A 72089-nucleotide genomic window follows, 5' to 3' on the forward strand; every position below is an offset into this window, starting at 1 on the left:
GGTGTATGATATTCTGACTGCAGACATCAGATGTTACACCAGCCACATAGTATCCTGTATATAATATCTAATGTCTGTGCACACAGTATATTATATCCAGTATATAGGAGAATACATGACTGGTGTATGATATACTGACTGCAGACATCAGATATTACACCAGCCACATAGTATCCTGTATATAATATCTAATGTCTGTGCACACAGTATATTATATCCAGTATATAGGAGAATACATGACTGGTGTATGATATACTGACTGCAGACATCAGATATTACACCAGCCACATATTATCCTGTATATAATATCTAATGTCTCTGCACACAGTATATTACATCCAGTGTACAGGAGAAAATGTGCCTGGTGTATGATATACTGTGACTACAGACATCAGATATTACACCAGCCACATAGTATCCTGTATATAATATCGAATGTCTGTGTACACAGTATATTACATCCAGTGTATAGGAGAATATATGACTGGTGTATGATATACTGTGACTACAGTCATCAGATATTACACCAGCCACATAGTATCCTGTATATAATATCTAATATCTGTGCACACAGTATATTACATCCATTATAAAGGAGAAAATGTGCCTGGTGTATGATATGCTGTGACTACAGACATCAGATATTACACCAGCCACATAGTATCCTGTATATAATATCTAATGTCTGTGCACACAGTTTATTACATCCAGTATACAGGAGAAAATGTGCCTGGTGTATGATATACTGACTACAGACATCCGATATTACACCAACCACATAGTATCCTGTATATAATATCTAATGTCTGTGCACATAGTATATTATATCCAGTGTACAGGAGAATACATGACTGGTGTATGATATACTGAGACTGCAGACATCAGATATTACACCAGCCACATAGTATCCTGTATATAATATCTAATGTCTGTGTACACAGTATATTACATCCAGTGTATAGGAGAATATATGACTGGTGTATGATATACTGACTACAGACATCAGATATTACACCAGCCACATAGTATCCTGTATATAATATCTAATGTCTGTGCACACAGTATATTACATCCAGTGTACAGGAGAATACATGACTGGTGTATGATATACTGACTACAGACATCAGATATTACACCAGCCACATAGTATCCTGTATATAATATCTAATATCTGTGCACACAGTATATTACATCCAATATACAGGAGAAAATGTGCCTGGTGTATGATATACTGACTGCAGACATCAGATACTACACCAGCCACATAGTATCCTGTATATAATATCTAATGTCTGTGCACACAGTATATTACATCCAGTGTATAGGAGAATACATGACTGGTGTATGATATACTGACTACAGACATCAGATATTACACCAGCCACATAGCATCCTGTATATAATATCTAATTTCTGTGCACACAGTATATTACATCCAGTATACAGGAGAAAATGTGCCTGGTGTATGATATACTGTGACTACAGACATCAGATATTACACCAGCCACATAGTATCCTGTATATAATATCTAAAGTCTGTGAACACAGTATATTACATCCAGTGTACAGGAGAACATGTACCTGGTGTATGACATACTGACTACAGACATTAGATATTACACCAGCCACATAGTATCCTGTATATAATATCTAAAGTCTGTGCACACAGTATATTACATCCAGTGTACAGGAGAACATGTACCTGGTGTATAACATACTGACTACAGACATTAGATATTACACCAGCCACATAGTATCCTGTATATAATATCCAAAGTCTGTGCACACAGTATATTACATCCAGTATATAGGAGAAAATGTGCCTGGTGTATGATATACTGTGACTACAGACATCAGATATTACACCAGCCACATAGTATCCAGTATATAATATCTAATGTCTGTGCACACAGTATATTACATCCAGTGTACAGGAGAATACATGACTGGTGTATGATATACTGACTACAGACATCAGATATTACACCAGCCACATAATATCCTGTATATAATATCTAATGTCTGTGCACACAGTATATTACATCCAGTGTACAGGAGAAAATGTGCCTGGTGTATGATATACTGACTATAGACGTCAGATACTACACCAGTCACATAGTATCCTGTATATAATATCTAATGTCTGTGCACACAGTATATTACATCCAGTGTACAGGAGAAAATGTGCCTGGTGTATGATATACTGACTGCAGACATCAGATATTACACCAGCCACATAGTATCCTGTATATAATATCTAATGTCTGTGCATACAGTATATTACATCCAGAGTACAGGAGAAAATGTGCCTGGTGTATGATATACTGAGACTGCAGACATCAGATATTACACCAGCCACATAGTATCCTGTATATAATATCTAATGTCTGTGCACACAGTATATTACATCCAGTGTACAGGAGAAAATGTGCCTGGTGTATGATATACTGTGACTACAGACATCAGATATTACACCAGCCACATAGTATCCAGTATATAATATCTAATGTCTGTGCACACAGTTTATTACATCCAGTATATAGGAGAATACATGACTGGTGTATGATATACTGACTACAGACATCAGATATTACACCAGCCACATAGTATCCTGTATATAATATCTAATGTCTGTGCACACAGTATATTACATCCAGTGTACAGGAGAAAATGTGCCTGGTGTATGATATACTGAGACTGCAGACATCAGATATTACACCAGCCACATAGTATCCTGTATATAATATCTAATGTCTGTGCATACAGTATATTACATCCAGAGTACAGGAGAAAATGTGCCTGGTGTATGATATACTGTGACTACAGACATCAGATATTACACCAGCCACATAGTATCCAGTATATAATATCTAATGTCTGTGCACACAGTTTATTACATCCAGTGTACAGGAGAAAATGTGCCTGGTGTGTGATATACTGTGACTACAGACATCAGATATTACACCAGACACATAGTATCCTGTATATAATATCTAATGTCTGTGCACACAGTATATTACATCCAGTATACAGGAGAAAATGTGCCTGGTGTATGATATACTGTGACTACAGACATCAGATATTACACCAGCCACATAGTATCCTGTATATAATATCTAATGTCTGTGCACACAGTTTATTACATCCAGTATACAGGAGAAAATGTGCCTGGTGTATGATATACTGTGACTACAGACATCAGATATTACACCAGACACATAGTATCCGGTATATAATATCTAATGTCTGTGCACACAGTTTATTACATCCAGTGTACAGGAGAAAATGTGCCTGGTGTATGATATACTGACTATAGACATCAGATACTACACCAGTCACATAGTATCCTGTATATAATATCTAATGTCTGTGCACACAGTATATTACATCCAGTGTACAGGAGAAAATGTGCCTGGTGTATGATATACTGACTGCAGACATCAGATATTACACCAGCCACATAGTATCCTGTATATAATATCTAATGTCTGTGCATACAGTATATTACATCCAGAGTACAGGAGAAAATGTGCCTGGTGTATGATATACTGTGACTACAGACATCAGATATTACACCAGCCACATAGTATCCAGTATATAGTATCTAATGTCTGTGCACACAGTTTATTACATCCAGTATACAGGAGAAAATGTGCCTGGTGTATGATATACTGTGACTACAGACATCAGATATTACACCAGACACATAGTATCCGGTATATAATATCTAATGTCTGTGCACACAGTATATTACATCCAGTGTACAGGAGAAAATGCGTCTGGTGTATGATATACTGACTGCAGACATCAGATATTACACCAGCCACATAGTATCCTGTATATAATATCTAATGTCTGTGCACACAGTTTATTACATCCAGTGTACAGGAGAAGATGTGCCTGGTGTATGATATACTGACTGCAGACATCAGATATTACACCAGCCACATAGTATCCTGTATATAATATCTAATGTCTGTGCACACAGTTTATTACATCCAGTGTACAGGAGAAAATGTGCCTGGTGTATGATATACTGACTACAGACATCAGATATTACACCAGCCACATAGTATCCTGTATATAATATCTAAAGTCTGTGCACACAGTATATTACATCCAGTATACAGGAGAAAATGTACCTGGTGTATGATATACTGACTGCAGACATCAGATATTACACCAGCCACATAGTATCCTGTTTATAATATCTAATGTCTGTGCACACAGTATATTACATCCAGTATATAGGAGAATACATGACTGGTGTATGATATACTGACTGCAGACATCAGATATTACACCAGCCACATATTATCCTGTATATAATATCTAATGTCTCTGCACACAGTATATTAGATCCAGTGTACAGGAGAAAATGTGCCTGGTGTATGATATACTGTGACTACAGACATCAGATATTACACCAGCCACATAGTATCCTGTATATAACATCTAATGTCTGTACACACAGTTTATTACATCCAGTATACAGGAGAAAATGTGCCTGGTGTATGATATACTGTGACTACAGACATCAGATATTACACCAGACACATAGTATCCAGTATATAATATCTAATGTCTGTTCACACAGTATATTACATCCAGTGTACAGGAGAAAATGCGCCTGGTGTATAATATACTGTAACTACAGACATCAGATATTACACCAGCCACATAGTAGCCGGTATATAATATCTAATGTCTGTGCACACAGTATATTACATCCAGTGTACAGGAGAAAATGCGCCTGGTGTATGATATACTGACTACAGACATCAGATATTACACCAGCCACATAGTATCCTGTATATAATATCTAATGTCTGTGCACACAGTTTATTACATCCAGTATATAGGAGAATACATGACTGGTGTATGATATACTGACTACAGACATCAGATATTACACCAGACACATAGTATCCGGTATATAATATCTAATGTCTGTGCACACAGTATATTACATCCAGTGTACAGGAGAAAATGTGCCTGGTGTATGATATACTGACTGCAGACATCAGATATTACACCAGCCACATAGTATCCTGTATATAATATCTAATGTCTGTGCACACAGTTTATTACATCCAGTGTACAGGAGAAAATGTGCCTGGTGTATGATATACTGACTACAGACATCAGATATTACACCAGCCACATAGTATCCTGTATATAATATCTAATGTCTGTGCACACAGTATATTACATCCAGTATATAGAATACATGACTGGTGTATGATATACTGACTACAGACATCAGATATTACACCAGTCACATAGTATCCTGTATAGAAATATCTAATGTCTGTGCACACAGTATATTACATCCAGTATATAGGAGAAAATGTGCCTGGTGTATGATATACTGTGACTACAGACATCAGATATTACACCAGACACATAGTATCCGGTATATAATATCTAATGTCTGTGCACACAGTATATTACATCCAGTGTACAGGAGAAAATGTGCCTGGTGTATGATATACTGACTGCAGACATCAGATATTACACCAGCCACATAGTATCCTGTATATAATATCTAATGTCTGTGCACACAGTTTATTACATCCAGTGTACAGGAGAATACATGACTGGTGTATGATATACTGACTACAGACATCAGATATAACACCAGACACATAGTATCCTGTATATAATATCTAATGTCTGTGCACACAGTATATTACATCCAGTGTACAGGAGAAAATGTGCCTGGTGTATGATATACTGACTACAGACATCAGATATTACACCAGCCACATAGTATCCTGTATATAATATCTAATGTCTGTGCACACAGTATATTACATCCAGTATATAGAATACATGACTGGTGTATGATATACTGTGACTACAGACATCAGATATTACACCAGTCACATAGTATCCTGTATAGAAATATCTAATGTCTGTGCACACAGTATATTACATCCAGTATATAGGAGAAAATGTGCCTGGTGTATGATATACTGTGACTACAGACATCCGATATTACACCAGCCACATAGGATCCTGTATATAATATCTAATGTCTGTGCACACAGTTTATTACATCCAGTATACAGGAGAAAATGTGCCTGGTGTATGATATACTGTGACTACAGACATCAGATATTACACCAGCCACATAGTATCCTGTATATAATATCTAATGTCTGTGCACACAGTATATTACATCCAGTATATAGGAGAATACATGACTGGTGTATGATATACTGACTACAGACATCAGATATTACACCAGCCACATAGTATCCTGTATATAATATCTAATGTCTGTGCACACAGTATATTACAACCAGTATATAGAATACATGACTGGTGTATGATATACTGACTGCAGACATCAGATATTACACCAGCCACATAGTATCCTGTATATAATATCTAATGTCTGTGCACACAGTATATTACATCCAGTGTACAGGAGAAAATGTGCCTGGTGTATGATATACTGACTACAGACATCAGATATTACACCAGCCACATAGTATCCTGTATATAATATCTAATGTCTGTGCACACAGTATATTACATCCAGTATATAGGAGAAAATGTGCCTGGTGTATGATATACTGACTACAGACATCAGATATTACACCAGCCACATAGTATCCTGTATATAATATCTAATGTCTGTGCACACAGTATATTACATCCAGTATATAGGAGAAAATGTGCCTGGTGTATGATATACTAACTACAGACATCAGATATTACACCAGCCACATAGTATCCTGTATATAATATCTAAAGTCTGTGCACACAGTATATTACGTCCAGTATACAGGAGAAAATGTACCTGGTGTATGATATACTGACTGCAGACATCAGATATTACACCAGTCACATAGTATCCTGTATATAATATCTAATGTCTGTGTACACAGTATATTACATCCAGTGTATAGGAGAATATATGACTGGTGTATGATATACTGTGACTACAGTCATCAGATATTACACCAGCCACATAGTATCCTGTATGTAATATCTAATGTCTGTGTACACAGTATATTACATCCAGTGTATAGGAGAATATATGACTGGTGTATGATATACTGTGACTACAGTCATCAGATATTACACCAGCCACATAGTATCCTGTATAGAAATATCTAATGTCTGTGCACACAGTATATTACATCCAGTATATAGGAGAAAATGTGCCTGGTGTATGATATACTGTGACGACAGACATCAGATATTACACCAGCCACATAGGATCCTGTATATAATATCTAATATCTGTGAACACAGTATATTACATCCAGTATACAGAAGAAAATGTGCCTGGTGTATGATATACGGACTACAGACATCAGATATTACACCAGCCACATAGTATCCTGTATATAATATCTAATGTCTGTGCACACAGTATATTCCATCCAGTATATAGGAGAAAATGTACCTGGTGTATGATATACTGTGACTACAGACATCAGATATTACACCAGCCACATAGGATCCTGTATATAATATCTAATATCTGTGAACACAGTATATTACATCCAGTGTACAGGAGAAAATGTGCCTGGTGTATGATATACTGACTACAGACATCAGATATTACACCAGTCACATAGTATCCTGTATATAATATCTAATGTCTGCGCACACAGTATATTACATCTAGTATATAGGAGAATACATGACTGGTGCATGATATACTGACTACAGACATGAGATATTACACCAGCCACATAGTATCCTGTATATAATATCTAATATCTGTGAACACAGTAAATTACATCCAGTATACAGAAGAAAATGTGCCTGGTGTATGGTAAACTGTGACTACAGACATCAGATATTACGCCAGTGACATAGTATCCTGTATATAATATGTAATGTCTGTGCACACAGTATATTACATCCAGTATACAGAATACATGATTGGTGTATGATATACTGACTACAGACATCAGATATTACACCAGCCACATAGTATTCTGTATATAATATCTAATGTCTGTGCACACAGTATATTACATCCAGTATATAGGAGAATACATGACTGGTGTATGATATACTGACTGCACACATCAGATATTACACAAGCCACATAATATCCTGTATGTAATATCTAATGTCTGTGCACACAGTATATTACATCCAGTGTACAGGAGAAAATGTGCCTGGTATATGATATACTGACTACAGACATCAGATATTACACCAATCACATAGTATCCTGTATATAATATGTAATGTCTGTGCACACAGTATATTACATCCAGTGTACAGGAGAAAATGTGCCTGGTGTATGATATACTGACTACAGACATCAGATATTACACCAACCACATAGTATCCTGTATATAATATCTAATATCTGTGCACACAGTATATTACATCCAGTAAATAGAATATATGACTGGTGTATGATATACTGACTACAGACATCAGATATTACACCAGCCACATAGTATCCTGTATATAATATCTAATGTCTGTGCACACAGTATATTACATCCAGTATATAGAATACATGACTGGTGTATGATATACTGACTGCAGACATCAGATATTACACCAGCCACATAGTATCCTGTATATAATATCTAATGTCTGTGCACACAGTATATTACATCCAGTATATAGAATACATGACTGGTGTATGATATACTGACTACAGACATCAGATATTATACCAGCCACATAGTATCCTGTATATAATATCTAATGTCTGTGCACACAGTATATTACATCCAGTATACAGGAGAATACATGACTGGTGTATGATATACTGACTACAGACATCAGATATTACACCAGCCACATAGTATCCTGTATATAATATCTAATGTCTGTGCACACAGTATATTACATCCAGTATACAGGAGAATACATGACTGGTGTATGATATACTGACTACAGACATCAGATATTACACCAGCCACATAGTATACTGTATGTAATATCTAATGTCTGTGTACACAGTATAGTACATCCAGTGTACAGGAGAAAATGTGCCTGGTATATGATATACTGACTACAGACATCAGATATTACACCAGCCACATAGTATCCTGTATATAATATCTGTTGTCTGTGCACACAGTATATTACATCCAGTATATAGAATACATGACTGGTGTATGATATACTGTGACTGCAGACATCAGATATTACACCAGCCACATAGTATCCTGTATATAATATCTAATGTCTGTGCACACAGTATATTACATCCAGTATATAGGAGAAATGTGCCTGGTGTATGATATACTGACTACAGACATCAGATATTACACCAGACACATAGTATCCTGTATATAAGATCTAATGTCTGTGCACACAGTATATTACATCCAGTGTACAGGAGAAAATGTGCCTGGTGTATGATATACTGTGACTGCAGACATCAGATATTACACCAGCCACATAGTATCCTGTATATAATATCTAATGTCTGTGCACACAGTATATTACATCCAGTATACAGAAGAAAATGTGCCTGGTGTATGATATACTGACTACAGACATCAGATATTACACCAGCCACATAGTATCCTGTATATAATATCTAATGTCTGTGCACACAGTATATTACATCCAGTATATAGGAGAATACATGACTGGTGTATGACATACTGACTACAGACATCAGATATTACACCAGCCACATAGTATCCTGTATATAATATCTAATGTCTGTGCACACAGTATATTACATCCAGTATATAGGAGAATACATGACTGGTGTATGACATACTGACTACAGACATCAGATATTACACCAGCCACATAGTATCCAGTATATAATATCTAATGTCTGTGCACACAGTATATTACATCCAGTTTATAGGAGAATACATGACTGGTGTATGATATACTGACTACAGACATCAGATATTACGCCAGGCACATAGTATCCTGTATATAATATCTAATGTCTGTGCACACAGTATATTACATCCAGTATATAGGAGAATACATGACTGGTGTATGATATACTGACTGCAGACATCAGATATTACACCAGCCACATAGTATCCTGTATATAATATCTAATGTCTGTGCACACAGTATATTACATCCAGTATATAGGAGAATACATGACTGGTGTATGACATACTGACTACAGACATCAGATATTACACCAGCCACATAGTATCCTGTATATAATATCTAATGTCTGTGCACACAGTATATTACATCCAGTATATAGGAGAATACATGACTGGTGTATGACATACTGACTACAGACATCAGATATTACACCAGCCACATAGTATCCAGTATATAATATCTAATGTCTGTGCACACAGTATATTACATCCAGTTTATAGGAGAATACATGACTGGTGTATGATATACTGACTACAGACATCAGATATTACGCCAGCCACATAGTATCCTGTATATAATATCTAATGTCTGTGCACACAGTATATTACATCCAGTATATAGGAGAATACATGACTGGTGTATGATATACTGACTACAGACATCAGATATTACACCAGCCACATAGTATCCTGTATATAATATCTAGTGTCTGTGCACACAGTATATTACATCCAGTATATAGGAGAATACATGACTGGTGTATGATATACTGACTACAGACATCAGATATTACACCAGCCACATAGTATCCTGTATATAATATCTAAAGTCTGTGCACACAGTATATTACATCCAGTGTACAGGAGAAAATGTGCCTGGTGTATGATATACTAACTACAGACATCAGATATTACACCAGCCACATATTATCCTGTATATAATATCTAATGTCTGTGCACACGTTATATTACATCCAGTATATAGGAGAATACATGACTGGTGTATGATATACTGACTACAGACATCAGATATTACACCAGCCACATAGTATCCTGTATATAATATCTGTTGTCTGTGCACACAGTATATTACATCCAGTATATAGAATACATGACTGGTGTATGATATACTGTGACTGCAGACATCAGATATTACACCAGACACATAGTATCCTGTATATAATATCTAATGTCTGTGCACACAGTATATTACATCCAGTGTACAGGAGAATACATGACTGGTGTATGATATACTGACTACAGACATCAGATATTACACCAGCCACATAGTATCCTGTATATAATATCTAATGTCTGTGCACACAGTATATTACATCCAGTGTACAGGAGAATACATGACTGGTGTATGATATACTGACTACAGACATCAGATATTACACCAGCCACATAGTATCCTGTATATAATATCTAATGTCTGTGCACACAGTATATTACATCCAGTGTACAGGAGAATACATGACTGGTGTATGATATACTGACTACAGACATCAGATATTACACCAGCCACATAGTATCCTGTATATAATATCTAATGTCTGTGCACACAGTATATTACATCCAGTGTACAGGAGAATACATGACTGGTGTATGATATACTGACTACAGACATCAGATATTACACCAGTCACATAGTATCCTGTATGTAATATCTAATGTCTGTGCACACAGTATATTACATCCAGTATATAGGAGAATACATGACTGGTGTATGATATACTGACTGCAGACATCAGATATTACACCAGCCACATAGTATCCTGTATATAATATCTAATGTCTGTGCACACAGTATATTACATCCAGTATATAGGAGAATACATGACTGGTGTATGATATACTGACTACAGACATCAGATATTACACCAGCCACATAGTATCCTGTATATAATATCTAATGTCTGTGCACACAGTATATTACATCCAGTGTACAGGAGAATATATGACTGGTGTATGATATACTGACTACAGACATCAGATATTACACCAGTCACATAGTATCCTGTATGTAATATCTAATGTCTGTGCACACAGTATATTACATCCAGTATATAGGAGAATACATGACTGGTGTATGATATACTGACTGCAGACATCAGATATTACACCAGCCACATAGTATCCTGTATATAATATCTAATGTCTGTGCACACAGTATATTACATCCAGTATATAGGAGAATACATGACTGGTGTATGATATACTGACTACAGACATCAGATATTACACCAGCCACATAGTATCCTGTATATAATATCTAATGTCTGTGCACACAGTATATTACATCCAGTGTACAGGAGAATACATGACTGGTGTATGATATACTGACTACAGACATCAGATATTACACCAGCCACATAGTATCCTGTATATAATATCTAATGTCTGTGCACACAGTATATTACATCCAGTGTACAGGAGAATACATGACTGGTGTATGATATACTGACTACAGACATCAGATATTACACCAGTCACATAGTATCCTGTATGTAATATCTAATGTCTGTGCACACAGTTTATTACATCCAGTATATAGGAGAATACATGACTGGTGTATGATATACTGACTGCAGACATCAGATATTACACCAGCCACATAGTATCCTGTATATAATATCTAATGTCTGTGCACACAGTATATTACATCCAGTATATAGGAGAATACATGACTGGTGTATGACATACTGACTACAGACATCAGATATTACACCAGCCACATAGTATCCTGTATATAATATCTAATGTCTGTGCACACAGTATATTACATCCAGTATATAGGAGAATACATGACTGCTGTATGAAATACTGACTACAGATATCAGATATTACACCAGCCACATAGTATCCAGTATATAATATCTAATGTCTGTGCACACAGTATATTACATCCAGTTTATAGGAGAATACATGACTGGTGTATGATATACTGACTACAGACATCAGATATTACGCCAGCCACATAGTATCCTGTATATAATATCTAATGTCTGTGCACACAGTATATTACATCCAGTATATAGGAGAATACATGACTGGTGTATGATATACTGACTGCAGACATCAGATATTACACCAGCCACATAGTATCCTGTATATAATATCTAATGTCTGTGCACACAGTATATTACATCCAGTATATAGGAGAATACATGACTGGTGTATGACATACTGACTACAGACATCAGATATTACACCAGCCACATAGTATCCTGTATATAATATCTAATGTCTGTGCACACAGTATATTACATCCAGTATATAGGAGAATACATGACTGGTGTATGACATACTGACTACAGACATCAGATATTACACCAGCCACATAGTATCCAGTATATAATATCTAATGTCTGTGCACACAGTATATTACATCCAGTTTATAGGAGAATACATGACTGGTGTATGATATACTGACTACAGACATCAGATATTACGCCAGCCACATAGTATCCTGTATATAATATCTAATGTCTGTGCACACAGTATATTACATCCAGTATATAGGAGAATACATGACTGGTGTATGATATACTGACTACAGACATCAGATATTACACCAGCCACATAGTATCCTGTATATAATATCTAGTGTCTGTGCACACAGTATATTACATCCAGTATATAGGAGAATACATGACTGGTGTATGATATACTGACTACAGACATCAGATATTACACCAGCCACATAGTATCCTGTATATAATATCTAAAGTCTGTGCACACAGTATATTACATCCAGTGTACAGGAGAAAATGTGCCTGGTGTATGATATATTAACTACAGACATCAGATATTACACCAGCCACATAGTATCCTGTATATAATATCTAATGTCTGTGCACACGTTATATTACATCCAGTATATAGGAGAATACATGACTGGTGTATGATATACTGACTACAGACATCAGATATTACACCAGCCACATAGTATCCTGTATACAATATCTGTTGTCTGTGCACACAGTATATTACATCCAGTATATAGAATACATGACTGGTGTATGATATACTGTGACTGCAGACATCAGATATTACACCAGACACATAGTATCCTGTATATAATATCTAATGTCTGTGCACACAGTATATTACATCCAGTGTACAGGAGAATACATGACTGGTGTATGATATACTGACTACAGACATCAGATATTACACCAGCCACATAGTATCCTGTATATAATATCTAATGTCTGTGCACACAGTATATTACATCCAGTGTACAGGAGAATACATGACTGGTGTATGATATACTGACTACAGACATCAGATATTACACCAGCCACATAGTATCCTGTATATAATATCTAAAGTCTGTGCACACAGTATATTACATCCAGTGTACAGGAGAAAATGTGCCTGGTGTATGATATACTAACTACAGACATCAGATATTACACCAGTCACATAGTATCCTGTATATAATATCTAATGTCTGTGCACACGTTATATTACATCCAGTATATAGGAGAATACATGACTGGTGTATGATATACTGACTACAGACATCAGATATTACACCAGCCACATAGTATCCTGTATATAATATCTAGTGTCTGTGCACACAGTATATTACATCCAGTATATAGGAGAAAATGTGCCTGGTGAATGATATACTGACTACAGACATCATATATTACACCAGCCACATAGTATCCTGTATATAATATCTAATGTCTGTGCACACAGTATATTACATCCAGTGTACAGGAGAAAATGTGCCTGGTGTATGATATACTGACTACAGACATCAGATATTACACCAGCCACATAGTATCCTGTATATAATATCTAATGTCTGTGCACACAGTATATTACATCCAGTATATAGGAGAATACATGACTGGTATATGATATACTGCCTGCAGACATCAGATATTACACCAGCCACATAGTATCCTGTATATAATATCTAATGTCTGTGCACACAGTATATTACATCCAGTGTACAGGAGAAAATGTGCCTGGTGTATGATATACTGACTACAGACATCAGATATTACACCAGCCACATAGTATCCTGTATATAATATCTAATGTCTGTGCACACAGTATATTACATCCAGTGTACAGGAGAAAATGTGCCTGGTGTATGATATACTGACTACAGACATCAGATATTACACCAGCCACATAGTATCCTGTATATAATATCTAATGTCTGTGCACACAGTATATTACATCCAGTATATAGGAGAATACATGACTGGTGTATGATATACTGACTACAGACATCAGATATTACACCAGCCACATAGTATCCTGCATATAATATCTAATGTCTGTGCACACAGTATATTACATCCAGTATATAGAATATATGACTGGTGTATGATATACTGACTACAGACATCAGATATTACACCAGCCACATAGTATCCTGTATATAATATCTAATGTCTGTGCACACAGTATATTACATCCAGTATACAGGAGAAAATGTGCCTGGTGTATGATATACTGACTGCAGACATCAGATATTACACCAGCCACATAGTATCCTGTATATAATATCTAATGTCTGTGCACACAGTATATTACATCCTGTATATAGGAGAATACATGACTGGTGTATGATATACTGACTACAGACATCAGATTTTACCCCAGTCACATAGTATCCTGTATATAATATCTAATGTCTGTGCACACAATATATTACATCCAGTATACAAGAGAAAATGTGCCTGGTATATGATATACTGACTGCAGACATCAGACATTACACCAGCCACATAGTATCCTGTATATAATATCTAATGTCTGTGCACACAGTATATTACATCCAGTGTACAGGAGAATACATGACTGGTGTATGATATACTGACTGCAGACATCAGATATTACACCAGCCACATAGTATCCTGTATATAATATCTAATGTCTGTGCATACAGTATATTACATCCAGTGTACAGGAGAATACATGACTGGTGTATGATATACTGACTACAGACATCAGATATTACACCAGCCACATAGTATCCTGTATATAATATCTAATGTCTGTGCACACAGTATATTACATCCAGTGTACAGGAGAATACATGACTGGTGTATGATATACTGACTGCAGACATCAGATATTACACCAGCCACATAGTATCCTGTATATAATATCTAATGTCTGTGCACACAGTATATTACATCCAGTATACAGGAGAAAATGTGCCTGGTGTATGATATACTGACTACAGACATCAGATATTACACCAGCCACATAGTATCCTGTATATAATATCTAATATCTGTGCACACAATATATTACATCCAGTATATAGGAGAATACATGACTGTTGTATGATATACTGACTACAGACATCAGATATTACACCAGTCACATAGTATCCTGTATGTAATATCTAATGTCTGTGCACACAGTATATTACATCCAGTATATAGGAGAAAATGTGCCTGGTGTATGATATACTGACTACAGACATCAGATATTACACCAGCTACATAGTATCCTGTATGTAATATCTAATGTCTGTGCACACAGTATATTACATCCAGTATATAGAATACATGACTGGTGTAAGATATACTGACTGCAGATATCAGATATTACACCAGCTACATAGTATCCTGTATATAATATCTAATGTCTGTGCACACAATATATTACATCCAGTATATAGGAGAATACATGACTGTTGTATGATATACTGTGACTACAGACATCAGATATTACACCAGCCACATAGTATCCTGTATATAATATCTAATGTCTGTGCACACAGTATATTACATCCAGTATATAGAATACATGACTGGTGTATGATATACTTACTGCAGACATCAGATATTACGCCAGCCACATAGTATCCTGTATATAATATCTAATGTCTGTGCACACAGTATATTACATCCAGTATATAGGAGAATACATGACTGGTGTATGATATACTGACTACAGACATCAGATATTACACCAGCCACATAGTATCCTGTATATAATATCTAGTGTCTGTGCACACAGTATATTACATCCAGTATATAGGAGAATACATGACTGGTGTATGATATACTGACTACAGACATCAGATATTACACCAGCCACATAGTATCCTGTATATAATATCTAAAGTCTGTGCACACAGTATATTACATCCAGTGTACAGGAGAAAATGTGCCTGGTGTATGATATACTAACTACAGACATCAGATATTACACCAGCCACATAGTATCCTGTATATAATATCTAATGTCTGTGCACACAGTATATTACTTCCAGTATATAGGAGAATACATGACTGGTGTATGATATACTGACTGCAGACATCAGATATTACACCAGCCACATAGTATCCTGTATATAATATCTAATGTCTGTGCACACGTTATATTACATCCAGTATATAGGAGAATACATGACTGGTGTATGATATACTGACTACAGACATCAGATATTACACCAGCCACATAGTATCCTGTATATAATATCTGTTGTCTGTGCACACAGTATATTACATCCAGTATATAGAATACATGACTGGTGTATGATATACTGTGACTGCAGACATCAGATATTACACCAGACACATAGTATCCTGTATATAATATCTAATGTCTGTGCACACAGTATATTACATCCAGTGTACAGGAGAATACATGACTGGTGTATGATATACTGACTACAGACATCAGATATTACACCAGCCACATAGTATCCTGTATATAATATCTAATGTCTGTGCACACAGTATATTACATCCAGTGTACAGGAGAATACATGACTGGTGTATGATATACTGACTGCAGACATCAGATATTACACCAGCCACATAGTATCCTGTATATAATATCTAATGTCTGTGCACACAGTATATTACATCCAGTATATAGGAGAATATATGACTGGTGTATGATATACTGACTACAGACATCAGATATTACACCAGCCACATAGTATCCTGTATATAATATCTAAAGTCTGTGCACACAGTATATTACATCCAGTGTACAGGAGAAAATGTGCCTGGTGTATGATATACTAACTACAGACATCAGATATTACACCAGTCACATAGTATCCTGTATATAATATCTAATGTCTGTGCACACGTTATATTACATCCAGTATATAGGAGAATACATGACTGGTGTATGATATACTGACTACAGACATCAGATATTACACCAGCCACATAGTATCCTGTATATAATATCTAGTGTCTGTGCACACAGTATATTACATCCAGTATATAGGAGAAAATGTGCCTGGTGAATGATATACTGACTACAGACATCATATATTACACCAGCCACATAGTATCCTGTATATAATATCTAATGTCTGTGCACACAGTATATTACATCCAGTGTACAGGAGAAAATGTGCCTGGTGTATGATATACTGACTACAGACATCAGATATTACACCAGCCACATAGTATCCTGTATATAATATCTAATGTCTGTGCACACAGTATATTACATCCAGTATATAGGAGAATACATGACTGGTATATGATATACTGCCTGCAGACATCAGATATTACACCACCCACATAGTATCCTGTATATAATATCTAATGTCTGTGCACACAGTATATTACATCCAGTGTACAGGAGAAAATGTGCCTGGTGTATGATATACTGACTACAGACATCAGATATTACACCAGCCACATAGTATCCTGTATATAATATCTAATGTCTGTGCACAGAGTATATTACATCCAGTATATAGGAGAATACATGACTGGTGTATGATATACTGACTACAGACATCAGATATTACACCAGCCACATAGTATCCTGCATATAATATCTAATGTCTGTGCACACAGTATATTACATCCAGTATATAGAATATATGACTGGTGTATGATATACTGACTACAGACATCAGATATTACACCAGCCACATAGTATCCTGTATATAATATCTAATGTCTGTGCACACAGTATATTACATCCAGTATACAGGAGAAAATGTGCCTGGTGTATGATATACTGACTGCAGACATCAGATATTACACCAGCCACATAGTATCCTGTATATAATATCTAATGTCTGTGCACACAGTATATTACATCCTGTATATAGGAGAATACATGACTGGTGTATGATATACTGACTACAGACATCAGATTTTACCCCAGTCACATAGTATCCTGTATATAATATCTAATGTCTGTGCACACAGTATATTACATCCAGTATATAGGAGAATACATGACTGGTGTATGATATACTGACTACAGACATCAGATATTACACCTGCCACATAGTATCCTGTATATAATATCTAATGTCTGTGCACACAGTATATTACATCCAGTATACAAGAGAAAATGTGCCTGGTATATGATATACTGACTGCAGACATCAGACATTACACCAGCCACATAGTATCCTGTATATAATATCTAATGTCTGTGCACACAGTATATTACATCCAGTGTACAGGAGAATACATGACTGGTGTATGATATACTGACTGCAGACATCAGATATTACACCAGCCACATAGTATCCTGTATATAATATCTAATGTCTGTGCATACAGTATATTACATCCAGTGTACAGGAGAATACATGACTGGTGTATGATATACTGACTACAGACATCAGATATTACACCAGCCACATAGTATCCTGTATATAATATCTAATGTCTGTGCACACAGTATATTACATCCAGTGTACAGGAGAATACATGACTGGTGTATGATATACTGACTGCAGACATCAGATATTACACCAGCCACATAGTATCCTGTATATAATATCTAATGTCTGTGCACACAGTATATTACATCCAGTATACAGGAGAAAATGTGCCTGGTGTATGATATACTGACTACAGACATCAGATATTACACCAGCCACATAGTATCCTGTATATAATATCTAATATCTGTGCACACAATATATTACATCCAGTATATAGGAGAATACATGACTGTTGTATGATATACTGACTACAGACATCAGATATTACACCAGTCACATAGTATCCTGTATGTAATATCTAATGTCTGTGCACACAGTATATTACATCCAGTATATAGGAGAAAATGTGCCTGGTGTATGATATACTGACTACAGGCATCAGATATTACACCAGCTACATAGTATCCTGTATGTAATATCTAATGTCTGTGCACACAGTATATTACATCCAGTATATAGAATACATGACTGGTGTAAGATATACTGACTGCAGATATCAGATATTACACCAGCTACATAGTATCCTGTATATAATATCTAATGTCTGTGCACACAATATATTACATCCAGTATATAGGAGAATACATGACTGTTGTATGATATACTGTGACTACAGACATCAGATATTACACCAGCCACATAGTATCCTGTATATAATATCTAATGTCTGTGCACACAGTATATTACATCCAGTATATAGAATACATGACTGGTGTATGATATACTTACTGCAGACATCAGATATTACACCAGCCACATAGTATCCTGTATATAATATCTAATGTCTGTGCACACAGTATATTACATCCAGTATATAGAATACATGACTGGTGTATGATATACTGACTACAGACATCAGATATTACACCAGTCACATAGTATCCAGTATATAATATCTAATGTCTGTGCACACAATATATTACATCCAGTATATAGGAGAATACATGACTGTTGTATGATATACTGACTACAGACATCAGATATTAGACCAGTCACATAGTATCCTGTATATAATATCTAATGTCTGTGCACACAGTATATTACATCCAGTGTACAGGAGAAAATGTGCCTGGTGTATGATATACTGTGACTGCAGACATCAGATATTACACCAGCCATATAGTATCCTGTATATAATATCTAATGTCTGTGCACACAGTATATTACATCCAGTGTATAGGAGAATATATGACTGGTGTATGATATACTGACTGCAGACATCAGATATTACACCAGCCACATAGTATCCTGTATATAATATCTAATGTCTGTGCACACAGTATATTACATCCAGTATATAGGAGAATACATGACTGTTGTATGATATACTGACTACAGACATCAGATATTACACCAGTCACATAGTATCCTGTATATAATATCTAATGTCTGTGCACACAATATATTACATCCAGTATATAGGAGAATACATGACTGTTGTATGATATACTGACTACAGACATCAGATATTACACCAGTCACATAGTATCCTGTATATAATATCTAATGTCTGTGCACACAGTATATTACATCCAGTGTACAGGAGAATACATGCCTGGTGTATGATATACTGACTGCAGACATCAGATATTACACCAGTCACATAGTATCCTGTATATAATATCTAATGTCTGTGCACACAGTATATTACATCCAGTGTACAGGAGAAAATGTGCCTGGTGTATGATATACTGTGACTACAGACATCAGATATTACACCAGTCACATAGTATCCTGTATATAATATCTAATGTGTGTGCACACAGTATATTACATCCAGTGTACAGGAGAATACATGACTGGTGTATGATATACTGACTCCAGACATCAGATATTACACCAGCCACATAGTATCCTGTATACAATATCTAATGTCTGTGCACACAGTATATTACATCCAGTATACAGGAGAAAATGTGCCTTGTGTATGATATACTGACTGCAGACATCAGATATAGGAGGGATCCAATGGCTGGATGTCCTTAAGGACAAAAATGTCCAGGAAGGATGGGAAATTTTTAAAAATGAGATTCTCAAAGCACAATCGTTAACAATCCCGAAAAGTAGGAAGAATGGGAAGCATTTAAGGAAACCAGGATGGATTAACACAGAACTTAAACACATGCTAAAAAGAAAGAAAGAAATGTTCATTAAATGGAAAGAGGGAGGCATATCTAAAGAAGATTATAATGCAGTCTGCAGATCCTGCAGGGCACGTATCAGGTTAGCTAAAGCTGACAATGAATTAAGGCTTGCAAGAGATGTCAAAATCAATAAAAAAGGATTTTGGGGGTATGTCAAAAGTAAAAGAAAAGTCAAAGATGCTATAGGATTTTTACAGGATGAAAATGGAGAAATGGTAAGAGAGGATGTTGAGAAGGCCGAACTTTTTAACTCCTATTTTGTATCTGTTTTCTCTCAGAAAGAAAATGTAACATCAACTGATCTTCACTGTCCTTTTAAAGGATTAGAGGAATCCAAGTTATCTGTAAACAGAAAGATTGTGAGGGAATATTTAGCTAACATAAATGAGTTCAAGTCTCCAGGTCCAGATGAATTACACCCCAGAGTACTGAAGGAGATCGTAGAAGAAATTTTAGAACCACTCTCCATAATCTTTGAAAATTCTTGGAGAACAGGAGAAGTCCCAGAAGACTGGAGAAGAGCAAATGTTGTTCCTATCTTCAAAAAGGGGAAGAATGTGGACCCAGGGAACTATAGGCCGGTGAGTCTGACTTCTATACCAGGAAAGATCTTTGAACAAATTATTAAACAACATGTATGTAAGTACATGGATAAGAATGAAGTGATTAACCAGAGTCAGCATGGGTTTGTAACTAGCAAGTCATGTCAGACTAACTTAATTTCCTTCTATGACAGAATCACTGACTGGGTGGATCAGGGAAATGCTGTAGATATAGTATATCTTGACTTCAGCAAAGCATTTGACAAAGTATCTCACACCATCCTTATTGAAAAAATGACCAAGTATGCAATGGACCAGGCAACTGTTAGGTGGATTCATAACTGGCTTAGTGATCGGACTCAAAGGGTGGTTGTAAATGGCTTCACATCCAGCTGGATGAATGTCTCAAGTGGGGTACCACAGGGCTCCGTCCTGGGACCTGTATTGTTCAACATCTTTATCAATGATTTAGATGAAGGAATTGAGGGTAAACTGATTAAATTTGCTGATGACACAAAGCTAGGAGGGATAGCTAATACTAGAGAAGAGAGAGAGAGGATTCAAAAAGACCTAAATAAACTGGAGCAGTGGGCAGCAACCAACAGAATGTTTTTTAACAGGGAAAAATGCAAAGTACTACATCTGGGCAATAAAAATGAAAAAAGCATATACAAAATGGGAGGAATAGAGCTAAGCAACAGTACATGTGAAAAAGACTTAGGAATACTAATAGATCATAGACTGAACATGAGTCAACAGTGTGATGCAGCAGCAAAAAAGGCAAATACAATTCTGGGATGTATTAACAGAAGCATACAGTCTAGATCACGTGAAGTCATTATCGGTCTTTACTCCTCTTTGATCAGACCTCATCTGGAATACTGTGTACAGTTTTGGGCACCACATTTTAAAAAAGACATAGACAAACTGGAGCAAGTTCAAAGAAGAGCGACCAGAATGGTGACCGGTCTGCAAACCATGTCCTATGAGGAACGGTTGCAGGATTTGGGAATGTTTAGCTTGCAAAAAAGAAGACTGAGAGGAGACTTAATAACTGTCTACAAATATGTCAAGGGCTGTCACATTGTAGAAGGATCATCTTTATTCTCATTTGCACAAGGAAAGACTAGAAGCAATGGGATGAAACTAAATGGGAGGAGACACAGATTAGATATTAGAAAAAACTTTTTGACAGTTAGGGTGATTAATGAGTGGAACAGGCTGCCACGAGAGGTGGTGAATTCCCCTTCAATGGACGTCTTCAAACAGAGGCTGGACAGACATCTGTCTGAGATGATTTAGTGAATCCTGCTTTGAACAGGGGGTTGGACCAGATGACCCAGGAGGTCCCTTCCAACTCTACCATTCTATGATTCTATGATTCTATGATATTACACCAGCCACATAGTATCCTGTATATAATATCTAGTGTCTGTGCACACAGTATATTACATCCAGTATATAGGAGAAAATGTGCCTGGTGTATGATATACTGACTACAGACATCAGATATTACACCAGTCACATAGTATCCTGTATATAATATCTAATGTCTGTGCACACAGTATATTACATCCAGTATACAGGAGAATACATGACTGGTGTATGATATACTGACTACAGACATCAGATATTACACCAGCCACATAATATCCTGTATATAATATCTAATGTCTGTGTACACAGTATATTACATCCAGTGTATAGGAGAATACATGACTGGTGTATGATATACTGTGACTACAGACATCAGATATTACACCAGCCACATAGTATCCTGTATATAATATCTAATGTCTGTGCACACAGTATATTACATCCAGTGTACAGGAGAAAATGTGCCTGGTGTATGATATACTGTGACTGCAGACATCAGATATTACACCAGCCACATAGTATCCTGTATATAATATCTAATGTCTGTGCACACAGTTTATTACATCCAGTATACAGGAGAAAATGTGCCTGGTGTATGATATACTGACTGCAGACATCAGATATTACACCAGTCACATAGTATCCTGTATACAATATCTAATGTCTGTGCACACAGTATATTACATCCAGTATATAGGAGAATATTTGACTGGTGTATGATATACTGACTGCAGACATCAGATATTACACCAGCCACATAGTATCCAGTATATAATATCTAATGTCTGTGTACACAGTATATTACATCCAGTATATAGGAGAATATATGACTGGTGTATGATATACTGTGACTGCAGACATCAGATATTACACCAGCCACATAGTATACTGTATATAATATCTAATGTCTGTGCACACAGTATATTACATCCAGTATATAGGAGAATACATGACTGGTGTATGATATACTGTGACTGCAGACATCAGATATTACACCAGTCACATAGTATCCTGTATATAATATCTAATGTCTGTGCACACAGTATATTACATCCAGTGTACAGGAGAATACATGACTGGTGTATGATATACTGACTGCAGACATCAGATATTACACCAGCCACATAGTATCCTGTATATAATATCTAATGTCTGTGCACACAGTATATTACATCCAGTGTACAGGAGAATACATGACTGGTGTATGATATACTGACTGCAGACATCAGATATTACACCAGCCACATAGTATCCTGTATATAATATCTAATGTCTGTGCACACAGTATATTACATCCAGTATACAGGAGAAAATGTGCCTGGTGTATGATATACTGACTGCAGACATCAGATATTACACCAGCCACATAGTATCCTGTATATAATATCTAATGTTTGTGCACACAGTATATTACATCCAGTATATAGGAGAATACATGACTGGTGTATGATATACTGTCTGCAGACATCAGATATTACACCAGCCACATAGTATCCTGTATATAATATCTAATGTCTGTGCACACAGTATATTACATCCAGTATACAGGAGAAAATGTGCCTGGTGTATGATATACTGACTGCAGACATCAGATATTACACCAGCCACATAGTATCCTGTATATAATATCTAATGTTTGTGCACACAGTATATTACATCCAGTATATAGGAGAATACATGACTGGTGTATGATATACTGACTGCAGACATCAGATATTACACCAGCCACATAGTATCCTGTATATAATATCTAATGTTTGTGCACACAGTATATTACATCCAGTATATAGGAGAATACATGACTGGTGTATGATATACTGACTACAGACATCAGATATTACACCAGCCACATAGTATCCTGTATATAATATCTAATGTCTGTGCACACAGTATATTACATCCAGTGTACAGGAGAAAATGTGCCTGGTGTATGATATACTGACTGCAGACATCAGATATTACACCAGTCACATAGTATCCTGTATATAATATCTAATGTCTGTGCACACAGTATATTACATCCAGTATATAGGAGAATACATGACTGGTGTATGATATACTGACTGCAGACATCAGATATTACACCAGCCACATAGTATCCTGTATCTAATATCTAATGTCTGTGCACCCAGTATCTTACATCCAGTATATAGGTGAATACATGACTGGTGTATGATATACTGACTGCAGACATCAGATATTACACCAGTCACATAGTATCCTGTATATAATATCTAATGTCTGTGCACACAGTATATTACATCCAGTATATAGGAGAATACATGACTGGTGTATGATATACTGTGACTGCAGACATCAGATATTACACCAGTCACATAGTATCCTGTATATCAGTGGTCGGCAAACTTTTTTGCACCAGGGACCGGCTTTAAGCAAGACCAGTTTTTAATGGCCCGGTGGGGGTGGGGGCGGGGCTTTGGTCATATGTGGGTGGGGTTATGGAGGGGTGGAGCTTAGTGCATACTTGTCATATAATTATGACATTTATAATGAGAATGTGATTCAACTTACCATAGGTTCAGAATGAGTGGGAGCACCAGGCTTGTTTCCCTGGATCAGTGGGAGCACTGGGCTTGTTTTCCTGCAACAAGACGGTCCCATCTAGGTCCCATCTGATGATGATGACCACTACTGCTGCTACTGGACACAGCCACTGCTGCTATGAATTTTCACTGTTATTTGCTTTTTTCACTTTAACCAGAAAATCTGCTGCTGGGCCGCACGACACCAGAACACAGCTACAGGAGTCATAAGGGTGGGCACCTGACGTCATATCTAGCTGCCCATTAGCATCCAGAGCCCCTCCCCCGCCAACTCGCAGCTAGCAGGAGGGGAAGGAGCGCTGGACACACATGACCTGCTTGTCCCTGCTCCTGTCTGAGCACATTCTGGGAGTAGGGCCGCATGGCTAATTATCTATTCACTGCCAGTCCCTCCTCCTCTTTTCTTATAGGCTACTGATCACATGCTGGCTTTCTCCCTGCTGATCCTCTACAACTGTCAGCGGCGCCGCGGACCGGCTGAAAAACCCCAACGGTCCGATCCTGGTCCGCGGACCGGCGGTTGGGGACCTCTGCTGTATATAATATCTAATGTCTGTGCACACAGTATATTACATCCAGTGTACAGGAGAAAATGTGCCTGGTGTATGATATACTGACTGTAGACATCAGATATTACACCAGCCACATAGTATCCTGTATATAATATCTAATGTCTGTGCATACAGTATATTACATCAAGAGTACAGGAGAAAATGTGCCTGGTGTATGATATACTGACTACAGACATCAGATATTACACCAGTCACATAGTATCCTGTATATAATATCTAATGTCTGTGCACACAGTATATTACATCCAGTATATAGGAGAATACATGACTGGTGTATGATATACTGACTACAGACATCAGATATTACACCAGCCACATAGTATCCTGTATATAATATCTAATGTCTGTGCACACAGTATATTACATCCAGTGTACAGGAGAATACATGACTGGTGTATGATATACTGTGACTACAGACATCAGATATTACACCAGCCACATAGTATCCTGTATATAATATCTAATGTCTGTGCACACAGTATATTACATCCAGTATATAGAATACATGACTGGTGTATGATATACTGTGACTGCAGACATCAGATATTACACCAGCCACATAGTATCCTGTATATAATATCTAATGTCTGTGCACACAGTATATTACATCCAGTATATAGGAGAAAATGTGCCTGGTGTATGATATACTGACTGCAGACATCAGATATTACACCAGTCACATAGTATCCTGTATATAATATCTAATGTCTGTGCACACAGTATATTACATCCAGTATACAGGAGAATACATGACTGGTGTATGATATACTGTGACTACAGACATCAGATATTACACCAGCCACATAGTATCCTGTATATAATATCTAATGTCTGTGCACACAGTATATTACATCCAGTATATAGAATACATGACTGGTGTATGATATACTGTGACTGCAGACATCAGATATTACACCAGCCACATAGTATCCTGTATATAATATCTAATGTCTGTGCACACAGTATATTACATCCAGTATATAGGAGAAAATGTGCCTGGTGTATGATATACTGACTGCAGACATCAGATATTACATCAGCCACATAGTATCCTGTATATAATATCTAATGTCTGTGCACACAGTATATTACATCCAGTATACAGGAGAATACATGACTGGTGTATGATATACTGTGACTGCAGACATCAGATATTATACCAGCCACATAGTATCCTGTATATAATATCTAATGTCGGTGCACACAGTATATTACATCCAGTATATAGAATACATGACTGGTGTATGATATACTGTGACTACAGACATCAGATATTACACCAGCCACATAGTATCCTGTATATAATATCTAATGTCTGTGTACACAGTATATTACATCCAGTGTACAGGAGAAAATGTGCCTGGTGTATGATATACTGACTGCAGACATCAGATATTACACCAGCCACATAGTATCCTGTATATAATATCTAATGTCTGTGCACACAGTATATTACATCCAGTGTACAGGAGAAAATGTGCCTGGTGTATGATATACTGTGACTACAGACATCAGATATTACACCAGGCACATAGTATCCTGTATATAATATCTAATGTCTGTGCACACAGCATATTACATCCAGTATACAGGAGAAAATGTGCCTGGTGTATGATATACTGTGACTAAAGACATCAGATATTACACCAGCCACATAGTATCCTGTATATAATATCTAATGTCTGTGCACACAGTATATTACATCCAGTATATAGGAGAATACATGACTGGTGTATGATATACTGACTACAGACATCAGATATTACACCAGCCACATAGTATCCTGTATATAATATCTAATGTCTGTGCACACAGTATATTACATCCAGTATACAGGAGAATACATGACTGGTGTATGACATACTGACTGCAGACTTCAGATATTACACCAGCCACATAGTATCCTGTATATAATATCTAATGTCTGTGCACACAGTATATTACATCCAGCATACAGGAGAAAATGTGCCTGGTGTATGATATACTGTGACTACAGACATCTGATATTACACCAGCCACATAGTATACTGTATATAATATCTAATGTCTGTGCACACAGTATATTACATCCAGTATATAGAATACATGACTGGTATATGATATACTGACTACAGACATCAGATATTACACCAGCCACATAGTATCCTGTATGTAATATCTAATGTCTGTGCACACAGTATATTACATCCAGTGTACAGGAGAAAATGTGCCTGGTGTATGATATACTGACTGCAGACATCAGATATTACACCAGTCACATAGTGTCCTGTATATAATATCTAATGTCTGTGCACACAGTATATTACATCCAGTATATAGGAGAATACATGACTGGTGTATGATATACTGACAACAGACATCAGACATTACACCAGTCACATAGTATCCTGTATATAATATCTAATGTCTGTGCACACAGTATATTACATCCAGTATATAGGAGAATACATGACTGGTGTATGATATACTGACTACAGACATCAGATATTACACCAGCCACATAGTATCCTGTATATAATATCTAATGTCTGTGCACACAGTATATTATATCCAGTGTACAGGAGAAAATGTGCCTGGTGTATGATATACTGACTACAGACATCAGATATTACACCAGTCACATAGTATCCTGTATATAATATCTAATGTCTGTGCACACGTTATATTACATCCAGTATATAGGAGAATACATGACTGGTGTATGATATACTGACTGCAGACATCAGATATTACACCAGCCACATAGTATCCTGTATATAATATCTAATGTCTGTGCACACGTTATATTACATCCAGTATATAGGAGAATACATGACTGGTGTATGATATACTGACTACAGACATCAGATATTACACCAGCCACATAGTATCCTGTATATAATATCTAATGTCTGTGCACACAGTATATTACATCCAGTATATAGGAGAATACATGACTGGTGTATGATATACTGACTACAGACATCAGATATTACACCAGCCACATAGTATGCTGTATATAATATCTAGTGTCTGTGCACACGTTATATTACATCCAGTATATAGGAGAATACATGACTGGTGTATGATATACTGACTACAGACATCAGATATTACACCAGCCACATAGTATCCTGTATATAATATCTAGTGTCTGTGCACACAGTATATTACATCCAGTATATAGGAGAAAATGTGCCTGGTGAATGATATACTGACTACAGACATCATATATTACACCAGCCACATAGTATCCTGTATATAATATCTAATGTCTGTGCACACAGTATATTACATCCAGTGTACAGGAGAAAATGTGCCTGCTGTATGATATACTGACTACAGAGATCAGATATTACACCAGCCACATAGTATCCTGTATATAATATCTAATGTCTGTGCACACAGTATATTACATCCAGTATATAGAATACATGACTGGTGTATGATATACTGACTGCAGACATCAGATATTACACCAGCCACATAGTATCCTGTATATAATATCTAATGTCTGTGCACACAGTATATTACATCCAGTGTACAGGAGAAAATGTGCCTGGTGTATGATATACTGACTACAGACATCAGATATTACACCAGTCACATAGTATCCTGTATATAATATCTAATGTCTGTGCACACGTTATATTACATCCAGTATATAGGAGAATACATGACTGGTGTATGATATACTGACTGCAGACATCAGATATTACACCAGCCACATAGTATCCTGTATATAATATCTAATGTCTGTGCACACGTTATATTACATCCAGTATATAGGAGAATACATGACTGGTGTATGATATACTGACTACAGACATCAGATATTACACCAGCCACATAGTATCCTGTATATAATATCTAATGTCTGTGCACACAGTGTATTACATCCAGTATATAGAATATATTACTGGTGTATGATATACTGACTACAGACATCAGATATTACACCAGCCACATAGTATCCTGTATATAATATCTAATGTCTGTGCACACAGTATATTACATCCAGTATATAGGAGAATACATGACTGGTGTATGATATACTGACTGCAGACATCAGATATTACACCAGTCTCATAGTATCCTGTATATAATATCTAATGTCTGTGCACACAGTATATTATATCCAGTATATAGGAGAATACATGACTGGTGTATGATATACTGACTGCAGACATCAGATATTACACCAGCCACATAGTATCCTGTATATAATATCTAATGTCTGTGCACACGTTATATTACATCCAGTATATAGGAGAATACATGACTGGTGTATGATATACTGACTACAGACATCAGATATTACACCAGCCACATAGTATCCTGTATATAATATCTAATGTCTGTGCACACAGTATATTACATCCAGTATATAGGAGAATACATGACTGGTGTATGATATACTGACTACAGACATCAGATATTACACCAGCCACATAGTATGCTGTATATAATATCTAGTGTCTGTGCACACGTTATATTACATCCAGTATATAGGAGAATACATGACTGGTGTATGATATACTGACTGCAGACATCAGATATTACACCAGCCACATAGTATCCTGTATATAATATCTAATGTCTGTGCACACAGTATATTACATCCAGTATGCAGGAGAATACATGACTGGTGTATGATATACTGACTGCAGACATCAGATATTACACCAGCCACATAGTATCCTGTATATAATATCTAATGTCTGTGCACACAGTATATTACATCCAGTATATAGGAGAATACATTACTGGTGTATGATATACTGACTACAGACATCAGATATTACACCAGCCACATAGTATCCTGTATATAATATCTAGTGTCTGTGCACACAGTATATTACATCCAGTATATAGGAGAAAATGTGCCTGGTGAATGATATACTGACTACAGACATCATATATTACACCAGCCACATAGTATCCTGTATATAATATCTAATGTCTGTGCACACAGTATATTACATCCAGTGTACAGGAGAAAATGTGCCTGCTGTATGATATACTGACTACAGAGATCAGATATTACACCAGCCACATAGTATCCTGTATATAATATCTAATGTCTGTGCACACAGTATATTACATCCAGTATATAGAATACATGACTGGTGTATGATATACTGACTGCAGACATCAGATATTACACCAGCCACATAGTATCCTGTATATAATATCTAATGTCTGTGCACACAGTATATTACATCCAGTGTACAGGAGAAAATGTGCCTGGTGTATGATATACTGACTACAGACATCAGATATTACACCAGTCACATAGTATCCTGTATATAATATCTAATGTCTGTGCACACGTTATATTACATCCAGTATATAGGAGAATACATGACTGGTGTATGATATACTGACTGCAGACATCAGATATTACACCAGCCACATAGTATCCTGTATATAATATCTAATGTCTGTGCACACGTTATATTACATCCAGTATATAGGAGAATACATGACTGGTGTATGATATACTGACTACAGACATCAGATATTACACCAGCCACATAGTATCCTGTATATAATATCTAATGTCTGTGCACACAGTGTATTACATCCAGTATATAGAATATATTACTGGTGTATGATATACTGACTACAGACATCAGATATTACACCAGCCACATAGTATCCTGTATATAATATCTAATGTCTGTGCACACAGTATATTACATCCAGTATATAGGAGAATACATGACTGGTGTATGATATACTGACTGCAGACATCAGATATTACACCAGTCTCATAGTATCCTGTATATAATATCTAATGTCTGTGCACACAGTATATTATATCCAGTATATAGGAGAATACATGACTGGTGTATGATATACTGACTGCAGACATCAGATATTACACCAGCCACATAGTATCCTGTATATAATATCTAATGTCTGTGCACACGTTATATTACATCCAGTATATAGGAGAATACATGACTGGTGTATGATATACTGACTACAGACATCAGATATTACACCAGCCACATAGTATCCTGTATATAATATCTAGTGTCTGTGCACACAGTATATTACATCCAGTATATAGGAGAAAATGTGCCTGGTGAATGATATACTGACTACAGACATCAGATATTACACCAGCCACATAGTATCCTGTATATAATATCTAATGTCTGTGCACACAGTATATTACATCCAGTATATAGGAGAAAATGTGCCTGGTGTATGATATACTGACTACAGACATCAGATATTACACCAGCCACATAGTATCCTGTATATAATATCTAATGTCTGTGCACACAGTATATTACATCCAGTATATAGGAGAATACATGACTGGTGTATGATATACTGACTACAGACATCAGATATTACACCAGCCACATAGTATCCTGTATATAATATCTAATGTCTGTGCACACGTTATATTACATCCAGTATATAGGAGAATACATGACTGGTGTATGATATACTGACTACAGACATCAGATATTACACCAGCCACATAGTATCCTGTATATAATATCTAGTGTCTGTGCACACAGTATATTACATCCAGTATATAGGAGAAAATGTGCCTGGTGAATGATATACTGACTACAGACATCATATATTACACCAGCCACATAGTATCCTGTATATAATATCTAATGTCTGTGCACACAGTATATTACATCCAGTGTACAGGAGAAAATGTGCCTGGTGTATGATATACTGACTACAGACATCAGATATTACACCAGCCACATAGTATCCTGTATATAATATCTAATGTCTGTGCACACAGTATATTACATCCAGTATATAGGAGAATACATGACTAGTGTATGATATACTGACTGCAGACATCAGATATTACACCAACCACATAGTATCCTGTATATAATATCTAATGTCTGTGCACACAGTATATTACATACAGTATATAGGAGAATACATGACTGCTGTATGATATACTGACTACAGAGATCAGATATTACACCAGCCACAAAGTATCCTGTATATAATATCTAATGTCTGTGCACACAGTATATTACATCCAGTGTACAGGAGAATACATGACTGGTGTATGATATACTGACTCCAGACATCAGATATTACACCAGCCACATAGTATCCTGTATATAATATCTAATGTCTGTGCACACAGTATATTACATCCAGTGTACAGGAGAAAATGTGCCTGGTGTATGATATACTAACTACAGACATCAGATATTACACCAGCCACATAGTATCCTGTATATAATATCTAATGTCTGTGCACACAGTATATTACATCCAGTGTACAGGAGAAAATGTGCCTGGTGTATGATATATGTACTTGTACATATATACTGACTGTATCCCCATATTTAGAATGACGTCCATGTTGGCCGGAGCCGTGCAGTGTACATCTTGCGCAATGTATGTATTCCCTGAGCTACCGCTCAGGGATCCATACTGCTGCGAGAGATGTGAGCATATCGTGCACTTGGAAGCCCAAATCCTGGATCTAAGTGCTCAGATAGCGGTACTGAGGAGCATCGACAACATGGAACGGAGTTTGCTGCTCACCGAGCAGACACTCAATGGGTCAACACTGGGGGTGGAGCATAGAGGGGAAGTGCAGGCTGAACAGGCAGGGAGCTGGGTAACAGTTAGGAGGGATAGAGAGAAGAAGTATAGGAAGGCTGGTTCAGAACCGGCATTATTGGAGCACGACAGATCCTCTGACCGCCGGGGGAGTGTATGCTCCAGTAATGAGGGGGAGGGGGGAAGTGTAGGGCAGGCTAGACAGTTCCTGGTAGTGGGTGACTCTATTATTAGGGGGACAGACAGGGCAATCTGTCACAAAGACCGGGATCGCCGAACGGTGTGCTGCCTCCCTGGCGCTCGAGTCCGGCACATCGCGGATCGGGTTGACAGGTTACTGGGTGGGGCTGGCGAAGACCCAGCGGTCATGGTCCACATTGGCACCAATGACAAAGTGAGTGGTAGATGGAGGGTCCTTAAAAATGATTTCAGGGATCTAGGTAGGAAGCTTAGGGCAAGGACCTCCAAGGTAGTTTTCTCAGAAATACTACCAATCCCGCGAGCCACACAGGAGCGCCAACGGGAGGTTAGGGAGGTGAATAAGTGGCTAAAGAGTTGGTGCAAGGCAGAAGGGTTTGGGTTCATGGAGAACTGGGCCGACTTCGCTGTCGGCTACAGGCTCTACCGTAGGGACGGGATGCACCTCAATGGGGAGGGTGCAGCGGTGCTGGGGAAGAAGATGGCTAATAGGTTGGAGGAGTTTTTAAACTAGAGACGGGGGGGGGGAACCAAGGAAATAGGTGGGATGTGAGGCAAGCAAGGGGGAAGGGGAGAAGTGAATATAATGAGGGTGGAGAGGGGGGTGGGGATAGTACAGTTAGATCGTTAGAGAAGAATAGGATGCTAAATAACCCCAAAGTTTTATCTTGCATGCTGACCAACGCAAGAAGCCTGACCAATAAGGCGGATGAGCTGCGGGCGCTTATATCGGAGGAGAGGTATGACATCGTAGGTATAACAGAGACTTGGCTAGACGATAGCTACGACTGGGCGGTAAATTTAACAGATTATAGTTTATTTAGAAGGCACCGGAAACAGGGGAAGGGCGGAGGAGTCTGCTTATATGTAAAGTCACGTCTAAAGCCCAGACTAAGGGAAGATATAGGAGAGGGAGAAGAGGGGGTCGAGTCCATGTGGGTAGAGATAGAGGGGGCAAAAAATAATAATAAAATATTACTGGGGGTCTGCTATAAGCCACCCAATATAACAGAGGAGAATGAGAAACTGCTATTAGGACAAATAGACAAAGTAGCAAAACATAATGAGGTGATTGTAATGGGGGACTTCAACTACCCGGATATTGACTGGGAAACAGAAACCTGTAGATCGCAGAAAGGAAAAAGGTTCTTGACAAATATCAAGGATAATTATCTCTCCCAACTAGTGCAGGAACCAACGAGAGGGAAGGCAGTGTTGGACTTAATATTGACTAATAGGCCTGATAGAATAACTGAGGTACAGATAGGGGGGCACCTAGGTAATAGCGATCATAATATTATCAATTTCAAAATGCCCTTCAGTAGGGTTATCAATAAGGGAACAACTAAAACATTAAACTTTAGGAGGGCGAAGTTTGATCAGCTGAAAGAAAACCTTCAACTTATAGACTGGGACAAAGTTCTTAATCAAGGAAATACGAATAGTAAATGGGAAACCTTCAAAAGAATTCTGAATACTCAGTGCGAGAGGTATATACCGTATGGGAATAAAAGGGCCAGAAATAAGAGGAAACCAATATGGTTGAATAAGAACGTAAAAGGGGCGTTAAATAGCAAAAAAGAGGCATTCAAGAGATTAAAACAGGAAAACAGCAAGGAGGCACTAATGTGTTACAAGGAAAAAACGAGAACCTGTAAAAAACAAATAAAAATAGCAAAGGAGGAAACAGAGAGATGTATTGCTAGGGAAAGTAGATCAAATCCCAAACTGTTCTTTATGTATATAAATAGTAAAAGGATTAAATCGAATAATATTGGACCGATAAAAAGTGATGAAGGCAAAATCATAGAGAAAGATGAGGATAAAGCTAATCTATTAAATAAATTTTTTTCGTCAACTTTCACAAAGGAAAAAGAACTAACAGGCGAAATGAGAAGTGACAAGCTTAATCCTCCACTAAGTATGACAAATCTAACCCAAGCTGGGGTACAGAAACGCCTCAGTAACATTAAAATAAACAAATCACCAGGACCTGATGGCATACACCCACGGGTACTAAGGGAACTAAGTAATGTGATAGACAGACCGTTATATCTTATATTTAAGGACTCTGTTGAGACTGGGTCTGTACCACTTGATTGGCGACAGGCGAATGTAGTGCCAATATTCAAAAAGGGAGCAAAAAGTAACACCGGAAACTATCGGCCGGTGAGTCTGACGTCCGTTGTGGGCAAAATTTTTGAAGGCTTTATTAATGAGGCAATCATGGAGCATCTTGATGCTAATAATCTATTAACCCCGAACCAACATGGATTCATGAGGAATCGCTCCTGCCAAACAAACCTGATTGACTTCTACGAGGAGGTTAGCTCTCGAGTAGATCAGGGGGAACCAGTGGATGTCGTGTATCTCGACTTCTCAAAAGCGTTCGATAGCGTGCCACATAATAGGTTGGTATACAAAATGAGAATGATGGGGCTGGGGGAAAATGTCTGCAAGTGGGTAGCTAACTGGCTAAAGGATAGAAGGCAGAGGGTGGTTATAAATGGAATATACTCAGATTGGGTAAGCGTCACTAGTGGGGTACCACAGGGGTCTGTACTAGGCCCAATGTTATTTAATATCTTTATTAACGACATAGTCAACGGGATAAATAGTAAAATATCAATATTTGCAGATGACACAAAGTTATGTAAAACAATTAATACAAAAGAGGATAGTGAAGACCTACAGAGGGATTTGGATAAGCTGGGTAGGTGGAGCATTAAATGGCAAATGAGGTTTAACGAGGAGAAATGTAAGGTCATACATATGGGAAGGAAAAATGGAAGTCACCAGTACTCACTGAATGGGAAATCATTGGGGAATTCAGAGATGGAGAAGGACTTGGGCATCTTGATTGATAGCAAACTAAATTGGAGTGCCCAAAGTCAGGCCGCTGCTGTAAGGGCAAACAGGGTAATGGGATGTATCAGAAGAGGTATAGCTGCAAAGGATGAGAACATTGTTCTTCCACTGTACAAAGCACTGGTCAGACCACACTTGGAATACTGTGCTCAGTTATGGGCCCCAATATATAGAAAGGATATAAATGAGCTTGAAAAGGTACAAAGGAGGGCAACAAAATTAATAAGGGGAATGGAGGGACTGCAATACCCAGAGAGGTTGGCAAAACTAGGACTATTCAGCCTGGAAAAGAGAAGGTTGAGGGGGGACATAATAAATGTGTACAAATATGTTAGGGGACAGTATAGAGATCTTGCCCGGGATTTGTTCAAAAGGAGGGATATTACGGTAACAAGAGGGCATTCACTAAGACTGGAAGAGAAAAGGTTTCAGCACCAGCATAGGAAGGGGTTCTTTACGGTAAGAGCAGTGAGAATATGGAATTCACTGAGTGAGGAGACGGTAATGTCAGATTCACTAAACCAGTTCAAGCGGGGACTGGATGCATTTCTAGATACCAGGCAGATTTCAGCATATACTTAAAAATAGAATAAAATAGTAGGTTGATACAGGGATTTATTCTGACTGCTGGTTTCAGAGTCGGGAGGGAATTTTTCCTCAGGTGAAGATTGGCTAAATCATTTGGGGTTTTTGCCCTCCTCTGGATCAACTTTAGCAATTACAGAACTAACAGGTCGAACTTGATGGACGCAAGTCTTTATTCGGCTTTACTAACTATGTAACTATATATACTGACTACAGACATCAGATATTACACCAGTCACATAGTATCCTGTATATAATATCTAATGTCTGTGCACACGTTATATTACATCCAGTATATAGGAGAATACATGACTGGTGTATGATATACTGACTGCAGACATCAGATATTACACCAGTCACATAGTATCCTGTATATAATATCTAATGTCTGTGCACACAGTATATTACATCCAGTATACAGGAGAATACATGACTGGTGTATGATATACTGACTACAGACATCAGATATTACACCAGCCACATAGTATCCTGTATATAATATCTAATGTCTGTGCACACAGTATATTACATCCAGTATATAGAATACATGACTGGTGTATGATATACTGTGACTACAGACATCAGATATTACACCAGCCACATAATATCCTGTATATAATATCTAATGTCTGTGCACACAGTATATTACATGCAGTATATAGGAGAATACATGACTGGTGTATGATATATTGACTACAGACATCAGATATTACACCAGCCACATAGTATCCTGTATATAATATCTAAAGTCTGTGCACACAGTATATTACATCCATTGTACAGGAGAAAATGTGCCTGGTGTATGATATACTAACTACAGACATCAGATATTACACCAGCCACATAGTATCCTGTATATAATATCTAATGTCTGTGCACACAGTATATTACATCCAGTATATAGGAGAATACATGACTGGTGTATGATATACTGACTACAGACATCAGATATTACACCAGCCACATAGTATCCTGTATATAATATCTAGTGTCTGTGCACACGTTATATTACATCCAGTATATAGGAGAATACATGACTGGTGTATGATATACTGACTACAGACATCAGATATTACACCAGCCACATAGTATCCTGTATATAATATCTAGTGTCTGTGCACACAGTATATTACATCCAGTATATAGGAGAAAATGTGCCTGCTGTATGATATACTGACTACAGAGATCAGATATTACACCAGCCACATAGTATCCTGTATATAATATCTAATGTCTGTGCACACAGTATATTACATCCAGTATATAGAATACATGACTGGTGTATGATATACTGACTACAGACATCAGATATTACACCAGCCACATAGTATCCTGTATATAATATCTAATGTCTGTGCACACAGTATATTACATCCAGTGTACAGGAGAAAATGTGCCTGGTGTATGATATACTGACTACAGACATCAGATATTACACCAGCCACATAGTATCCTGTATATAATATCTAATGTCTGTGCACACAGTATATTACATCCAGTGTACAGGAGAATACATGACTGGTGTATGATATACTGACTACAGACATCAGATATTACACCAGTCACATAGTATCCTGTATATAATATCTAATGTCTGTGCACACGTTATATTACATTCAGTATATAGGAGAATACATGACTGGTGTATGATATACTGACTGCAGACATCAGATATTACACCAGCCACATAGTATCCTGTATATAATATCTAATGTCTGTGCACACGTTATATTACATCCAGTATATAGGAGAATACATGACTGGTGTATGATATACTGACTACAGACATCAGATATTACACCAGCCACATAGTATCCTGTATATAATATCTAATGTCTGTGCACACAGTGTATTACATCCAGTATATAGAATATATTACTGGTGTATGATATACTGACTACAGACATCAGATATTACACCAGCCACATAGTATCCTGTATATAATATCTAATGTCTGTGCACACAGTATATTACATCCAGTATATAGGAGAATACATGACTGGTGTATGATATACTGACTGCAGACATCAGATATTACACCAGCCACATAGTATCCTGTATATAATATCTAATGTCTGTGCACACGTTATATTACATCCAGTATATAGGAGAATACATGACTGGTGTATGATATACTGACTGCAGACATCAGATATTACACCAGCCACATAGTATCCTGTATATAATATCTAATGTCTGTGCACACAGTATATTACATCCAGTATATAGGAGAATACATGACTGGTGTATGATATCCTGACGACAGACATCAGATATTACACCAGTCTCATAGTATCCTGTATATAATATCTAATGTCTGTGCACACAGTATTTTATATCCAGTATATAGGAGAATACATGACTGGTGTATGATATACTGACTGCAGACATCAGATATTACACCAGCCACATAGTATCCTGTATATAATATCTAATGTCTGTGCACACGTTATATTACATCCAGTATATAGGAGAATACATGACTGGTGTATGATATACTGACTACAGACATCAGATATTACACCAGCCACATAGTATCCTGTATATAATATCTAGTGTCTGTGCACACAGTATATTACATCCAGTATATAGGAGAAAATGTACCTGTTGAATGATATACTGACTACAGACATCAGATATTACACCAGCCACATAGTATCCTGTATATAATATCTAATGTCTGTGCACACAGTATATTACATCCAGTATATAGGAGAAAATGTGCCTGGTGTATGATATACTGACTACAGACATCAGATATTACACCAGCCACATAGTATCCTGTATATAATATCTAATGTCTGTGCACACAGTATATTACATCCAGTATATAGGAGAATACATGACTGGTGTATGATATACTGACTGCAGACATCAGATATTACACCAGTCTCATAGTATCCTGTATATAATATCTAATGTCTGTGCACACAGTATATTACATCCAGTATATAGGAGAATACATGACTGGTGTATGATATACTGACTACAGACATCAGATATTACACCAGCCACATAGTATCCTGTATATAATATCTAATGTCTGTGCACACAGTATATTACATACAGTGTACAGGAGAAAATGTGCCTGGTGTATGATATACTGACTACAGACATCAGATATCACACCAGCCACATAGTATCCTGTATGTAATATCTAATGTCTGTGCACACAGTATATTACATCCAGTGTATAGGAGAATACATGACTGGTGTATGATATACTGTGACTACAGACATCAGATATTACACCAGCCACATAGGATCCTGTATATAATATCTAATGTCTGTGCACACAGTATATTACATACAGTATATAGGAGAATACATGACTGCTGTATGATATACTGACTACAGACATTAGATATTACACCAGCCACATAGTATCCTGTATATAATATCTAATGTCTGTGCACACAGTTTATTACATCCAGTATACAGGAGAAAATGTGCCTGGTGTATGATATACTGACTACAGACATCAGATATTACACCAACCACATACTATCCTGTATATAATATCTAATGTCTGTGCACACAGTATATTACATCCAGTATACAGGAGAATACATGACTGGTGTATGATATACTGACTGCAGAGATCAGATATTACACCAGCCACATAGTATCCTGTATATAATATCTAATGTCTGTGCACACAGTATATTACATCCAGAGTACAGGAGAAAATGTGCCTGGTGTATGATATACTGTGACTACAGACATCAGATATTACACCAGCCACATAGTATACTGTATATAATATCTAATGTCTGTGCACACAGTATATTACATCCAGTGTACAGGAGAATACATGACTGGTGTATGATATACTGACTGCAGACATCAGATATTACCCCAGCCACATAGTATCCTGTATATAATATCTAATGTCTGTGCACACAGTATATTACATCCAGTGTACAGGAGAATACATGACTGGTGTATGATATACTGACTGCAGACATCAGATATTACCCCAGCCACATAGTATCCTGTATATAATATCTAATGTCTGTGCACACAGTATATTACATCCAGTGTACAGGAGAGAATGTGCCTGGTGTATGATATACTGTGACTGCAGACATCAGATATTACACCAGCCACATAGTATCCTGTATATAATATCTAATGTCTGTGCACACAGTATATTACATCCAGTGTACAGGAGAAAATGTGCCTGGTGTATGATATACTGTGACTACAGACATCAGATATAACACCAGCCACATAGTATCCTGTATGTAATATCTAATGTCTGTGCACACAGTATATTACATCCAGTATATAGGAGAATATATGACTGGTGTATGATATACTGACTGCAGACATCAGATATTACACCAGCCACATAGTATCCTGTATGTAATATCTAATGTCTGTGCACACAGTATATTACATCCAGTATATAGGAGAATACATGACTGGTATATGATATACTGTGACTACAGATATCAGATATTACACCAGCCACATAGTATCCTGTATATAATATCTAATGTCTGTGCACACAGTATATTACATCCAGTATACAGGAGAAAATGTGCCTGGTGTATGATATACTGACTACAGACATCAGATATTACACCAGCCACATAGTATCCTGTATATAATATCTAATGTCTGTGCACATAGTATATTATATCCAGTGTACAGGAGAATACATGACTGGTGTATGATATACTGACTGCAGACATCAGATATTACACCAGCCACATAGTATCCTGTATATAATATCTAGTGTCTGTGCACACAGTATATTACATCCAGTATATAGGAGAAAATGTGCCTGGTGTATGATATACTGACTGCAGACATCAGATATTACACCAGCCCCATAGTATCCTGTATATAATATCTAATGTCTGTGCACACAGTATATTACATCCAGTATATAGAATATATGACTGGTGTATGATATACTGACTGCAGACATCAGCTATTACACCAGCCACATTGTATCCTGTATATAATGTCTAATGTCTGTGCACACAGTTTATTACATCCAGTATACAGGAGAAAATGTGCCTGGTGTATGATATACTGACTACAGACATCAGATATTACACCAACCACATACTATCCTGTATATAATATCTAATGTCTGTGCACACAGTATATTACATCCAGTATACAGGAGAATACATGACTGGTGTATGATATACTGACTGCAGAGATCAGATATTACACCAGCCACATAGTATCCTGTATATAATATCTAATGTCTGTGCACACAGTATATTACATCCAGTGTACAGGAGAATACATGACTGGTGTATGATATACTGACTGCAGACATCAGATATTACCCCAGCCACATAGTATCCTGTATATAATATCTAATGTCTGTGCACACAGTATATTACATCCAGTGTACAGGAGAAAATGTGCCTGGTGTATGATATACTGTGACTGCAGACATCAGATATTACACCAGCCACATAGTATCCTGTATATAATATCTAATGTCTGTGCACACAGTATATTACATCCAGTGTACAGGAGAATACATGACTGGTGTATGATATACTGACTGCAGACATCAGATATTACCCCAGCCACATAGTATCCTGTATATAATATCTAATGTCTGTGCACACAGTATATTACATCCAGTATATAGGAGAATACATGACTGGTGTATGATATACTGACTGCAGACATCAGATATTACACCAGCCACATAGTATCCTGTATATAATATCTAATGTCTGTGCACACAGTATATTACATCCAGTGTACAGGAGAAAATGTGCCTGGTGTATGATATGCTGTGACTACAGACATCAGATATAACACCAGCCACATAGTATCCTGTATGTAATATCTAATGTCTGTGCACACAGTATATTACATCCAGTATATAGGAGAATATATGACTGGTGTATGATATACTGACTGCAGACATCAGATATTACACCAGCCACATAGTATCCTGTATGTAATATCTAATGTCTGTGCACATAGTATATTACATCCAGTATATAGGAGAATACATGACTGGTATATGATATACTGTGACTACAGATATCAGATATTACACCAGCCACATAGTATCCTGTATATAATATCTAATGTCTGTGCACACAGTATATTACATCCAGTGTATAGGAGAATACATGACTGGTGTATGATATACTGTGACTACAGACATCAGATATTACACCAGCCACATAGTATCCTGTATATAATATCTAATGTCTGTGCACACAGTTTATTACATCCAGTATACAGGAGAAAATGTGCCTGGTGTATGATATACTGTGACTACAGACATCAGATATTACACCAGCCACATAGTATCCTGTATATAATATCTAATGTCTGTGCACACAGTTTATTACATCCGGTGTATAGGAGAATATATGACTGGTGTATGATATACTGACTACAGACATCAGATATTACACCAACCACATAGTATCCTGTATATAATATCTAATGTCTGTGCACACAGTATATTACATCCTGTGTACAGGAGAAAATGTGCCTGGTGTATGATATACTGACTACAGACATCAGATATTACACCAACCACATAGTATCCTGTATATAATATCTAATGTCTGTGCACACAGTATATTACATCCAGTGTACAGGAGAATACATGACTGGTGTATGATATACTGAGACTGCAGACATCAGATATTACACCAGCCACATAGCATCCTGTATATAATATCTAATGTCTGTGCATACAGTATATTACATCCAGAGTAAAGGAGAAAATGTGCCTGATGTATGATATACTGTGACTGCAGACATCAGATATTACACCAGCCACATAGTATCCTGTATATAATATCTAATGTCTGTGCACACAGTATATTACATCCAGTGTACAGGAGAATACATGACTGGTGTATGATATACTGACTGCAGACATCAGATATTACCCCAGCCACATAGTATCCTGTATATAATATCTAATGTCTGTGCACACAGTATATTACATCCAGTGTACAGGAGAAAATGTGCCTGGTGTATGATATACTGTGACTACAGACATCAGATATAACACCAGCCACATAGTATCCTGTATATAATATCTAATGTCTGTGCACACAGTATATTACATCCAGTGTACAGGAGAATACATGACTGGTGTATGATATACTGACTACAGACATCAGATATTACACCAGCCACATAGTATCCTGTATATAATATCTAATGTCTGTGCACACAGTATATTACATCCAGTATATAGGAGAATACATGACTGGTGTATGATATACTGACTACAGACATCAGATATTACACCAGCCACATAGTATCCTGTATATAATATCTAATGTCTGTGCACACAGTATATTACCTCCAGTGTACAGGAGAATACATGACTGGTGTATGATATACTGACTTCAGACATCAGATATTACCCCAGCCACATAGTATCCTGTATATAATATCTAATGTCTGTGCACACAGTATATTACATCCAGTATATAGGAGAATACATGACTGGTGTATGATATACTGACTACAGACATCAGATATTACACCAGCCACATAGTATCCTGTATATAATATCTAATGTCTGTGCACACAGTATATTACCTCCAGTGTACAGGAGAATACATGACTGGTGTATGATATACTCACTGCAGACATCAGATATTACCCCAGCCACATAGTATCCTGTATATAATATCTAATGTCTGTGCACACAGTATATTACATCCAGTGTACAGGAGAAAATGTGCCTGGTGTATGATATACTGTGACTACAGACATCAGATATAACACCAGCCACATAGTATCCTGTATGTAATATCTAATGTCTGTGCACACAGTATATTACATCCAGTATATAGGAGAATATATGACTGGTGTATGATATACTGACTGCAGACATCAGATATTACACCAGCCACATAGTATCCTGTATGTAATATCTAATGTCTGTGTACATAGTATATTACATCCAGTATATAGGAGAATACATGACTGGTATATGATATACTGTGACTACAGATATCAGATATTACACCAGCCACATAGTATCCTGTATATAATATCTAATGTCTGTGCACACAGTATATTATATCCAGTGTACAGGAGAATACATGACTGGTGTATGATATACTGACTGCAGACATCAGATATTACACCAAGCCACATAGTATCCTGTATATAGTATCTAATGTCTGTGCACACAGTATATTACATCCAGTATATAGGAGAATATATGACTGGTGTATGATATACTGACTGCAGACATCAGATATTACACCAGCCACATAGTATCCTGTATATAATATCTAGTGTCTGTGCACACAGTATATTACATCCAGTATATAGGAGAAAATGTGCCTGGTGTATGATATACTGACTGCAGACATCAGATATTACACCAGCCACATAGTATCCTGTATATAATATCTAATGTCTGTGCACACAGTATATTACATCCAGTGTACAGGAGAAAAGGTGCCTGGTGTATGATATACTGACTGTAGACATCAGATATTACACCAGCCACATAGTATCCTGTATATAATATCTAATGTTTGTGCACACAGTATATTACATCCAGTGTACAGGAGAAAATGTGCCTGGTGTATGATATACTGACTACAGACATCAGATAATACACCAGTCACATAGTATCCTGTATATAATATCTAATGTCTGTGCACACAGTATATTACATCCAGTATATAGGAGAATACATGACTGCTGTATGATATACTGTGACTACAGACATCAGATATTACACCAGACACATAGTATCCTGTATATAATATCTAATGTCTGTGCACACAGTATATTACATCCAGTATATAGAATACATGACTGGTGTATGATATACTGTGACTAAAGACATCAGATATTACACCAGCCACATAGTATCGTGTATATAATATCTAATGTCTGTGCACACAGTTTATTACATCCAGTATACAGGAGAAAATGTGACTGGTGTATGATATACTGTGACTACAGACATCAGATATTACACCAGCCACATAGTATCCTGTATATAATATCTAATGTCTGTGCACACAGTATATTACATCCAGTGTACAGGAGAATACATGACTGGTGTATGATATACTGACTGCAGACATCAGATATTACACCAGCCACATATTATCCTGTATATAATATCTAATGTCTGTACACACAGTATATTACATCCAGTATACAGGAGAATACATGACTGGTGTATGATATACTGTGAATACAGACATCAGATATTACACCAGCCCCATAGTATCCTGTATATAATATCTAATGTCTGTGCACACAGTTTATTACATCCACTGTACAGGAGAAAATGTGCCTGGTGTATGATATACTGACTACAGACATCAGATATTACACCAGCCACATATTATCCTGTATATAATATCTAATGTCTGTACACACAGTATATTACATCCAGTATACAGGAGAATACATGACTGGTGTATGATATACTGTGACTGCAGACATCAGATATTACACCAGCCACATAGTATCCTGTATATAATATCTAATGTCTGTGCACACAGTATATTACATCCAGTGTATAGGAGAATACATGACTGGTGTATGATATACTGTGACTACAGACATCAGATATTACACCAGCCACATAGTATCCTGTATATAATATCTAATGTCTGTGCACACAGTTTATTACATCCAGTATACAGGAGAAAATGTGCCTGGTGTATGATATACTGTGACTACAGACATCAGATATTACACCAGCCACATAGTATCCTGTATATAATATCTAATGTCTGTGCACACAGTTTATTACATCCAGTGTATAGGAGAATATATGACTGGTGTATGATATACTGACTACAGACATCAGATATTACACCAACCACATAGTATCCTGTATATAATATCTAATGTCTGTGCACACAGTATATTACATCCTGTGTACAGGAGAAAATGTGCCTGGTGTATGATATACTGACTACAGACATCAGATATTACACCAACCACATAGTATCCTGTATATAATATCTAATGTCTGTGCACACAGTATATTACATCCAGTGTACAGGAGAATACATGACTGGTGTATGATATACTGAGACTGCAGACATCAGATATTACACCAGCCACATAGCATCCTGTATATAATATCTAATGTCTGTGCATACAGTATATTACATCCAGAGTAAAGGAGAAAATGTGCCTGGTGTATGATATACTGTGACTGCAGACATCAGATATTACACCAGCCACATAGTATCCTGTATATAATATCTAATGTCTGTGCACACAGTATATTACATCCAGTGTACAGGAGAATACATGACTGGTGTATGATATACTGACTGCAGACATCAGATATTACCCCAGCCACATAGTATCCTGTATATAATATCTAATGTCTGTGCACACAGTATATTACATCCAGTGTACAGGAGAAAATGTGCCTGGTGTATGATATACTGTGACTACAGACATCAGATATAACACCAGCCACATAGTATCCTGTATATAATATCTAATGTCTGTGCACACAGTATATTACATCCAGAATATAGGAGAATACATGACTGGTGTATGATATACTGACTACAGACATCAGATATTACACCAGCCACATAGTATCCTGTATATAATATCTAATGTCTGTGCACACAGTATATTACATCCAGTATATAGGAGAATACATGACTGGTGTATGATATACTGACTACAGACATCAGATATTACACCAGCCACATAGTATCCTGTATATAATATCTAATGTCTGTGCACACAGTATATTACCTCCAGTGTACAGGAGAATACATGACTGGTGTATGATATACTGACTGCAGACATCAGATATTACCCCAGCCACATAGTATCCTGTATATAATATCTAATGTCTGTGCACACAGTATATTACATCCAGTGTACAGGAGAAAATGTGCCTGGTGTATGATATACTGTGACTACAGACATCAGATATAACACCAGCCACATAGTATCCTGTATGTAATATCTAATGTCTGTGCACACAGTATATTACATCCAGTATATAGGAGAATATATGACTGGTATATGATATACTGTGACTACAGATATCAGATATTACACCAGCCACATAGTATCCTGTATGTAATATCTAATGTCTGTGTGCACAGTATATTACATCCAGTATATAGGAGAATACATGACTGGTATATGATATACTGTGACTACAGATATCAGATATTACACCAGCCACATAGTATCCTGTATATAATATCTAATGTCTGTGCACACAGTATATTACATCCAGTATATAGGAGAATACATGACTGGTGTATGATATACTGACTACAGACATCAGATATTACACCAGCCACATAGTATCCTGTATATAATATCTAATGTCTGTGCACACAGTTTATTACATCCAGTATACAGGAGAAAATGTGCCTGGTGTATGATATACTGTGACTACAGACATCAGATACTACACCAGCCACATATTCTCCTGTATATAATATCTAAAGTATGTGCACACAGTATATTACATCCAGTGTACAGGAGAACATGTACCTGGTGTATGACATACTGACTACAGACATCAGATATTACACCAGCCACATAGTATCCTGTATATAATATCTAATGTCTGTGCACACAGTATATTACATCCAGTGTACAGGAGAAAATGTGCCTGGTGTATGATATACTGACTACAGACATCAGATATAACACCAGCCACATAGTATTCTGTATATAATATCTAATGTCTGTGTACACAGTATATTACATCCAGTGTATAGATGAATATATGACTGGTGTATGATATACTGCGACTACAGACATCAGATATTACACCAGCCACATATTATCCTGTATATAATATCTAAAGTATGTGCACACAGTATATTACATCCAGTGTACAGGAGAACATGTACCTGGTGTATGACATACTGACTACAGACATCAGATATTACACCAGTCACATAGTATCCTGTATATAATATCTAATGTCTGTGCACACAGTATATTACATCCAGTGTAAAGGAGAAAATGTGCCTGGTGTATCATATACTGACTGCAGACATCAGACATTACACCAGCCACATAGTATCCTGTATATAATATCTAATGTCTGTGCATACAGTATATTACATCCAGTATATAGAATACATGACTGGTGTATGATATACTGTGACTACAGACATCAGATATTACACCAGCCACATAGTATCCAGTATATAATATCTAATGTCTGTGCACACAGTTTATTACATCCAGTGTACAGGAGAAGATGTGCCTGGTGTGTGATATACTGACTACAGACATCAGATATTACACCAGCCACATAGTATCCTTTATATAATATCTAATGTCTGTGCACCCAGTTTATTACATCCAGTATACAGGAGAAAATGTGCCTGGTGTATGATATACTGTGACTACAGACATCAGATATTACACCAGACACATAGTATCCTGTATATAATATCTAATGTCTGTGCACACAGTTTATTACATCCAGTGTACAGGAGAAAATGCGCCTGGTGTATGATATACTGACTGCAGACATCAGATATTACATCAGCCACATAGTATCCTGTATATAATATCTAATGTCTGTGCACACAGTATATTACATCCAGTATATAGGAGAATACATGACTGGTGTATGATATACTGACTGCAGACATCAGATATTACACCAGCCACATAGTATCCTGTATATAATATCTAATGTCTGTGCACACAGTATATTACATCCAGTATATAGAATACATGACTGGTGTAAGATATACTGACTGCAGATATCAGATATTACACCAGACACATAGTATCCTGTATATAATATCTAATGTCTGTGCACACAGTTTATTACATCCAGTGTACAGGAGAAAATGTGCCTGGTGTATGATATACTGACTACAGACATCAGATATTACACCAGCCACATAGTATCCTGTATATAATATCTAAAGTCTGTGCACACAGTATATTACATCCAGTGTACAGGAGAAAATGTGCCTGGTGTATGATATACTGACTGCAGACATCAGATATTACACCAGCCACATAGTATCCTGTATAGAAATATCTAATGTCTGTGCACACAGTATATTACATCCAGTATATAGGAGAATACATGACTGGTGTATGATATACTGTGACTACAGACATCAGATATTACACCAGCCACATAGGATCCTGTATATAACATCTAATATCTGTGAACACAGTATATTACATCCAGTATACAGAAGAAAATGTGCCTGGTGTATGATATACTGACTACAGACATCAGATATTACACCAGCCACATAGTATCCTGTATATAATATCTAATGTCTGTGCACACAGTTTATTACATCCAGTATACAGGAGAAAATGTGCCTGGTGTATGATATACTGTGACTACAGACATCAGATATTACACCAGCCACATAGTATCCTGTATATAATATCTAATGTCTGTGCACACAGTTTATTACATCCAGTGTACAGGAGAAAATGTGCCTGGTGTATGATATACTGACTACAGACATCAGATATTACACCAGCCACATAGTATCCTGTATATAATATCTAATGTCTGTGCACACAGTATATTACATCCAGTATATAGGAGAATACATGACTGGTGTATGATATACTGACTACAGACATCAGATATTACACCAGCCACATAGTATCCTGTGTATATAATATCTAAAGTCTGTGCACACAGTATATTACATCCAGTATATAGGAGAATACATGAGTGGTGTATGATATACTGACTACAGACATCAGATATTACACCAGCCACATAGTATCCTGTATATAATATCTAATGTCTGTGCACACAGTATATTACATCGAGTGTACAGGAGAATACATGACTGGTGTATGATATACTGACTGCAGACATCAGATATTACACCAGCCACATAGTATCCTCTATATAATATCTAATGTCTGTACAGAAAGTATATTACATCCAGTATACAGGAGAATACATGACTGGTGTATGATATACTGTGAATATAGACATCAGATATTACACCAGCCCCATAGTATCCTGTATATAATATCTAATGTCTGTGCACACAGTATATTACATCCAGTGTACAGGAGAAAATGTGGCTGGTGTATGATATACACACTACAGACATCAGATATTACACCAGCCACATAGTATCCTGTATATAATATCTAATGTCTGTGCACACAGTTTATTACATCCAGTATACAGGAGAAAATGTGCCTGGTGTATGATATACTGACTGCAGACATCAGATATTACATCAGCCACATAGTATCCTGTATATAATATCTAATGTCTGTGCACACAGTATATTTCATCCAGTGTACAGGAGAATACATGACTGGTGTATGATATACTGACTGCAGACATCAGATATTACCCCACCACATAGTATCCTGTATATAATATCTAATGTCTGTGCACACAGTATATTTCATCCAGTGTACAGGAGAATACATGACTGGTGTATGATATACAGACTACAGACAACAGATATTACACCAACCACATAGTATCCTGTATATAATATCTAATGTCTGTGCACACAGTATATTTCATCCAGTGTACAGGAGAATACATGACTGGTGTATGATATACTGACTGTAGACATCAGATATTACCCCAGCCACATAGTATCCTGTATATAATATCTAATGTCTGTGCACACAGTATATTACATCCAGTATATAGGAGAATACATGACTGGTGTATGATATACTGACTACAGACATCAGATATAACACCAGCCACATAGTATCCTGTATGTAATATCTAATGTCTGTGCACACAGTATATTACATCCAGTATATAGGAGAATATATGACTGGTGTATGATATACTGACTGCAGACATCAGATATTACACCAGCCACATAGTATCCTGTATGTAATATCTAATGTCTGTGCACACAGTATATTACATCCAGTATATAGGAGAATACATGACTGGTATATGATATACTGTGACTACAGACATCAGATATTACACCAGCCACATAGTATCCTGTATATAATATCTAATGTCTGTGCACACAGTATATTACATCCAGTATATAGGAGAATACATGACTGGTGTATGATATACTGACTACAGACATCAGATATTACACCAGCCACATAGTATCCTGTATATAATATCTAATGTCTGTGCACACAGTATATTACATCCAGTGTACAGGAGAAAATGTGTCTGGTGTATGATATACTGACTACAGACATCAGATATTACACCAACCACATAGTATCCTGTATATAATATCTAATGTCTGTGCACACAGTATATTACATCCAGTATATAGGAGAATACATGACTGGTGTATGATATACTGACTACAGACATCAGATATTACACCAGCCACATAGTATCCTGTATATAATATCTAATGTCTGTGCACACAGTATATTACATCCAGTGTAAAGGAGAAAATGTGCCTGGTGTATGATATACTGACTACAGACATCAGATATTACACCAGCCACATAGTATCCTGTATATAATATCTAATGTCTGTGCACACAGTATATTACATCCAGTATATAGGAGAATACATGACTGGTGTATGATATACTGACTACAGACATCAGATATTACACCAGCCACATAGTATCCTGTATATAATATCTAATGTCTGTGCACACAGTATATTACATCCAGTGTACAGGAGAAAATGTGTCTGGTGTATGATATACTGACTACAGACATCAGATATTACACCAGCCACATAGTATCCTGTATGTAATATCTAATGTCTGTGCACACAGTATATTACATCCAGTATATAGGAGAATACATGACTGGTATATGATATACTGTGACTACAGACATCAGATATTACACCAGCCACATAGTATCCTGTATATAATATCTAATGTCTGTGCACACAGTATATTACATCCAGTATATAGGAGAATACATGACTGGTGTATGATATACTGACTACAGACATCAGATATTACACCAGCCACATAGTATCCTGTATATAATATCTAATGTCTGTGCACACAGTATATTACATCCAGTGTACAGGAGAAAATGTGCCTGGTGTATGATATACTGACTACAGACATCGGATATTACACCAGCCACATAGTATCCTGTATATAAAATCTAATGTCTGTGCACACAGTATATTATATCCAGTATATAGGAGAATACATGACTGGTGTATGATATACTGACTGCAGACATCAGATATTACCCCAGCCACATAGTATCCTGTATATAATATCTAATGTCTGTGCACACAGTATATTACATCCAGTATATAGAATACATGACTGGTGTATGATATACTGACTGCAGACATCAGATATTACACCAGCCACATAGTATCCTGTATATAATATCTAATGTCTGTGCACACAGTATATTACATCCAGTATATAGGAGAATACATGACTGGTGTATGATATACTGACTACAGACATCAGATATTACCCCAGTCACATAGTATCCTGTATATAATATCTAATGTCTGTGTACACAGTATATTACATCCTGTATATAGGAGAATACATGACTGGTGTATGATATACTGACTGCAGACATCAGATATTACACCAGCCACATATTATCCAGTATATAATATCTAATGTCTGTGCACACAGTATATTACATCCAGTGTACAGGAGAATACATGACTGGTGTATGATATACTGACTACAGACATGAGATATTACACCAGCCACATAGTATCCTGTATATAATATCTAATGTCTGTGCACACAGTTTATTACATCCAGTATACAGGAGAAAATGTGCCTGGTGTATGATATACTGTGACTACAGACATCAGATATTACACCAGCCACATAGTATCCTGTATATAATATCTAATGTCTGTGCACACAGTTTATTACATCCAGTATACAGGAGAAAATGTGCCTGGTGTATGATATACTGTGACTACAGACATCAGATATTACACCAGCCACATGGTATCCTGTATATAATATCTAATGTCTGTGCACACAGTATATTACATCCAGTGTACAGGAGAATACATGACTGGTGTATGATATACTGACTACAGACAACAGATATTACACCAACCACATAGTATCCTGTATATAATATCTCATGTCTGTGTACACAGTATATTACATCCAGTGTATAGGAGAATATATGACTGGTGTATGATATACTGTGACTACAGTCATCAGATATTACACCAGCCACATAGTATCCTGTATATAATATCTAATGACTGTGCACACAGTTTATTACATCCAGTATATAGAATACATGACTGGTGTATGATATACTGACTGCAGACATCAGATATTACACCAGCCACATAGTATCCTGTATATAATATCTCATGTCTGTGTACACAGTATATTACATCCAGTGTATAGGAGAATATATGACTGGTGTATGATATACTGTGACTACAGTCATCAGATATTACACCAGCCACATAGTATCCTGTATATAATATCTAATGTCTGTGCATACAGTATATTACATCCAGAGTACAGTAGAAAATGTGCCTGGTGTATGATATACTGTGACTGCAGACATCAGATATTACACCAGCCACATAGTATCCTGTATATAATATCTAATGTCTGTGCACACAGTATATTACATCCAGTGTACAGGAGAATACATGACTGGTGTATGATATACTGACTGCAGACATCAGATATTACCCCAGCCACATAATATCCTGTATATAATATCTAATGTCTGTGCACACAGTATATTACATCCAGTGTACAGGAGAATACATGACTGGTGTATGATATACTGTGACTACAGACATCAGATATAACACCAGCCACATAGTATCCTGTATATAATATCTAATGTCTGTGCACACAGTATATTACATCCAGTATATAGGAGAATATATGACTGGTGTATGATATACTGACTGCAGACATCAGATATTACACCAGCCACATAGTATCCTGTATATAATATCTAATGTCTGTGCACACAGTATATTACATCCAGTATATAGGAGAATACATGACTGTTGTATGATATACTGACTACAGACATCAGATATTACACCAGTCACATAGTATCCTGTATATAATATCTAATGTCTGTGCACACAGTATATTACATCCAGTATATAGGAGAATACATGACTGGTGTATGATATACTGACTGCAGACATCAGATATTACACCAGCCACATAGTATCCTGTATGTAATATCTAATGTCTGTGTGCACAGTATATTACATCCAGTATATAGGAGAATACATGACTGGTGTATGATATACTGACTACAGACATCAGATATTACACCAGCCACATAATATCCTGTATGTAATATCTAATGTCTGTGCACACAGTATATTACATCCAGTATATAGGAGAATACATGACTGGTGTATGATATACTGACTGCAGACATCAGATATTACACCAGCCACATAGTATCCTGTATATAATATCTAATGTCTGTGCACACAGTATATTACATCCAGTATATAGGAGAATATATGACTGGTGTATGATATACTGACTGCAGACATCAGATATTACACCAGCCACATAGTATCCTGTATGTAATATCTAATGTCTGTGTGCACAGTATGTTACATCCAGTATATAGGAGAATACATGACTGGTATATGATATACTGTGACTACAGACATCAGATATTACACCAGCCACATAGTATCCTGTATATAATATCTAATGTCTGTGCACACAGTATATTACATCCAGTATATAGGAGAATACATGACTGGTGTATGATATGCTGACTACAGACATCAGAAAATACACCAGCCACATAGTATCCTGTATATAATATCTAATGTCTGTGCACACAGTATATTACATCCAGTGTACAGGAGAAAATGTGCCTGGTGTATGATATACTGACTACAGACATCAGATATTACACCAGCCACATAGTATCCTTTATATAATATATAATGTCTGTGCACACAGTATATTACATCCAGTGTACAGGAGAATACATGACTGATGTATGATATACTGACTACAGACATCAGATATTACACCAGCCACATAGTATCCTGTATATAATATCTAATGTCTGTGCACACAGTATATTACATCCAGTATATAGAATACATGACTGGTGTATGATATACTGACTGCAGACATCAGATATTACCCCAGCCACATAGTATCCTGTATATAATATCTAATGTCTGTGCACACAGTATATTACATCCAGTGTACAGGAGAAAATATGACTGGTGTATGATATACTGTGACTACAGACATCAGATATAACACCAGCCACATAGTATCCTGTATGTAATATCTAATGTCTGTGCACACAGTATATTACTTCCAGTATATAGGAGAATATATGACTGGTGTATGATATACTGACTGCAGACATCAGATATTACACCAGTCACATAGTATCCTGTATGTAATATCTAATGTCTGTGCACACAGTATATTACATCCAGTATATAGGAGAATACATGACTGGTATATGATATACTGTGACTACAGACATCAGATATTACACCAGCCACATAGTATCCTGTATATAATATCTAATGTCTGTGCACACAGTATATTACATCCAGTATATAGGAGAATACATGACTGGTGTATGATATACTGACTACAGACATCAGATATTACACCAGCCACATAGTATCCTGTATATAATATCTAATGTCTGTGCACATAGTATATTATATCCAGTGTACAGGAGAATACATGACTGGTGTATGATATACTGACTGCAGACATCAGATATTAGACCAGAGAGATAGTATCCTGTATATAATATATAATGTCTGTGCACACAGTATATTACATCCAGTGTACAGGAGAATACATGACTGGTGTATGATATACTGACTACAGACATCAGATATTACACCAGCCACATAGTATCCTGTATATAATATCTAATGTCTGTGCACACAGTATATTACATCCAGTATATAGAATACATGACTGGTGTATGATATACTGACTGCAGACATCAGATATTACCCCAGCCACATAGTATCCTGTATATAATATCTAATGTCTGTGCACACAGTATATTACATCCAGTGTACAGGAGAAAATATGACTGGTGTATGATATACTGTGACTACAGACATCAGATATAACACCAGCCACATAGTATCCTGTATGTAATATCTAATGTCTGTGCACACAGTATATTACATCCAGTATATAGGAGAATATATGACTGGTGTATGATATACTGACTACAGACATCAGATATTACACCAGTTACATAGTATCCTGTATGTAATATCTAATGTCTGTGCACACAGTATATTACATCCAGTATATAGGAGAATACATGACTGGTATATGATATACTGTGACTACAGACATCAGATATTACACCAGCCACATAGTATCCTGTGTATAATATCTAATGTCTGTGCACACAGTATATTACATCCAGTATATAGGAGAATACATGACTGGTGTATGATATACTGACTACAGACATCAGATATTACACCAGCCACATAGTATCCTGTATATAATATCTAATGTCTGTGCACACAGTATATTACATCCAGTGTACAGGAGAAAATGTGCCTGGTGTATGATATAATGACTACAGGCATCAGATATTACACCAGCCACATAGTATCCTGTATATAATATCTAATGTCTGTGCACACAGTATATTACATCCAGTGTACAGGAGAATACATGACTGGTGTATGATATACTGACTACAGACATCAGATATTACACCAACCACATAGTATCCTGTATATAATATCTAATGTCTGTGCACACAGTATATTACATCCAGTGTACAGGAGAAAATATGACTGGTGTATGATATACTGTGACTACAGACATCAGATATAACACCAGCCACATAGTATCCTGTATGTAATATCTAATGTCTGTGCACACAGTATATTACATCCAGTATACAGGAGAATATATGACTGGTGTATGATATACTGACTACAGACATCAGATATTACACCAGTCACATAGTATCCTGTATGTAATATCTAATGTCTGTGCACACAGTATATTACATCCAGTATATAGGAGAATATATGACTGGTGTATGATATACTGACTACAGACATCAGATATTACACCAGTCACATAGTATCCTATATATAATATCTAATGTCTGTGCACACAGTATATTACATCCAGTGTACAGGAGAATACATGACTGGTGTATGATATACTGACTGCAGACATCAGATATTACACCAGTCACATAGTATCCTGTATATAATATCTAGTGTCTGTGCACACAGTATATTACATCCAGTATATAGAATATATGACTGGTGTATGATATAATGACTACAGACATCAGATATTACACCAGCCACATAGTATCCTGTATATAATATCTAATGTCTGTGCACACAGTATATTACATCCAGTATATAGGAGAATACATGACTGGTGTATGATATACTGACTACAGACATCAGATATTACACCAGCCACATAGTATCCTGTATATAATATCTAATGTCTGTGCACACAGTATATTACATCCAGTGTAAAGGAGAAAATGTGCCTGGTGTATGATATACTGACTACAGACATCAGATATTACACCAGCCACATAGTATCCTGTATATAATATCTAATGTCTGTGCACACAGTATATTACATCCAGTATATAGGAGAATACATGACTGGTGTATGATATACTGACTGCAGACATCAGATATTACACCAGCCACATAGTATCCTGTATATAATATCTAATGTCTGTGCACACAGTATATTACATCCAGTATATAGAATACATGACTGGTGTATGATATACTGTGACTGCAGACATCAGATATTACCCCAGTCACATAGTATCCTGTATATAATATCTAATGTCTGTGCACACAGTATATTACATCCAGTGTAAAGGAGAAAATGTGCCTGGTGTATGATATACTGACTACAGACATCAGATATTACACCAGCCACATAGTATCCTGTATATAATATCTAATGTCTGTGCACACAGTATATTACATCCAGTGTAAAGGAGAAAATGTGCCTGGTGTATGATATACTGACTACAGACATCAGATATTACACCAGCCACATAGTATCCTGTATATAATATCTAATGTCTGTGCACACAGTATATTACATCCTGTATATAGGAGAATACATGACTGGTGTATGATATACTGACTGCAGACATCAGATATTACACCAGCCACATAGTATCCTGTATATAATATCTAATGTCTGTGCACATAGTATATTATATCCAGTGTACAGGAGAATACATGACTGGTGTATGATATACTGACTGCAGACATCAGATATTAGACCAGAGAGATAGTATCCTGTATATAATATATAATGTCTGTGCACACAGTATATTACATCCAGTGTACAGGAGAATACATGACTGGTGTATGATATACTGACTACAGACATCAGATATTACACCAGCCACATAGTATCCTGTATATAATATCTAATGTCTGTGCACACAGTATATTACATCCAGTATATAGAATACATGACTGGTGTATGATATACTGACTGCAGACATCAGATATTACCCCAGCCACATAGTATCCTGTATATAATATCTAATGTCTGTGCACACAGTATATTACATCCAGTGTACAGGAGAAAATATGACTGGTGTATGATATACTGTGACTACAGACATCAGATATAACACCAGCCACATAGTATCCTGTATGTAATATCTAATGTCTGTGCACACAGTATATTACATCCAGTATATAGGAGAATATATGACTGGTGTATGATATACTGACTACAGACATCAGATATTACACCAGTTACATAGTATCCTGTATGTAATATCTAATGTCTGTGCACACAGTATATTACATCCAGTATATAGGAGAATACATGACTGGTATATGATATACTGTGACTACAGACATCAGATATTACACCAGCCACATAGTATCCTGTGTATAATATCTAATGTCTGTGCACACAGTATATTACATCCAGTATATAGGAGAATACATGACTGGTGTATGATATACTGACTACAGACATCAGATATTACACCAGCCACATAGTATCCTGTATATAATATCTAATGTCTGTGCACACAGTATATTACATCCAGTGTACAGGAGAAAATGTGCCTGGTGTATGATATAATGACTACAGGCATCAGATATTACACCAGCCACATAGTATCCTGTATATAATATCTAATGTCTGTGCACACAGTATATTACATCCAGTGTACAGGAGAATACATGACTGGTGTATGATATACTGACTACAGACATCAGATATTACACCAACCACATAGTATCCTGTATATAATATCTAATGTCTGTGCACACAGTATATTACATCCAGTGTACAGGAGAAAATATGACTGGTGTATGATATACTGTGACTACAGACATCAGATATAACACCAGCCACATAGTATCCTGTATGTAATATCTAATGTCTGTGCACACAGTATATTACATCCAGTATACAGGAGAATATATGACTGGTGTATGATATACTGACTACAGACATCAGATATTACACCAGTCACATAGTATCCTGTATGTAATATCTAATGTCTGTGCACACAGTATATTACATCCAGTATATAGGAGAATATATGACTGGTGTATGATATACTGACTACAGACATCAGATATTACACCAGTCACATAGTATCCTATATATAATATCTAATGTCTGTGCACACAGTATATTACATCCAGTGTACAGGAGAATACATGACTGGTGTATGATATACTGACTGCAGACATCAGATATTACACCAGTCACATAGTATCCTGTATATAATATCTAGTGTCTGTGCACACAGTATATTACATCCAGTATATAGAATATATGACTGGTGTATGATATAATGACTACAGACATCAGATATTACACCAGCCACATAGTATCCTGTATATAATATCTAATGTCTGTGCACACAGTATATTACATCCAGTATATAGGAGAATACATGACTGGTGTATGATATACTGACTACAGACATCAGATATTACACCAGCCACATAGTATCCTGTATATAATATCTAATGTCTGTGCACACAGTATATTACATCCAGTGTAAAGGAGAAAATGTGCCTGGTGTATGATATACTGACTACAGACATCAGATATTACACCAGCCACATAGTATCCTGTATATAATATCTAATGTCTGTGCACACAGTATATTACATCCAGTATATAGGAGAATACATGACTGGTGTATGATATACTGACTGCAGACATCAGATATTACACCAGCCACATAGTATCCTGTATATAATATCTAATGTCTGTGCACACAGTATATTACATCCAGTATATAGAATACATGACTGGTGTATGATATACTGTGACTGCAGACATCAGATATTACCCCAGTCACATAGTATCCTGTATATAATATCTAATGTCTGTGCACACAGTATATTACATCCAGTGTAAAGGAGAAAATGTGCCTGGTGTATGATATACTGACTACAGACATCAGATATTACACCAGCCACATAGTATCCTGTATATAATATCTAATGTCTGTGCACACAGTATATTACATCCAGTGTAAAGGAGAAAATGTGCCTGGTGTATGATATACTGACTACAGACATCAGATATTACACCAGCCACATAGTATCCTGTATATAATATCTAATGTCTGTGCACACAGTATATTACATCCTGTATATAGGAGAATACATGACTGGTGTATGATATACTGACTGCAGACATCAGATATTACACCAGCCACATAGTATCCTGTATATAATATCTAATGTCTGTGCAGACAGTATATTACATCCAGTATATAGGAGAATATATGACTGGTGTATGATATACTGACTGCAGACATCAGATATTACACCAGCCACATATTATCCAGTATATAATATCTAATGTCTGTGCACACAGTATATTACATCCAGTGTACAGGAGAATACATGACTGGTGTATGATATACTGACTACAGACATGAGATATTACACCAGCCACATAGTATCCTGTATATAATATCTAATGTCTGTGCACACAGTTTATTACATCCAGTATACAGGAGAAAATGTGCCTGGTGTATGATATACTGTGACTACAGACATCAGATATTACACCAGCCACATAGTATCCTGTATATAATATCTAATGTCTGTGCACACAGTTTATTACATCCAGTATACAGGAGAAAATGTGCCTGGTGTATGATATACTGTGACTACAGACATCAGATATTACACCAGCCACATAGTATCCTGTATATAATATCTAATGTCTGTGCACACAGTATATTACATCCAGTGTACAGGAGAATACATGACTGGTGTATGATATATTGACTGCAGACATCAGATATTACACCAGCCACATAATATCCTGTATATAATATCTAATGTCTGTGCACACAGTTTATTACATCCAGTATACAGGAGAAAATGTGCCTGGTGTATGATATACTGTGACTACAGACATCAGATATTACACCAGCCACATAGTATCCTGTATATAATATCTCATGTCTGTGCATACAGTATATTACATCCAGTATACAGGAGAAAATGTGCCTGGTGTATGATATACTGTGACTGCAGACATCAGATATTACACCAGCCACATAGTATCCTGTATATAATATCTAATGTCTGTGCACACAGTATATTACATCCAGTGTACAGGAGAATACATGACTGGTGTATGATATATTGACTGCAGACATCAGATATTACACCAGCCACATAATATCCTGTATATAATATCTAATGTCTGTGCACACAGTATATTACATCCAGTGTACAGGAGAAAATGTGCCTGGTGTATGATATACTGTGACTACAGACATCAGATATAACACCAGCCACATAGTATCCTGTATGTAATATCTAATGTCTGTGCACACAGTATATTACATCCAGTATATAGGAGAATATATGACTGGTGTATGATATACTGACTGCAGACATCAGATATTACACCAGCCACATAGTATCCTGTATGTAATATCTAATGTCTGTGTGCACAGTATATTACATCCAGTATATAGGAGAATACATGACTGGTATATGATATACTGTGACTACAGACATCAGATATTACACCAGCCACATAGTATCCTGTATATAATATCTAATGTCTGTGCACACAGTATATTACATCCAGTATATAGGAGAATACATGACTGGTGTATGATATACTGACTACAGACATCAGATATTACACCAGCCACATAGTATCCTGTATATAATATCTAATGTCTGTGCACACAGTATATTACATCCAGTGTACAGGAGAAAATGTGCCTGGTGTATGATATACTGACTACAGACATCAGATATTACACCAGCCACATAGTATCCTTTATATAATATATAATGTCTGTGCACACAGTATATTACATCCAGTGTACAGGAGAATACATGACTGGTGTATGATATACTGTGACTACAGACATCAGATATTACACCAGCCACATAGTATCCTGTATATAATATCTAATGTCTGTGCACACAGTATATTACATCCAGTATATAGGAGAATACATGACTGGTGTATGATATACTGACTGCAGACATCAGATATTACACCAGCCACATAGTATCCTGTATATAATATCTAATGTCTGTGCACACAGTATATTACATCCAGTGTACAGGAGAATACATGACTGGTGTATGATATACTAACTACAGACATCAGATATTACACCAGCCAGATAGTATCCTGTATATAATATCTAATGTCTGTGCACACAGTATATTACATCCAGTGTACAGGAGAATACATGACTGGTGTATGATATACTAACTACAGACATCAGATATTACACCAGCCACATAGTATCCTGTATATAATATCTAATGTCTGTGCACACAGTATATTACATCCAGTGTACAGGAGAATACATGACTGGTGTATGATATACTAACTACAGACATCAGATATTACACCAGCCACATAGTATCCTGTATATAATATCTAATGTCTGTGCACACAGTATATTACATCCAGTATATAGGAGAATACATGACTGGTGTATGATATACTGACTGCAGACATCAGATATTACACCAGCCACATAGTATCCTGTATATAATATCTAATGTCTGTGCACACAGTATATTACATCCAGTGTACAGGAGAATACATGACTGGTGTATGATATACTGACTGCAGACATCAGATATTAGACCAGCCAGATAGTATCCTGTATATAATATATAATGTCTGTGCACACAGTATATTACATCCAGTGTACAGGAGAATACATGACTGGTGTATGATATACTGACTACAGACAACAGATATTACACCAGCCACATAGTATCCTGTATATAATATCTAATGTCTGTGCACACAGTATATTACATCCAGTATACAGGAGAATACATGACTGGTGTATGATATACTGACTACAGACATCAGATATTACACCAGCCACATAGTATCCTGTATATAATATCTAATGTCTGTGCACACAGTATATTATATCCAGTATACAGGAGAATACATGACTGGTGTATGATATACTGACTACAGACATCAGATATTACACCAGCCACATAGTATCCTGTATATAATATCTAATGTCTGTGCACACAGTATATTACATCCAGTGTAAAGGAGAAAATGTGCCTGGTGTATGATATACAGACATCAGATATTACACCAGCCACATAGTATCCTGTATATAATATCAAATGTCTGTGCACACAGTATATTATATCCAGTATATAGGAGAATACATGACTGGTGTATGATATACTGACTGCAGACATCAGATATTACACCAGCCACATAGTATCCTGTATATAATATCTAATGTCTGTGCACACAGTATATTATATCCAGTATATAGGAGAATACATGACTGGTGTATGATATACTGACTGCAGACATCAGATATTACACCAGCCACATAGTATCCTGTATATAATATCTAATGTCTGTGCACACAGTATATTACATCCAGTATATAGAATACATGACTGGTGTATGATATACTGACTAAAGACATCAGATATTACCCCAGTCACATAGTATCCTGTATATAATATCTAATGTCTGTGTACACAGTATATTACATCCTGTATATAGGAGAATACATGACTGGTGTATGATATACTGACTGCAGACATCAGATATTACAACAGCCACATATTATCCAGTATATAATATCTAATGTCTGTGCACACAGTATATTACATCCAGTGTACAGGAGAATACATGACTGGTGTATGATATACTGACTAGAGACATCAGATATTACATCAGCCACATAGTATCCTGTATATAATATCTAATGTCTGTGCACACAGTATATTACATTCAGTGTACAGGAGAAAATGTGCCTGGTGTATGATATACTGACTACAGACATCAGATATTGCACCAGCCACATAGTATCCTGTGTTTAATATCTAATGTCTGTGCACACAGCATATTACATCCAGTATATAGGAGAATACATGACTGGTGTATGATATACTGTGACTGCAGACAAGACATCAGATATTACACCAGCCACATAGTATCCTGCATGTAATATCTAATGTCTGTGCACACAGTATATTGCATCCAGCATACAAGAGAAAATGTGCCTGGTGTATGATATACTGTGACTACAGACATCAGATATTACACCAGCCACATAGTATCCTGTATATAATATCTAATGTCTGTGCACACAGTATATTACATCCAGTGTACAGGAGAATACATGACTGGTGTATGATATACTGACTGCAGACATCAGATATTACACCAGCCACATAGTATCCTGTATATAATATCTAATGTCTGTGCACACAGTTTATTACATCCAGTGTACAGGAGAAAATGTGCCTGGTGTATGATATACTGACTGCAGACATCAGATATTACACAAGCCACATAGTATCCTGTATATAATATCTAATGTCTGTGCACACAGTATATTACATCCAGTATATAGGAGAATACATGACTGGTGTATGATATACTGTGACTACAGACATCAGATATTACACCAGCCACATAGTATCCTGTATATAATATCTAATGTCTGTGCACACAGTATATTACATCCAGTGTACAGGAGAATACATGACTGGTGTATGATATACTGACTGCAGACATCAGATATTATACCAGTCACATAGTATCCTGTATATAATATCTAATGTCTGTGCACACAGTATATTACATCCAGTATATAGGAGAATACATGACTGGTGTATGATATACTGACTGCAGACATCAGATATTACACCAGCCACATAGTATCTTGTATATAATATCTAATGTCTGTGCACACAGTATATTACATCCAGTATATAGGAGAAATGTGCCTGGTGTATGATATACTGACTACAGACATCAGATATTACACCAGCCACATAGTATCCTGTATGTAATATCTAATGTCTGTGCACACAGTATATTACATCCAGTATATAGGAGAATACATGACTGGTGTATGATATACTGACTGCAGACATCAGATATTACACCAGCCACATAGTATCCTGTATATAATATCTAATGTCTGAGCACACAGTATGTTACATCCAGTATATAGGAGAATACATGACTGGTGTATGATATACTGACTACAGACATCAGATATTACACCAGCCACATAGTATCCTGTATGTAATATCTAATGTCTGTGCACACAGTATATTACATCCAGTGTACAGGAGAATACATGACTGGTGTATGATATACAGACATCAGATATTACACCAGCCACATAGTATCCTGTATATAATATCTAATGTCTGAGCACACAGTATGTTACATCCAGTATATAGGAGAATACATGACTGGTGTATGATATACTGACTACAGACATCAGATATTACACCAGCCACATAGTATCCTGTATGTAATATCTAATGTCTGAGCACACAGTATGTTACATCCAGTATACAGGAGAAAATGTGCCTGGTGTATGATATACTGTGACTACAGACATCAGATATTACACCAGCCACATAGTATCCTGTATATAATATCTAATGTCTGTGCACACAGTATATTACATCCAGTATATAGGAGAAAATGTGCCTGGTGTATGATATACTGTGACTACAGTCATCAGATATTACACCAGCCACATAGTATCCTGTATATAATATCTAATGTCTGTGCATACAGTATATTACATCCAGAGTACAGGAGAAAATGTGCCTGGTGTATGATATACTGTGACTGCAGACATCAGATATTACACCAGCCACATAGTATCCTGTATATAATATCTAATGTCTGTGCACACAGTATATTACATCCAGTATACAGGAGAAAATGTGCCTGGTGTATGATATACTGACTGCAGACATCAGATATTACACCAGCCACATAGTATCCTGTATATAATATCTAATGTCTGTGCACACAGTATATTACATCCAGTGTACAGGAGAATACATGACTGGTGTATGATATACTGACTGCAGACATCAGATATTACCCCAGCCACATAATATCCTGTATATAATATCTAATGTCTGTGCACACAGTATATTACATCCAGTGTACAGGAGAAAATGTGCCTGGTGTATGATATACTGTGACTACAGACATCAGATATAACACCAGCCACATAGTATCCTGTATATAATATCTAATGTCTGTGCACACAGTATATTACATCCAGTATATAGGAGAATATATGACTGGTGTATGATATACTGACTGCAGACATCAGATATTACACCAGCCACATAGTATCCTGTATGTAATATCTAATGTCTGTGTGCACAGTATATTACATCCAGTATATAGGAGAATACATGACTGGTGTATGATATACTGACTACAGACATCAGATATTACACCAGCCACATAGTATCCTGTATGTAATATCTAATGTCTGTGCACACAGTATATTACATCCAGTATATAGGAGAATATATGACTGGTGTATGATATACTGACTGCAGACATCAGATATTACACCAGCCACATAGTATCCTGTATGTAATATCTAATGTCTGTGTGCACAGTATATTACATCCAGTATATAGGAGAATACATGACTGGTATATGATATACTGTGACTACAGACATCAGATATTACACCAGCCACATAGTATCCTGTATATAATATCTAATGTCTGTGCACACAGTATATTACATCCAGTATATAGGAGAATACATGACTGGTGTATGATATACTGACTACAGACATCAGATATTACACCAGCCACATAGTATCCTTTATATAATATATAATGTCTGTGCACACAGTATATTACATCCAGTGTACAGGAGAATACATGACTGGTGTATGATATACTGACTGCAGACATCAGATATTACACCAGCCACATAGTATCCTGTATATAATATCTAATGTCTGTGCACATAGTATATTATATCCAGTGTACAGGAGAATACATGACTGGTGTATGATATACTGACTGCAGACATCAGATATTAGACCAGCCAGATAGTATCCTGTATATAATATATAATGTCTGTGCACACAGTATATTACATCCAGTGTACAGGAGAATACATGACTGGTGTATGATATACTGACTACAGACATCAGATATTACACCAGCCACATAGTATCCTGTATATAATATCTAATGTCTGTGCACACAGTATATTACATCCAGTGTAAAGGAGAAAATGTGCCTGGTGTATGATATACTGTGACTACAGACATCAGATATTACACCAGCCACATAGTATCCTGTATATAATATCTAATGTCTGTGCACACAGTATATTATATCCAGTATATAGGAGAATACATGACTGGTGTATGATATACTGACTGCAGACATCAGATATTACCCCAGCCACATAGTATCCTGTATATAATATCTAATGTCTGTGCACACAGTATATTACATCCAGTTTATAGAATATATGACTGGTGTATGATATACTGACTACAGACATCAGATATTACACCAGCCACATAGTATCCTGTATATAATATCTAATGTCTGTGCACACAGTTTGTTACATCCAGTATACAGGAGAAAATGTGCCTGGTGTATGATATACTGTGACTACAGACATCAGATATTACACCAGCCACATGGTATCCTGTATATAATATCTAATGTCTGTGCACACAGTATATTACATCCAGTGTACAGGAGAATACATGACTGGTGTATGATATACTGAGACTGCAGACATCAGATATTACACCAGCCACATAGTATCCTGTATATAATATCTCATGTCTGTGTACTGTTAGGATCATTCAGCCATGGAGGGTCCTTGTTGGAGTCGGGGTATCCCCGTAACAAGAAATACACAGACACATAGTGTATAATCAAGTACTGGGAAGCCCCTGAGCGCGTCTGCCTCTATTGGAGCTGTCCCTTTATTTATACTAATAATCATAATTTATTGTCAGACATGCGCAGTAAAATGCCTTTGTTTTACAAGCAGCGAAGTGATGATTCATTACAGTGGAATGTTGATAAGAAAGTTTCATATACAGAGTAGTGATATAGCAGTAGAAGGTTGCTGAGACAGCTAAAAACAAGTTACAATCTAGTTTCTGGGCGTCAGTCCAAATGTCCAGATAAGGGAAGAATAACTTCATCTGTGTCTTACATCGTAGTCTTGCGTGAAGTATATAACTCCTATCATCCTCTCAGTCCCCCCTTTGATTCTTCCTTATGGACTTTTGGTAGAAGACCTGGTCCGGGAGTTCTTTTCTTTCATACTCTTGAGTCCGTGTTACAAAGCTTATTTATGCATATTAAAATAATTTTTAATCCTATTTTAAACACTACATATATGACTACTATAATTAGCACAATCTGTAATATACCTTGCAGAATTCCAGCCACCCAACCTCCAATACCCTTAAACCAGTTCTTTGGGTTGAGAAAGGAGAAGGTGTCTGACCACCAGCTATCTTTATTTTGGTCATTGTGTCTGTCATATTCATCCCACATCTGCATCAACATTGGATACACAAAGAAAGTGCTGAATATTTTATTAGGAATTCCCATTTGGACCACATGTGGCCTACCTGAAAGTCTAGGTGAGTTGTCGGCTGCTCTTTTGTATAGTGTGTGTTTAGGTACTGCTTGCATGTCTACCTGCTGATTCTGAACTATAAATGTGGCCGGTGTTAAGCGTCCTAGAGTACATGTACCTTTTATTCCTACTGGGAGCCATTTGTATGCTCCATTTCCACAAATCCAGAAGGTTCCTTCAGGCAGATCCCATATTGCAGAGTGTTGGAGCACCAACCTATGTACCAAATCTAAAAATTTAGATACATTCTGAAGTATACACCAAGGGGTTTTTTGACCTAATGGACTACAGTATCCTGCATCTGGATTTTCACAAGTCGGTGTACCTGGGTCATATGCACTTGACTCATTACATAATATATTACCTGGTATTTTTGAACATGTATCATTGTTTCCATCGGGGAATAATTGTGAATATTTCCAACCATTATTGTGTATGTATTTTTCTACTATATCAGGTTTAAAAGGTTGAGAAGAAGATATTGTGCTACTAAAACTGAGTTGTATATTTTCTGTAGGAATTAACCCTAAGTCTGTTAGTCCCGTCTTATTTCTAGGAACCCATACACCTCCTTTAAACGCTAAATATTGTAAGTTGTTTATTTTTCCGGTCATATTACCTTGCCACCAGGGATATCCCACCCACCCCACAACTGGGATGGCAACAGTGGTGTTCCATAATCTAGAATTAACGGTTTGGTTATTTGCTAATTTGTCTGAGCAATTAGTCCATGTAAACACTTCCTCAGGGGTCATGGGTACGGCCAGGAAGGGTATGCTCGTGGCTGATATCGGAGAATGCGTACAAATCCAACAGTCTGCTATTTTCTGTCCGCCATCGAGCAGCCCGTTTACCAATATCTCATGATGTTTTATAAATTTATTACCTGCAGGTTTTGGGGAACTTAGTTTATCCCACAGGTCTCCTTGATCTATCGTTATAGCTAACACAAGTACAATCACCACTATTTCTTTTTGCAATGGCTTGCATGTACCCATGCTGATTTTCCTTCCAATTTTACTGCAGTTGGAGTTGTCAATAACACCTGATATGGACCCTCAAATCTGGGTTCTAGCGTTCTTCTGTTATGTCTTTTTACGTAGACTTCGTCTCCTGGTTGCAGCTTGTGCGTTCCCTCAATGGAATCTGGATCTGGAATGGAAGAGAACACTAAAGAGTGTATTTTAGACACATGCTTACATAAATTTTGTACATAAGCAGTTAAGCTTTCAGTTTCTAACATTAAAGTCTGTGGGAAATACAATCCTGTATTGGCAACTCTACCAAACAATATTTCATGGGGGGTGA

This window comes from Phyllobates terribilis, unplaced genomic scaffold, assembly GCF_046119375.1.
Source record: "Phyllobates terribilis strain yellow unplaced genomic scaffold, ASM4611937v1 Scaffold_1__5_contigs__length_1240528914, whole genome shotgun sequence".
In the NCBI taxonomy this organism is placed as follows: Eukaryota; Metazoa; Chordata; class Amphibia; order Anura; family Dendrobatidae; genus Phyllobates; species Phyllobates terribilis.